The sequence below is a fragment of the Ambystoma mexicanum genome, chromosome 2q (genome assembly GCF_040938575.1).
Source record: "Ambystoma mexicanum isolate Mex_15411 chromosome 2q, UKY_AmexF1_1, whole genome shotgun sequence".
NCBI lineage: Eukaryota > Metazoa > Chordata > Amphibia > Caudata > Ambystomatidae > Ambystoma > Ambystoma mexicanum.
Genome location: NC_090924.1, coordinates 1464443357 through 1464515445, shown reverse-complemented (window position 1 = coordinate 1464515445; position 72089 = coordinate 1464443357). Strand labels below are relative to the sequence as shown.

The following is a 72089-nucleotide window of genomic DNA, read 5'->3' as shown; positions in this document are numbered from 1 at the left end:
CCTTTGAATTAGTGAAAGGCATTTGTGGCAAAGTAGTTTATTTACCATTACACCTCAAAGAAAATGTACACACTCTGGGAGTGCAACGTCCAATAGATCAATCTTTAATTTTCATAGTAAATGGCATACCTACAAAAGACCACAAAAAAATTGCAACAATTCATGGACTTCCATAAAGTTAGACAAGCCCTGCAATATCTAAAATACAACAATGAATATTAGAAATTAATGAGAGAAACCATTGAAATAATTCAAGAGTCACCAGAAACTGCTCAATTTCAACTTCTAGATCCTGCTACAGAATCCAATATTTTAGACCATTATACAATTCATCCATTACACTCTAAAGACACCATAGGTGATGCACTGGAAACATACCAAATGCGACAAGCCAAAGGATCTCCAATCAGCATCTGGGAAAAAAGTAGAGAAACACGTGACTTTCCTCTACTCTTTCCTACTGGAAAAGGAGGAAGGTACAATGATAGACCCACACAAATAACAACATCAGAATATCGCTCCTTACAAATGTATTCTGACGATCCCAGATTCAGACAAAACGTGGAATACATATTCCACCTTCTCTTTAAAAGTGTACTAGCAACTCTATGCTACGGAGTTGCACAGACATTAAAATCAGGTACCCATTTTCAAAATATGTCAGCTACGCAATTACTACAAAAGGTGCAAGAAAAAGACGGGGTTTTACAGTCAAGTATTACAAATCTTTTAGCAAACCTGCGTGGTACAAAAGAATACTGGTTCCGACGTCACAGAGATGTACACTGTATGATAAGAAACCTTGGCCCATCCACATGGTTTGTTACATTAAGTTGTGCAGAATATGCATGGGAAGATTTACAAGATTTCCTACGCACAGCAAACAAAACCAAAACACACATAGAAATAAAAACACCAGGAGAACTCTGCTCTCTAGATCCTGTAAATGTATCAGGATATTTCCAAAGGTTGCTTCGTTGCTATGCTCCACTTTATTTGTAATAAAACAGTTTCTCCCCTTGGAGAAAAGCAACACTTCTTTTGGAGAAAAGAATACCAAGCCAGAGGAGCACCACACATCCACATGCTTTTATGGATTAAAGATGCTCCTAAATTTGGACAGGAAAGTGATGCCACTGTTTTGCAGTTTATCCAAAAATATGTCAATTATGAAATTCCTAACCCAAACAACACATAGTGGCCTCCTAGAGGTGTCCACGGTAGGGGACGTGGCCAAGATGAGCAGGGTGGCCAAGGTGGCAGCAGTGGGCAACGTGGGTAGGGTGGCCCAAGAGGGAGATGTGTCCAGGACCATTCAGGGATACCTATGCCCCCCAGTGGGTTAGGGAGATGCAGCTGACACCATCCCAGCTCAGGCCCTGCTAGCCCGGCCCGGGTTGGTCACCGAACAGGCATGGGATCACTCATAGGCCGACTTTCATGTCACAAAGGCCAAGCCACGTGTGGCGGTGAATGTTGCTGTCACCAGGCCAAGTGGACCTGGGGCAGCAATATCATCATCTGCTCCGAGCAGCCAGGGTGAGGAGGCTGCAGGGGCAGCTACAGCTCCCTCACACCAAGGCAGTTGTGCCGCTTGGTCCTGGCAACAGCACCCAGTAGCCAATGCCTCCAGTGAGACCTTTGGTCATCGTGGCATTGTCTGTTTCCAGTGGCCAGTCCACCTGCGCTTCAGCCCCTACAGACTGGAGCATCTGTTTCCAGTGGCCAGTCCACCTACGCTTCAGCCCCTACAGACTGGAGCAGCATAAGCCACTCAGGGTCCGCACCACCTCTCAAGAGGAAGAAGTGTGCTTTTGTGGAACAGGCTGGGACCCCAGACATGGCTCGCCTCTCCGGCAAGTCAAGGAAGCAGAGTTTCAATAATGTGGAACTAGACGCACTTGTGAGCTACGTGTCGGAACAAGGCCACAACATGGTGGTGATGGCAGGGTGCAAGACTACTCCTGCTCAGCGTTGGGCCCACTGGCAGTGCATCGCGGACCACATTAGTTCCTTGGAATTTGTGAAGCACACAGCTGATGATTGTTCAAAGCATTGGAATGACCTCAAACGCCAAGCAAAAAACAAGCTGGCTTCTAATTACGCCTCTACTCTGGAGACTGGCAGTGGGTCACTACCAGAGGAGGATGAACTCACAGAAAATGAGGCAATCGCTGGAGGATTAATCGCAGAGGATCAGATCTAAGGCGTGGGAGACCTACCAGATCTTGAGACAATGCCCGGTGAGTGCCCATGCGTGTGTGTCCAGACCATGTGTATGTTGCTTAAGTGATGGTGCTGCATGAGAATCCATTGCTCCTACAGACCATCTTGTCCACAGGTGTCTCTGGTTACACCTCTGAGGATCTCTATGCTCAGGTGCTTAATCAGACATTGACACAAATGTTCCGTCACAGGTGAGTGTTTCTGGCAGGGATGCTGTTCTGTCCAACACACCTGCACTGTGGGTAGACCCCTCAATGTCCCATTCAGTGTTGGAATGTCCACCTGTGGTGGTTACGGATGCAGCGTCACACTCCACACTATTTGCTCCTGTTCCTGGGTGTTAACTGTTTTGTAAAGACAACAAAATTGTTCCGGAATACACTGGGAAGAAACAAAAAACCACCTACCTGGGGATTTATATGGTGAACAGATGTCTGAAGAAACCCTGGTGGATCTTCAAAGAATAGGAGAAATCCCCCTGAGAACTCCTCAAAGGACCTGCAAAAGCTTGTCTTTCGTGAAACTCTGAGGGAAACCCTTGTGGGGGATAAAACCCTGGAAGAGCTGCTGGTGGGCGTTGTCTTCCTGTGGAGACCCGGTGAGAGCTGGTCTGGGTATTCTTTCTGGCTGTTTTAGACGAGAGGCCTTTGAAACTGAGCTAAATATAGTGGGTAAAAATGAACACAGTTATTCCTGAAAGTAAGGAAAGGAGAAGTTCCTATAGAGGGTTCTAAGAGCTTACCATGTGCTAGACATGAAGAGAGCGGAGAGGTAAGGAATCTCCGTCGTGTTGCAAAAGTAAGAGGGCACTATGATGAGGGAAAGAAAAGACCCGTAAGATTTAGGGTGGATGTATCTAGTTCTATAAGAGTAGGATGAACTAGGAGAAAGCCTACCCTTTTACTTCCAAGTCCTTTTGAGCCAGCCTGAGGGGATGAGGAAAATCTGGAGGTTCCCAACAAGGTATTGCTATAAAGGAAGGGTGAGGAGTTAGAAACAGAGGTCCGATAGCCGGGAGTGATTGAAGAAGTAAGATGAAAAGTAGATTAGTACCTAGAGACTCCCTGGAGGGAGGTATGGAGGAGATTCCGGGTCTAAGCTTGCTTAGAAGTAGAATCGATCCCGGAAATGCCGGAAATGAAAATGAAAGGTTCCGTAAAGCCTTCTGAAATAAAAGGGAGGAATGGAGAACAAGAAGGTGAGTAAAGTAGACAAAAAATGGTTGAGCGGAAATGTCTTCGTAATCCTAGTGAGGCGAACTTACGAAGCGTGTGCCGGCTCCTGAGTGAGTAGCAACGCATCTTCCTTCTGTTGTTGCTGGATTATAAGGGAGTGAACAGGAAGTGATGGTGGAAGGTTGCAAGGCTTCCTGGGAATTAACAACTAGCCTGCATTGTACGCTAGCGATGGTAACCGCTGTGGCGGCCATCTTGGAATCAGTCTCAACTAGACTGTGGAGTAGACGATTTCCTAGTGCAGAAGTGGCGGCCATGTTGGAAATAGGTCGGAAGGCGAAATGCACATTAGAAACCATCACACTGGGGCAGCAGATCACAGGAGGAATGCAGTCCTGCAGCCTCACCCAGCGCCAGCACAGCAAGGTGCACATCACCTTGGGGCAAATGGGTGTTGTATCCGGCAACGCGGTGGCCGTGTGCCACCAGGCAATACTGTGTGGGAGAACTCCATGTTTGCAATTGTACAACAACAGGGGGCATCATGTGAGATGATGGCTCAGGCCGTGGATAGGGTGGCCACTTCCATTCTTCCTCCCCAAATGCAGGTGGAGCTCCAGCAGCAGGCAATTGTGGTCCACGTGCCGCTCGCACAGGCAGAACATGTTGGCCACCAACAGGGACCGACAGGCTAAAATGAGGGCTCTGTGCACAGTCATATCTGCAGAGGCACTGGCCCACAGGGATGCCTTGAGGGAAGATAACACCTCCCTCAGAGCTACTCTGGGTACAATTGAGGTGTCCCGTATTAGACGGTCAGAACAGCAGCTGGAGCAGCTAACACACACAATCACAGCTGAGCTCCAGGCAACCCATGAGGAGATCCGTGCATTACGTGAGGCCTTTCAGGCAGAACTCTGTGCTGCCCGTGACGTGCTGCATGGGGATCTCCGGACCATCATCCTGCAGAACCAAACCTTTCAAACCCACATGCTTGCTGCCATGGAGGAGCATACCAGGGCTTTGCGTGCTCTGCCTCCCATACCAAGCACACATTCTCATGTAGCACCAGAGGGTGACTACAGCGACAGCAGTTCTCCCACTATCGAGTAGCCGTGCAGGCCATGAGCCCATGGAGGTTTTTTTTTCTCAACATCCACGCATGTGGGTGTTGGGGTGCACCCTGCACCTCCTCCCTCCTGGTTTGTCACCTCCCCCTGGTCGCCCATGGCCATTTTTGATTTTTGTTTTTCCTTTTTTAATTTTAATTTTTCCTCTTTTTTTGTCTATTGTGCATTCATGTTACAGTGTGTTGCTTTGTGTGGCACCCATAGGCATCTACTGTGTGCTCCAGCTGGGCCAATAAAGGCTTGTCTTGTTTTTGTGTTTGAGGCTTGGGGTCCAGACACATATGCCACTCCCGCTTCCCCTTTCAATGGGCTCGCAACGGTAGTATCCCCTATGCCTAGAAAACTCATTTAGCCCTCAAAAGCTACCTTTTCCTCTCAGAATGGCTAGGGACAGTGGTATTACCATGATTTTCCCGACCGTGACCCATTTAAACAATGTTTATCAAGATGGCGTCTGAGCCCCTTCTATAAAAACAAGTTCTGAAGGACTTTTTCTGCCATTTCTTTTTGGAAAGGTCCTTCTAGTGTTTGTCTCTGCGCGCCAAACCAGCTTTGGTCCCTTTGTTCGTTTGCCTTTGGCAGGCTTCAGTACTGAAGACCGCCTCTGGCGCCTGAGTGTCTGGGGTGCACAGGAAGTGAGGGAGGTGCCCAAAAACCCCTGTGCTTAGTCTCCTAGGAGACCTGAATGCACTTTGGCATGATTGGCCGTCTGGCTGTCCGGCAAGGACAGCCACCCTGCTGGGTGAGTGACAGCTAGGCTGGAATGAATGGGAGAAAACTGTTTAAAAGGCAGGTCTCTGGGACTTGGAAGGCAGAGTCGACCACTGGAACGAAAGAACCGAAGACGAGCTGAAGGAAGACAACTGCTGCAACTCCTGGACCATTGGTTTGCCAGGTAAAGCCCTGCTGCAGGTCCGAAAAGCCTAAAACTCCCTCGACCAAGAAGCCCCTTCAAGTACAACTACTTTCCTTGAGCTGGTGGGAACAACCAAATCGCAAGCCACCTGGAAACCATCTCCATATTGGTCGAATTTTCTTCAGAGTGCTGTTGAAAACTGGATAGCCAGTGAGAAGGATACCAGCTTGTGGACTTTAAGGCACTCACACCTTAAACTGATGTTTTGCCAAGCTTGTGGCCTCTTCCCTTGGCAGTGCAGGAACCTCCCGGCATCCTCCCTCTTGTCCCCACAAACGAGGCCCAGGAACAGGGAGATCTGCGGGAACTGCCAGGAACAATTGCCTCAGCTACAGCTTTTCCTCATTACCAAGGTACTGTGCAATTGCGGTTGAGAAGTCCTCTCTGCTGTAGGGAAAGTTTATGAAACTTTCCCAACTTTTGAGTCTTGTTCACTCCTAATCTGACATATAACTATTTTTCATACAAACTATTTCTAAGAACATTGGCAAAGACTTAACCGTTTACTACCAGAACTGTGCTATCCTATCCAAGACACTGATCCATTGACGTTGGCCCAGGCCTATTGAATTGAACTGCCTCTTTTAGTGAACTGAAACTAATTGCCCTGCCTAAGAAAGTATTTGTGTTTAATTCTTATAACTTGTGTCTTTTACTCCCATTTAAAGTTACTGAAGTGTTATTTTGCTCCCACTTCTGGGGAGCCTAACTTGTTCAGAAACGTATTGGTTTGGTACTGGAGTGTATTATGGCCTTTCTATGAACACAGAAGCATGCTCCCCACTACTGTGGTATGCTGGTTCCCATTCTCCTTATATGTTGTCCTAGACCATGGAGATTCATCTAAAAGTTTACTTTGATCCACCTGAGGGGTTGTATAGGAGTGATATTTGGTCACGGAAGTGTATGGAATCTAGGGCAAAACAAATAAGTGTTAAATTTGACATCTCCCTACCTTCAGATTCTCTTCACTGGCATTTTGCTCACTTGAAATGAGGAAACTGACCAGTCCCGCAGACTATCAGAGTTGGGAAACTATGTTTCCCTTATTCTTTTGACATGTTACTTGTTTTGGGTAACTATTTCATGTTGCACAATGCATCTTCCAATACAGTGCAATGGGGATGCTTTTGTAGACATAGACTACCCTAGACTACACTTAAAGGATTTTTTGATAATTTTTAAATGTGCCTAAAGACAAGTTGGTGTCAAAAGTTACATTTTTACAATGTTTACTTTATTTTTAGTTGTCCTTACTGCCTTTACCACGTTTGGCTACTAACTGTGGCTAGTGTCCTAACGTGGCAGTAACGCAAGGTTTTTCTCTTGCTCTTTGAACATTTTGTTCTTTGCTTTTCTTCCTGCCTTCTCAGGTCAGGAATGTCCTTTTATGGTCATGCACTTGCCAGGAAAGCCTTGCTTTTTCATGGGCTAGTCCATGCTCCAGTTGGCCTCAATCCTCAAACTGGTTTCAGTGTGTCTAGAGTGTATGCAGGGGTTTTCCCACAGTGATCCCTGATTGGAACACTGCTGGGGTCTGTATGTGTGTGTTTGTCAGATCTTCTATTGGTTGGGCTGAGTTTTGGTGCTCATCTGATTTTAGGATAAGAAGAGGGGTCCTGCATCCATGTTCCAGAGATCTGAGGAGGAGCCAAGTATCTTGTGAAGCTGTGAAGATAAAGGAAGACCCACGGATCGATCCTGAAGAGGTCTGCCGACCAAACCTTGCTGCAATCCTGGTGGTGTCCTGTATGTGTACAGTCCTCAGAAGCCCCTTTGGACTTCTGCGAACAATGATTCTCAACGTCTTCTCGTGGCCCTGTAACTTGGAGTCTGCGGAAGTGTTCCTGGGCCATCCAGTGGACTGACCAACTCCAGGTTAGGCTACCGTGGTAAAAGCTGCATTGTTCCACGTTTTGACTTATGATCTTCAGCTTGTCCTGCAAGTTGACTTCCAGTAAAAATTCAGCATTGCAGCATCAATGGGTCCTGAGATAGAAGGCTTTCTTTGACCGTGACAACTGCGACACCTGTTGTCATCGTGCATCAGTGAGCATCACTGGAACTGAGTTCCCCTGGTTGAGTACCTAGAAGAGGCCTGCTTTAGTTCCAGCTGCATTTCTCGACTGGATAGGGTTGCACACTACTCCTGGACACGACCAGAACTTTCTTTGCACCGGCAGCTCCTGCGCATCTTCAACTGGAGCACATTTCGTAAAAACCATCTCCAGTGGATCTCCAATGACCTGCCAATTCTGAGGAAAAATCAGAGCATGGGTGGTGAGTAGTAATTATTCTTCTCTGTGCATTCTCTCAACCCTGATGGAGCTACTTCCCTCTGCCCCCCAGCACCGGTCATTGCTGCACAGGTCTCCCCACCAAACCGCGCGGGGGTAAGGATTGACTTATTGCTGACTTTACTTGAATCACAGTTTCTTCGAATCGCCTCTTAATTGTACCTTAATTGTACCTTTTAATTGTGCTTGACTTTTGCTGGTCTGGCGTGGTCAGCATGGCTGCTTTGCGCAGAACACACTTGGGTACATTAACATTCTATTTCTTGCTGTATGATGCCTCCATGCTTTGAGGCCTTCTAAGATGGCCGTTGTTTTTCTTGTACTGATTGCATTATGTTGTCCTGTTGTGGGCCAGCCCCTGTCCCCCTCCGATTGGATGCCTTGGCCTCTTTAGCCAATGGCTGCAGCCGGGAAGTGGGTGCCGGCCATACCACCTAAGGCCCACAACGAAGGCCCTGCCTATACCTGTCCATCATGTTACTCCACCAGCCACCCTTCTATGTCTTGTGTGAGCCCTCAGCCCTCTCACCCCCTGCCCTCGCCAGCGTCTCTATGTCCCCCTGCCCCTCACCAGTGTCTATATGTTCCCCTTTCCCCCACAGTATCTCTATGTCCCCCTGCCCCCACCAGTGTCTCTATGTCCCTCTTACCCCCTACCAGTGTCTCTATGCCCCCTGCCTCTTGTCAGGGTCTCTATGTCCCCTCTGGCCCCCATCAGTGGCTCTATGTACTCCCTTCCCCTGGCCAGTGTCTCTATGTCCCCCCTGCCAGTGTCTCTATGTACCCCCTGCCCCCGCCAGTGTCTCAATGTCCCCCTGCCAGTGTCTCTTTGTCCCCTCTGCCCCTCACCAGTGTCTCTATGCCCCCTGCCCTCTACCAGTGGCTCTATGTCTGCCCTGCCCCCGCCAGTGTCTCTATGCCCCTCTGCCCCTGCCAGTGTCTCTGTGTCCCCCCTGCCTCTCATCAGTGTCTCTGTGTCCCTCCTCCCCCGGCCTGTGTCTCTATGTTCCCCCTGCCCCCTGCCAATCTCTCTATGTCCCCCTGACCCTGCCAGTGTATCTATGTCCCCCCTGCCCCCTGCCAGTGTTTCTTTGTCCCCCCTGCCCATTGCCACTTTCTTTATATCCCCCTTCCCCCACCAGTGTCTCTTTGTCCCCCTACCCCTCGACGGTGTCTCTATGCCCCCCTTGCCCCTGCAAGTGTCTCTGTGTCCACCTTGGACCCCACTAGTGTCTCTATGTCACCCCTGCCTCTTGTCAGTGTCTCTATGTCCCCCCTGCCCCCACCAGAGTCCCTATGTAGCCGCTGCCCCAGACAGTATCTCTAAGCCCCCCTGCCAGTGTCTCTATGTCCCCCCTGCCCCCTGCCAGTGTCTCTATTTCCCCCTGCCAGTGTCTCTTTGTCCCCCCTGCCCCTCGCCAGTGTCTCTATGTCCCCCCTGCCCCCTGCCAGTGTCTCTATGTCCACCCTGCCCCCACCAGTGTCTCTATGCCCATCTGCCCCTGCCAGTGTCTCTGTGTCCCCCCTGCCTCTCACCAGTGTCTCTGTGCCCCCCTGCCCCCGGCCTGTGGCTCTATGTTCCCCCTGATCCCTGCCAATGTCTCTATGTCCCCCTGACCCCGCCAGTGTCTATATGTCCCCCCTGCCCCCTGCCAGTGTTTCTTTGCCCCCTGCCCATTGCCACTTTCTTTATATCCTCCTGCCCCAACAGTGTCTCTTTGTCCCCCTACCCATTGCCAGTGTCTCTATGTCCCTCTTTCCCCCGCAAGTGTCTCTATGTCCACCTTGGACCCCGCCAGTGGCTCTATGTCCCCCCTGCCTCTTGTCAGTGTCTCTATGCCCTCCTGCCCCCACCAGTGTCCCTATGTAGCCGCTGCCCCGGACACTGTCTATATGTCCCCCCTGCCAGTGTCTCTATGTCCCCCTTTCCCCCTGCCAGTGTCTCTATGTCCATCCTGCCAGTGTCTCTTTGCCCCCCCTGCCCCTCACCAGTGTCTCTATGGCCCCCCTCCCCCTGCCAGTGTCTCTATGCCCTCCCTGCCCCCGCAAGTGTCTCTATGTCCCCCCTGCCTCTTGCCATTGTCTCTATGTCCCTCCTGCCTCTCGCCAGTGTCTCTATGTCCTCCCTGCCCCCTGCCAGTGTCTCTATGTCCCCTTCACCGCCATTGTCTCTATGCCCCCCTGCCCCCTGCCAGTGTTTCTTTGTCCCCCTGCCCCTTGCCAGTGTCTTTATGTCCCCCCTGCCCCTCTCCAGTGTCTCTATTTCCCCCTTGCCCCCACAAGTGTCTCTATGTCCCCTCTGCTTCTCGTCAGTGTCTCTATGTCCCACCTATCCCCTGCCAGTGTCTCTATGTCCCCTCTGCCCCCCAGCCAGGGTCTCTATGTCCCCCCTGCCCCCTTCCACTGTCTCTATGTCCCCACTGCCCCGCCAGTGTCTCTATGTCCACCCCGCCCCCACCAGTGTCTCTTTGTTCCCCCTGCCCCTCGCCAGTGTTTCTATGTCCCCACTGCCAGTGTCTCTATGTCATCCCGCCCCTTCCAGTGTCTCTATGTCCCCCCTGACCCTCGTCAGCCAGTGTCTCTATATCCCCCTTCCCCCTGCAAGTGTCTCTATGTCCCCCTTGGCCCCCACCAGTGTCTCTATGTCCCCCCTGCCTCTTGTCAGTGTCTCTATGTCCCCCCTTCCCCCCACCAGTGTCTCTATGTACCCCCTGCCCCCTGGCCAGTGTCTCTAAGTCCCTCCTACCAGTGTCTCTTTGTCCCCCTGCCCCCGCCAGTGTCCCTTTAATCCCCCTTCCCCTCGCCAGTGTCTCTATCTCCCCCTTGCCCCCGCAAGTGTCTCTATTTCCACCTTGGACCCTGACAGTGTCTCTATGTCCCCCCTGCCTCTTGTCAGTGTCTCTATGTCCCCCCTGCCCCAACCAGTGTCCCTATGTAGCCTCTGCCCCGGACAGTGTCTCTAAGTCCCCCCTGCCAGTGTCTTTATGTCCCTCCACCTCTCGCCATTGTCTCTATGTCCCCACTGCCCCTGCCAGTGTCTCTATGTCCCTCCTGCCTCTCGCAGGTGTCTCTATGTCCCCCTGCCCCCTACCAGTGTCTCTATGTCCCCTTCACCGCCATTGTCTCTATGCCCCCCTGCCCCCTGCCAATGTTTCTTTGTCCCCTGCCCCTCGCCAGTGTCTTTATGTCCCCCCTGCCCCTCGCCAGTGTCTCTATTTCCCCATTGCCCCCACAAGTGTCTCTATGTCCCCTCTGCCTCTCATCAGTGTCTCTATGACCCACCTACCCCCTGCCAGTGTCTCTATGTCCCCCTGCCCCCCAGCCAGGGTCTCTATGTCCCCCCTACCCTCTTCCACTGTCTCTATGTCCCCACTGCCCCGCCAGTGTCTCTATGTCCACCCTGCCCCTGCCAGTGTCTCTTTGTTCCCCCTGCCCCTCGCCAGTGTTTCTATGTCCCCACTGCCAGTGTCTCTATGTCATCCTGCTCCTGCCAGTGTCTCTATGTCCCCCCTGACCCTCGCTAGCCAGTGTCTCTATATCCCCCTTCCCCCTGCAAGTGTCTCTATGTCCCCCTTGGCCCCCACCAGTGTCTCTATGTCCCCCCTGCCTCTTGTCAGTGTCTCTATGCCCCCCGTGCCCCCCACCAGTGTCTCTCTGTACCCCCTGCCCCCTGGCCAGTGTCTCTATGTCCCCCCTACCAGTGTCTCTTTGTCCCCCCTGCCCCCGCCAGTGTCCCTTTAGTCCCCCTTCCCCTCACCAGTGTCTCTATCTCCCCCTTGCCCCCGCAAGTGTCTCTATGCCCACCTTGGACCCTGCCAGTGTCTCTATGTCCTCCCTGCCTCTTGTCAGTGTCTCTATGTCCCCCCTGCCCCCACCCGTGTCCCTATGTAGCCTCTGCCCCGGACAGTGTCTCTATGTCCCCCTGCCAGTGTCTCTATGTCCCCCCTGCCCCCTGCCAGTGTCTCTATGTCCCCCTTGCCAGTGTCTCTTTGTCCCCCCTGCCCCCTGTCAGTGTCTCTATGTCCCCCCTGACCCCTGCGAGTGTCTCTATGCCCTCCCTGCCCCCTCCAGTGTCTCTATGTCCCCCTGCCTCTTGCCATTGTCTCTATGTCCCCACTGCCACTGCCAGTGTCTCTATGTCCCTCCTGCCTCTGGCCTGTGTCTCTATCTACCCCTGCCCCCTGCCAGTGTCTCTATGTCCCCTTCACCGCCATTGTCTCTATGCCCCCCTGCCAGTGTTTCTTTGTCCCCCTGCCCCTCACCAGTGTCTTTATGTCCCCCCTGCCCCCGCCAGTGTCTCTTTGTCCCCCCTGCCCCTCGCCAGTGTCTCTATTTTCTCCTTGCCCCCCACAAGTGTCTCTATGTCGCCCCTGCCTCTCGTCAGTGTCTCTATGTCCCACCTACCCCCTGCCAGCGTCTCTATGTCCCCTGCCCCCCAGCCAGGGTTTCTATGTCCCCCCTGCCCCTTCCAGTGTCTCTATGTCCCCACTGCCCCGCCAGTGTCTCTTTGTCCACCCTGTCCCTGCCAGTGTCTCTTTGTCCCCCTGCCCCTCGCCAGTGTTTCTATGTCCCCCCAGCCCACTGCCAGTTTCTCTATGTCATCCTGCCCCCGCCAGTGTCTCTATGTCCCCCCTGACCCTCACCAGCCAGTGTCTTTATGTTCCCCTTCCCCTCGCAAGTGTCTCTATGTCCCCCTTGGCCCCCACTAGTGTCTCTATGTCCCCTCTGCCTCTTGTCAGTGTCTCTATGTCCCCCCGGCCCCCACCAGTGTCTCTATGTACCCCCTGCCCCCTGGCCAGTGTCTCTATGTCCCCCCTAACAGTGTCTCTTTGTCCCCCCTGCCCCTGCCAGTGTCCCTTTAGTCCCCCTTCCCCTCGCCAGTGTCTCTATCTCCCCCTTGCACCCTAAAGTGTCTCTATGTCCACCTTGGACCCCGCCAGTGTCTCTAAGTCCCCCCTGCCAGTGTCTCTATGTCCCCCTGCCAGTGTCTCTTTTTCCCCCCTGCCCCTCGCCAGTATCTCTATGTCCCACTGCCCCCACCAGTGTCTCGATGTCCCCCCTGCTCCGTGCCAGTGTTTCTTTGTCCCCCCTGCCCTCACCACTGTCTTTATGTCCCCCTATCCCCCGCTAGTGTCTCTTTGTCCCCCTGCCCCTCGACAGTGTCTCTATGTCCGTCTTGCCCCTGCAAGTGTCTCTATGTCCCCCCTGCCCCCACCAGTGTCTCTGTGTAGCCCCTGCCCACGGACAGTGTCTCTAAGTCCCCCCTGTCAGTGTCTCTATGTCCCCCTGCCCCTTGCCAGTGTCTATATGTTCCCCCTGCCAGTGTCTCTTTGTCCCCCCTGCCCCTCGCCAGTGTCTCTATGCCCCTCTGCCCCCACCAGTGTCTCTATGTCCCCCCTGCCCCCGCCAGTGTCTCTATGTCCCTCCTGCCTCTTGCCAATGTCTCTATGTCCCCCCACCCCCTACCAGTGTCTCTATGTCTCCCTGCACCCGCCATTGTCTCTATGTCCCCCTGCCCCTGCCAGTGTTTCTTTGTCCCCCCTGCCCCTCGCCAGTGCCTTTATGTCCCCCCTGCCCGCGCCAGTGTCTCTTTTTCCCCCTTCCCCTCGCTAGTGTCTCTATTTCCCCCTTGCCCCCACAAGTATCTCTATGTCCAACCTGCCCCTTCCAGTGTCTCTATGTCTCCACTGCCCCGGCCAGTGTCTCTATGTCCACCCTGCCCTCGCCAGTTTCTCTTTGTCCCCCTGCCCCCACTAGTGTTTCTATGTCCCCCTGCTTACTGCTAGTGTCTCTATGTCATCCCACCCGCCGCCAGCGTCTCTATGTCCCCTGCCCATCGCCAGTGTCTATATGTCCCCTTTGCCCCCGTAAGTGTCTCTATGTCCCCCTTGGCCCCCTCTGGTGTCTCTATGTCCCCCCTGCCTCTTGTCAGTGTCTCTATGCCCCCTCTGCCCCCCACCAGTGTTTCTATGTACCCCGTGCCCCTTGGTCAGTGTCTCCATGTCCCCCCTACCAGTGTCTCTTTGTCCCCCCTGCCCCCGCCAGTGTCCCTTATTCCCCCTGCCCCTCGCCAGTGTCTCTATTTCCCCCTTGCCCCACAAGTGTATCTATCTCCCCCTTCGCCCCCACCAGTGTTTCTATGTCCCCCCTGCCTTTGGTCAGTGTATCTATGTCCCCCTGCCCCAACTAGTGTCTCTATATAGCCCCTGCCCCCGGCCAGTGTCTCTATGTAGCCCCTGCCCCGGGCCAGTGTCTCTATGTCCCCCCTGCCAGTGTCTCTATGTCCCCCCTGCCCCCTGCCAGTGTCTCTATGTCCCCCCTGCCAGTGTCTCTTTGTCCCCCCTGCCCCTCGCCAGTGTCTCTATGTCCCCCCTGCCCCCTGCCAATGTCTCTATGACCCCTGCCCCCGCCAGTGTCTCTATGTCCCCCCTGCCCCCTGGCCAGGTTCTCTATGTCCCCATGCCTTCCAGTGCTCTATGTCCCACTGCCTCCGTGAGTTTCTCTATGTCCACCCTGCCCGCCAGTGTCTCTTTGTCCCCCCTGCCCCTGCCAGTGTCTATATGTCATCATGCCCCCGCCAGTGTCTCTATGTCCCATCTGCCCCTCGCCAGTGCCTCTATGTCCCCCTTGGCCACCTCCAGTGTCTCTATGTCCCCCCTGCCTCTTGTCAGTGTCTCTATGCCCCCCTGCCCCCAACAGTGTCTCTATGTAGCCAATGCCAGTGTCTCTATGTCACCCCTGCCAGTGTCTCTATGTCCCCATGCCAGTGTCTTTTTGTCCCCTCTGCCCCTCGCAAGTGTCTCTATGCCCGCCCTGCCAGTGTCTCTATGTCACCCCTGCTCCCTGCTAGTGTCTATATGTCCCCCTGTTAGTGTCTCTTTGTCCCCCTGCCCCTTGCCAGAGTCTCTATGTCCCCCCTGCCCCCTGCCAGTGTCTCTATGTCCCCCTGCCCCCTGCCAGTGTCACTAGGTCCCTCCTGCCTCTCGCCAGTGTCTCTATGCCCCCCCACCCCCTGGCCAGTTTCTCTATGTCCCCCCTGGCCCCTGCCAGCGTCTCTATGTCTCCCTGCCCCCGCCAATGTCTCTATGTCCCCCCTGCCCCCTACCAGTTTTTCTTTGTCCCCCCAGCCCCTCACCACTGTCTTTATGTCCCCCGTCCCCACCAGTGTCTCTTTGTCTCCCTTGCCCCTCGCCAGTGTCTCTATTTCCCCATTGCCCCCCGCAAGTGTCTCTATGCCCTCCTCCCTCTCGTCAGTGTCTCTATGTCCCCCCTACCCCCTGCCAGTGTCTCTATGTCCCCACTGCCCCTGCCAGTGTCTCTATGTCCACCCTGCCCCTGCCAGTGTCTTCTTTGTCCCCCCTACCCCTTGTCAGTGTCTCTATGCCCCCCATGCCCCCCACCAGTGTCTCTATGTAGCCAATGCCAGTGTCTCTATGTCACCCCTGCCAGTGTCTCTATGTCCCCCTGCCAGTGTATTTTTGTCTTCTCTGCCCCTCGCAAGTGTCTCTATGTCCGCCCTGCCAGTGTCTCTTTGTCCCCCCTGCCCCTCGCCAGTGTCTCTATGTCCTCCCTGAACACTGCCAGCATCTCTATGTCCCCCCTGTCTCTCGTTAGTGTTTCTATGTCCCCCTGCCCCCCAGCTAGTGTCTCTATGTCCCCCCTGCCCCACACCAGTGTCTCTATGTCCCCCTGCCCCCGCCAGTGTCTCTTTCCCCCCCCCTGCCACGCGCCAGTGTCTCTATGTCCCCCTGCCCTTCACCAGTGTCTCAATGCCCCACTCCCCCCGCCATTGTCTCCATGTCCTTGCCCCCTTTAGTTCCCATTTTCCCACCCCCACTCCCTGCCCCCTGTTGTCCCTTGACCCTCTTGTTATGGCTTCCTGCCCCTACTCTTCTCCCGTTACCTTTTACGCCCTTGCCCTCTCCTTTTTCTCCTCCCTTCCCCTCACCCTCTCCACCCCTCCTTCCCTTTCTTTCCCTCCCTCTGTCAATTTCCAGCACTACCCCAATTGCCGTGAGGCATAGTAAATTGTAGCTTTCTGTCTTTGCCTCTCTTGCCCCCCCTCCACCTCTAAACGTTACCTAAGCAATTACTCTTATCATTGGTCCCTTGACCTCTGATAACAGCTTGTCTGTCCCCACGTTCCCTTCTTGTTTTCTCCTCCCACTTCACTCCCTAGCACTATCTTTAACTGCTTTGACCTTTTATGGACAGCCCCTTGTTTTGTTCCTCTCCCTTCCCCTTTCTCCCCTCTCGCCCCCCTCCCCTCCTACACCTCGTTTTGTCACTCTTGCACTGCAACAATTGTCGTCAGGTATAGTAATGTTACTGCTAGTTTTGTCTCCTGCCTTCCTACCCTCTCCTCTCCCTTAATGTGCCATGCACTAGTATTATCTGTTTATGATTTGATAGTCATTTTCCACGTTCTGAATTTTTTTCAAGGACTTGTAAGAATGTAACTGTATTTTGCCATGTTCCCTCCCTCCTTGAAGCACTTTGAAACACATTGTGTAAAGGCGCTATACAAATAAACAATCGATCAATCAATTAGTAATAATACTGATCCCCCTATCTCCACCTATTATTTTACAACTCCTGGCTTTGGCAACAATCGTGTCAGATCCGACCTATGTTAGAGGGATGGAACTGACACCAGAGGGGTATAGGAGGAGCGGCAGCCAGTGAATAGGTAAGTAGGGGGAGGCATGGGGAGGTTTGGCGGTCTTGGATCTGTGTTGTTTGCCACAAATACAAACTGAATTGTGACAAAATAGACTACAGTCATTTCCGCTGCGATTCAATATACTTGGGTCGAACAAATCAGATCTGTTCCAAAAGCCACATAGTACAGCATTTTAATCACCAGTAAACTCCTTGAGCAATCTTCTGGATCAATCTTCACATTGCCAGGATGCTTTCCCTAACTCAGTCAAAACTCCTAAAACTATTCAGAACGTTGTGATTGTTTAGGCACAAAGCCCCATTCAATGTAGGGTTGGACATTATAAGTAAGGGTTGTAATTCCTGTGGACTGATGGTGGAATTGTTAATTACTTACTTTCCCTTTCAGGTATTGGGGGGTGAACTGTTTATTTTGCAGCGACTAACAGTGACTGCATATATGTTTTATATTATTCGTATTGAGTGATAGTATCATCTGTTTGATTCATTTCTCAGTGTGTGTTTTGGTCAATAATAAATATAGTATGTTTACAACTACTTGACTAAGTGCAATCCTTGATTGCTCACTTGTGGACTCATTCTGGACCCTTGACCCCACTCACCTCTCCTGAGACTTAGCCTTGACCACTCTCCATGCTACTTGAATGGTTTGGCTATAGCTTCCAGGGTTTCCCCTGTTCACTATAAGTAGGATAGCCTCCTAGACATCTGTCCACCAGGCCAGAGTTTAGAAATCCATCTTACAGGCAGTGCTTCCCATGTGGTGTGTGATGGTCTGGGACGTGTTGGCAGCTGAAAGAATCATAGCCACAATGGAGGATCGACTTGACGTATATCTTAAAAATTGGTCGTCACTGATAGAATGCTGCAATGATAACCAGGCAACGGTGTATAAACCAATTTTTTTGCATAATTTCACATTGACATGAGAGGGTTTGTACTTTTGGGGTTTGTAGTTGGAATTGTGGGGTCCCGAGTGGGTGGGGGATGTAATGTGCTCTTCTACTTCTGAGTGTTTTTGGGTTATCCAAGATGCTCTGTATCTTAGTATATGACTTTTAGATTAATAATGCCATGCACCATGGCCACACCTTTGTTGAAAATAAAATTCTTTCAAAAAATAACACAGACTTTGTTTCTAGAATAATCTCTGAGGGCAAATAAGGGAACAGAGGAACAGGACAATAGTCAAGGGGTTTTGTAGCTACCTGCCCAATGAAGGGGCTTGCACCAGACCAAGTGGCAGTGACCTTTTTTCAGTGAGGGGATGCTCCAGACCAAGTAATAGGGGGTCTTCTTACAGTAGGGGGCTGCTCCAGACCAAGTGACAGGGGGCCTCCCTCCAGTGATGGATACCCCAGACCAAGTGACAGGGGGGCTTCTTGAAATGGGTGGATCCCCCAGACCAGGTGACAGGGGACATTCCTTCAGTGGGAATATGCACTAGATCAAGTGACAGGAGGCCTTCCTCCAGTGATGGGATGCCCTAGACCAAGTGACAGGAGGCCTTCCTCCAGTGATGGGATGCCCTAGACCAAGTGACAGGAGACCTTCTTCCAGTGATGGATAACCCAGACCAAGTGACAGTGACCTTCATCCAGTGATGGAAACCCCAGACCAAGTGACAGGGGACCTTCTTCCAGTGGGGGATGCCACTGACAAAGTAGTGACAGGGTTCTTATTCCAGTGGGGGAATGCCCCGTAACAAGCAACAGGGGTCTTCCTCCAGTGGGGAGATGACCCAGACCAAGTGACGGGGGACCTTCCTCAATTGGGGTGATGCCCCATACCAAATAACAGGGTGTCTTTCACCAGTGGGGGGATACCCTAAGTGACAGGGAACCTTCTTCCAGTGAGGGGGTGCTCCAGAATAGAGACACAGAGGCTCCTTCGAGAGGGGGGATGCCGCAGATCAAGCAAGATGCAACCTTTCTCCATATGGGGATACTGCATCCCTCTAATTACTCCCTAACCCTTGGACTACTTGAGCAGCTCTCTCTCAGGTTGGGTAACTCTGATACTGAACTGTCTGCAACCAGCCAGACCTATGTGTAGCTCTTGATTTGTCTGAGGTGAAGTGACCTTCAGGCTTGGGTTTCGGGTGCGCTGTAGTACCTCCATGGCTTCTGTTTTCCTTTGCCCTTATCCACTTGATCTCATGCTCAGGGTGATGCTGAAGAAGAGCGGGTCTCAGTGTAATGACGTTTAGAGGTAAGTAGTCAGGACTATCGCCATGGCTGTCACTGATGCACGCATGATGATTCCCTTGCATTCCTTATCATATTCAACCTAATCCTATGCCTCTTTTCTTTTTGGCAGTTACATCATCACATGCAGAACGTCCATTTCAAAACCACCAATGGTGACATGTCCTTCAATGCTCAGGGGGACTCGCCCACACGTTTAGATATTGTGAACTGGCTTTACTTCTCTGAAGTAAACACTACATTTACCAAGGTGGGAAACATCATGATCGACTCTGCAGGGCAAATGCAGTTTATCCTCAATGACCGTGACATTCATTGGCACCCCGGATTTACACAGGTAAGACCCTCTAGGCGATTTTCTGGAAAATGTAGCATGTAATAGACAGATTAAAAATAAATATTTGCAATTGCCGGTGGGTGAAAAGGAAAAGGAGTGCCTCAGGTTTACACTCCAGGCGTAATCTGGGAACAATCAACCCTTTTATGTGAATCCAGTATCGCTGTCATCAGCTTCAATATCCAGATAGAATCTGGTAACAATCAATCCTTTTATATTAATCCAGGATTCCTGTCATCAGCTTCACTTTATAGGATTTCAGTAATTAGCTGCAATCTCCAGAACAATCGGGGAACAATCAATCCTTATATTTAGTAGTAGGTTCTTAGTCATCAGCTTTAATATCCAGTCAACATTAACATTAACCCAGGATCTCTGCCGTCAGGTGTCCTCTACAAGTTCAATCTGGGAAACAGCAACCCCTTTATTTTCAATTTAGCATCTCCTCCATAAACATCACTCTGCAAGAACACTTTAGGAATTATTAACTGTTTTATTTTAACCCAGCATCTCTAACATCAACTTTACTTTCCGGACACAATTTGGAAATAATTAAAACTTGTTTTTTAAAACCAGATTTATATCCTCATTTGTGGCTTTGGCGCATATGGTGGTGATTACACCACATGAGCCAAAGCATTGATAAGAGAAAAGAGACAGACAAGACACAGTGTTTAGTAGCAGAATATTGGGTTGGCATGGCAATTGGTAATACTTGCCATGAAACTCCAAACTTTGATTTGTTCACCAGCGTCTTCTTCCATCATATCAAACAGTGATGGGTTGTTAAGCAAGGCCCTGGCCAATGAAGTGATTAGCTCATGGAGGTGCCTCTTAGCAGCAGCCAGCTGCCCTCTAGTGGATGTTTCCTCCTGTTTACCACCTGCTTTCTGTTTACTGTATAGACAACCCCATGTGCAATGTGATGGGCTGCTGGGCCGCTGTACTTCAGTCCTTTTTCAGTTTCTTGGACCCTACTCCCAGGGTGGGCAGAGCATAGTGATGGGTGGCACAGGATGCATCCTCCTGACCCATGTAGTCTAGCTCAGACCTTTTGTGAAATGTAACCTGGAAGTAGCCCGAGGCAATTAGGAGCCATTTATACATCTGGGGGCTGCTACGGCTAAGTGGTAAAGACGCCAAAGGATTCGGCAGTAGGGATGCATTTTACGGTGTGCACATGGAAGTCCCCAACATTGTGCTACAAGGCACACAGCTGCCCATCATTAACATGTGTAGGACCCCCCAGGAAGCAAGAAGCAGTGATTTCAATAAAATACAAGCCACTCTGTGGATCAATAACACTGCCCAGCAGTTTATCTGTCACATCAAGAGGTGTGCCATGAACTGTAAGCTGCCCCCCTCTAGAGTCTATCTAGAGTGTAGCCTAGTGAGCCAGTGCTGCAGTGTTTGCAAGGCTCCTGGGCCTGGGATGGTGGCCATTACTGTCCACTTTTTGCTTTCAGCATCGATTATTGTCTAGGTGAAAGTAAGAAACTGCCATGTTGCCTGGCACCTCTGCAGTCAAGGGGCGTACACAGCTGCCTGGAAGTTGTTTCTTTCCTCCCCCTTGTCTTTCTATGTAGCCTAGTGGATCAGTGATGTTGTGTTTGCAAAGTCTGATGGGCTCAGTGGAGGGCTGCTATTTCTTGTCACTGCTCGTAAACATTGTTTTACTTTTCTTGCTCTCAAAGTTAAGAGGCAGCTTCCTTCACGGTTCACCCAGTGTTATGGAAAAGGATTTCCAATGTGTGATGTGCCTGTTGCAGCACTCAACCAATACCTACAGCGCGCCAGGCAACTAAGCGAGTTTGGTAATGCCACTGTGGCAAGCATCATGTGTGTGACAAAGTGAATTCTCCCTTGCAACAGCAGTATAATGATGGGTAGCGGCTAAAATGGGAATTCCACGTTCACACTGCTACAAAGATATAACAGGCACAGTTAAGAGAAATACCTCCTTTGGCTTTTTTGGGATCATGGGACGAGGGAAGTCTGTACTCTGAAGAGGGGTGTGAATGTGATTCAGTAGCAACCCAAACAGCAAGGTATAACAGTCCAAATAAAGGGAATGTCCAATCAAGGTTCCATATAAAAATAGATAAAACCAACCAACTACAAAAATAACTAAATTGAAAAACACTACACAAAACCCACACCTGAGGCAAAAACAGAGAATAAGCAAAGATCACACAATGCAGGCCTTTTATTAATGAATCATGGGTGTAAGTCACGTCAACTACAATGTTGTTGAAAAATAATATGTTTTTTTTAAAAAAAAGAAGGTATTTAGTGACCTAACCAGTGTATAGGTCCCAAACTGGACAACAAGGGCAGTTAAAAGTCAATAGTACCTTCTTAGTCCACATTTTTAGAGCTGTTGCGCAAGCAGGTTGGACCAGGTTTGAGGACTGGACGTCATAGTTGATCCAAGCGTAGAGATGGCATCAAGCTTGGTCCTAAATGGGACGTCAGGAGCTTGAAGGTGGCACTCGAGAAATACTGTGCAGAATCTGTAGGCTCTATGTAGTAGAGCATCCCTTACCTTGAGAGGTTAAGAGTCACTGTCCTGCAAATTGTGAATTTTTTGTATATTGCTCACATTGCATTATTTTATGTCTGTGTTTTGTTCTTGGAATATATGCAAGTTTAAGAGAGTGTATGTACTTGTATTAATTTTATAAGAAATAAATATTAAAGTAAATATGTTTTCTATATTTTCAAAAAATGTCACCTACTCATTGTGCCTCAGTATAGGCTGCCATTTTTTCCTACCGCAATATTTTGTTTAATTATCACACATTCTCCATCTTCTTCTCCTTACACTCCTCACTTTATTATCAGTTGTGTTTTCCATCCTCTGCTACTCAAACTATTGGCTCTGTGTTTATCATCACTAGTGTGATTCCTCTCCCCTCCTCAGATTCCTTGCTCTATGTTATTATAACCTGTGTTCTCCATCCTGTCCTCTTCAGACCCACTCACTTTATGTTTATCATCACACGTGTCTTTCATCTACCCTCAGATTCCTTGCTCTCTGTAACTATCTGATGTATTCTCACCTTCCCCTCTTCAGATTCCTTGCTCTGTGTTATCAGCTGTGTTCTCCATCCTCTCCTCGTCAGAACCACTCTCTCTGTTTGTCACCACTACTGTCTTTGATCTTCCCTCCTCAGATACCTTGCTCTCTGTATTTATCTGATGTATTCTCATCTCCCCCTCTTCAGATTCATTGCTCTGTGTCATTATCAGATGTATCTTCATTTTCTCCTCTTCAGAACTCACACATTGTCATTATCAGCTGTGTTTTCTATCCTCTCCTACTCAGACCACTCGCTCTGTGTTTCTCATCACTTGCGTCTTTCATCTTCCCTCCACACATACCTTGCTCTATGGAACTGATGGTATTCTCATTGCTCCCTCCTCAGATTCCTTGCTCTGTGTCATGATCAGATTTATCCCCATCTCCCCCTGGACAGATTCCTTGCTCTGTATAATTATCAAGGGTGTCCTCCATCCTCGTCTCCTCAGAACCACTCGCTCTGTGTTTATCATCACTTGTGTCCTTCAGCTTCTCTCCTCAGATTCCTCGCTCTATGGAGCAGATGATATTCACATTGCCCCCTCTGTTGTGTGGTAGAGAAAATACAAGTTATGATGTAGCAATATGGAATGTGGAATAGGTGGGTGGAATTCTAGAGGTGGGATGGAAGGAGGAATGTGGGGCAGTTGGTTGGAAGAAATAAAGGAAATAAGATGACAGAAGTTGGTGTCTGGAGTATTGATATATAATTAGAAATATAACAAATTGGCGACGAGAGGAAGCAGAATCCAAGCAAGCTGAAGCAACACAGAAGAACCAAAGAATGGCGAGAAACAGTTAATACGGGAGGATTAAAAACTGTTGAGACATATCACATAAATAACATAAAGACAGTACAGCTATATATATGGTATACACACGGTAAAACCAAGTTATAATAATAATAACTGAGGCACAGAAAGTGGAAAAGAAACATTTATGTATTCAAAAGCATTTTTTGCATACGAAGTAACGCAACTGACGAGCGAGGGACAGCAAGAGGAGCATCATTGAAACTATAGAAAAAAGGACCCAGGTACGTAAAATTTACGTGCCGCCATTTCGGGAAACAAGCAATATAAAATTGTTAGAGGAATGAACCTACATACGTGTAAATACATGCTGCCATTTTGAAAGCAAAAAAAAATAAAAATAAGGAGTGAAAGTTATGAGCATTGATTTTGGTTGCCAATACAACGTGATACTGTCAAACAACATGAGTGAATGAAACGATTGCCAATGCAACCTGATACTGTCAAACAACATGAGCAAATGAAATGGAGCGTGTTAATGAGAGCCAATTAAAACGAATCTGTGGTGCATTAATAGAAGCAAATGAATGGAAATGACATGAATGTGGAGAAAAGTTAAACGAACAAGTAGCACACAAACAAACACTACAAGGTCTTGAGGAAGATCTCTAATAGTACATCAAATAAAACAAACATCAGAACGTACATAAAATAAATTTGACATCAGATTTCTCATCAAGCGTGGAGGAAAACAGAGCAAAAAAATAAAAACAAATTCAGAGTTCAAGAATAAAAATAAGATAGATTGCAGAGTCAAATAGAGCAAGTGATTGATCCAGAGTCCCGGCCCATAACTACTTTTTGCACGCATGAAGGTTTATTCAGATATAAGCAACTCAGTTTTGGCATCTCGTCTGCTGCAGAAATATTTCAGGAAGCAATACGGAGAGTTATAGCACCAGTAAATAATGCGTTTACTACAGTGATGATATTTTGATTTATGGAACCAGTCAAGACCAACATGATGAGGCTCTAGAACAGGTATGGATGTTATTGCAAGAAAATGGACTGACGTTAAACGGACAAAAATGTGATATAAACAAGGAAAGTCTAAAGTTCTTTGGACATATATTTTCAGAGAATGGAATGAGGGCAGGCACGGAAAAGGTGAAGAGTATTTTGAATCCTGAAGCCCCAAAGGATATAGCAGAGTTAAGATCTTTCTTAGGTATGGCTGGATATTGTGCCAGGTACTTACCAAACTATTGCAACTATCAATGCTTCACTGAGGCAACTTCTGAAAAAGGATATGGCATTTGTGTGGAATGATGATTGTGAAAAGAGTTTCAAGAAAATTAAAGATGAATTGGTCAGTGATAGGCAGTTAGCATATTTTAATCCTCAAATGGAAACTGAAAATGTAGTGGATGCAAGCCCGGTGGGTCTAGGAGCTCTTCTAGCACAGCTAGATCCAGGGGGGGAGCATGAAGATAAGAGACGCATTGTCGCATATGCTAGCAGAACATTGAGCAATATTGAACAAGCATACTCACAGGCTGAAAAAGAAAGTTTGGCGGCTGTAGGGGTGTGTGAAAAGTTTAAATACTTTGTAATTGCGAAACCTTTTATTCTTGTTACTGATCATCAAACACTGCTTTCATTTTTTGGAAATCCTAGAATCAAGATGCCTCCTAGAATTGACAGATGGGGCCTACAACTACAGAAATATGATTATAGAATCCTTCATAAACCTGGGAAAGAAGCAGATCCAGCAGATTATTTGTCAAGGCATCCTGCAGGTGTGGCAGAGACTAAAATGCAAATAAATGCAGAAGAATATATATCATACCTATCTCTTAATGCTTTACCGCCATCAATAACTAAGGAAATATTTAAGGAGAAGAGCAAGGATGATCCGATGATTCAGGTGGCGGTTAGACTCACCAAAGAGGGAAAATGGCATTGTCTCAACTTAGAAAAAGGAATAGAGGAAGGTGACATGAAAGATCTTCAGAAGTTGGCTAGAATGAGCAGTGAGCTGTCGACAACAGAGGACGGAGTGCTTCTCACAGGCAACAGACTGGTAGCTCCGAGAAGTTTGAGAAAGGTCCCGGTGATACTAGCGCATGAAGGCCACAGAGGGGTTGTAAGCACTAAGAAGATTCTGAGAAATCAAGTATGGTTTCCTGGTATGGATGTAATTGTGGAAGGAATTTTGCAAAATTGCTTTGCATGTCAAGTGGCATCATCAAATGGCCGTGCAGCACCTCTCCAGGAGGTGCCACTTCCAGATGGTCCATGGAACCGTGTGGCTGTTCATATCTTTGGACCTTTCGATGAAGGAGGCTACTTACTGGTGGTCATAGATGAGTATCAGGTTTCCTCTAGTGAAGCATGTATCGTCTACTGCATTTCATCATGTTGTGGTGGTGCTTGATGAGTTATTCAGTGAGTGGGGAGTTCTGAAGGTGGTGAAAACAGACAATGGGCCACCATTTCAGGGTCATGAGTTCAATAAGTTTGCGTTACATCTGGGCTTTAAGCATCAGAAGATAACACCATTATGGCCTCAAGCAAATGGTATGGTTGAAAGGTTTATGAGTACTTTAAAGTGGACTCGACAGAGGCTGTTGTGGATAATGTATCAATGCCACAGGCTATTTCTCAGATGCTAAGAAGGTATCGCAATACTCCTCATGAGATGACTGGACACTCTCCTTCAGAGTTGATGATCAAGTATAAACCTTGTACAATACTTCCATGGGTGGAAGATTACACGGCTGCTGAAGACAATTAATTTCGAGAGTGAGATAAAGTGAAAAGGTGCAAGATCAAGGAATGGACAGATTGCAAAAGGTGTTGGTTCAACAAAGTCAGCGCAAGAAGTTGGATTCTAAATCCTGGCCAATACCGCTAAAGATTAAGGTTGTTAAAGGACCCATGGTCACTGCTGAAGGGGGTGATCGTAAAATAACCAGAAATGTATCCTATTTCAAAGAATTGTTTCATGATACGTATGAAGATGGGGACTGTAAGAAGGGTGGATCGGGTGATTCAGCGGGTCATTCATAATGACTGTGACATTGATTTAACTTTACTGGATGAAGGTGACTTTGGAATGTCCAGTGATGCTGATTTTGGAATATCCAGTGATGTTCCTTTACAGGTGGTGGGGTCTCGTGGTCAAAGGAATGGCGTTGATCCGGTGACTTTGGATGTTGGGGTGTCTGGAAGTGATGTTATAAGTCATGACTCATCAGAGGGAGCATTGAAATGTCGTCCTCATAGAGAAGTTCGCAAACCAAGCCGTTTAATTGAGCAAATGTAACTTTTGTTGAACAAATGTGTTTTATTTGATTTAAATATAAATTTAGATGATAAGTGAGGGGGGTGTTGTGTGGTAGAGAAAATACAAGTTATGATGTAGCATGCAGAGTATAGAATATGGAATGTGGAATAGGTGGGTGGAATTCTAGAGGTGGGATGGAATGAGGAATGTGGGGCAATAGGTCGGAAGAAATAAAATAAATAAGATGACAGAAGCTTGTGTCTGGAGTATTGATATATAATTAGAAATATGACACCCACCTCAGATTCCTTGCTCTAAGGAACTGATGGTATTCTCATTGCTCCCTCCTCAGATTCCTTGCTCTGTTTCATGATCAGATGTATCCCCATCTACCCCTGGACAGATTCCTTGCTCTGTATAATTATCAGCTGTGTCCTTCATCCTCCCACACAGACCACTCCCTCTGTGTTTATCATCACTGGTGTCCTTGATCTTCTCTCCCCAGATTCCCCGCTCTGTCTGCAGTGAGAGCTGCTCTCCTGGATACCGCAAGGTCCTTCAGAAGGATCGGCCAGTCTGCTGCTATGACTGCACCCCATGCCCTGATGGAGAAATTACCCACTTAAGTGGTAGGTGATAACATTTGATACACTGAATAAAATGAACAAGTGGAAAATACAGCTCCTGTTTCCTGGAGAATATGCATTGGGGATGGACTCAAAAATGAGAACTTGATTACACGCTTAAGAAGGTATTTGTCCAGGCGCTGATCCATGTCCTATAATCAATCACTTCTTAATTCTGCAGATGTCTGTTCATGGAATCACATCAGTCACGCGGCCAATATGTCCTCACTTCTCTTTATTTAAGAAAATGACAAAGTTGCACCACTTGCTGCAAGGAGCACATTATTTTATCCTGACCGGCACGTGCACTTAAGTCATGGGTGAAGCTATGTGCCTCAATGTCTAATCACCAGATTTAAGTAACTTCAACATGGACCACCATATCCATGCACACATGCTGCAACCATGCTCCATCAGGGAAAGCATGAGGCTTTGCTACCTGATAATAATAGCAACATCACTCCAGAGGGCTACAGCAGTATGCCATAAATGTGGCCTCCTTGCTAATGCTGTCAATGCAGACATTAGCAAGCATGAAAAGCTCAGCGGCTATTCACAGAGGGTAGAGCTCATCCTCGTGAATGGTGCGACAGGTTTTCTATGTAGCAATGCAGCCTTCCTGTTGCTTGTCACACTGAATTCACATGACATGTGATATAGAGTAGAAAGAGGACACAACAAGTAACTACTGACGTCTCTCCAAGTGATCATTCCTCAGCTATGACCCTAAATAGATAGGGTAAAGCCAGAAACCAAGTAGCTGGTGCCGTCACAAACGGTTATAAATGGAGACACCTGGTTTTTCTTTGGTGTCTGTGGAAGAATGTTTGAGGAGACCCTGAACTAACACATGTAACTATCTATCTACATTGCATTCTGCTGCGTGCAGATTCCTTTCTTTCCAGAGCATGTGGTGTCTGGCGTGTGCCTCTTTTTGCCCTGGCCCAGCGGGTCGCACATCTACATGGAAGGTTCTGTTAGAATCTGTGCAAGTGCTGCAGCTGGAATCTTTTGCAAGGGTGACAGCTCGGGGTGAATGAAGAAGGCAACATTATTCCTGGTCTCAAGCACCGGATCCCAAGAGTGAATGACATTCTGGATACTACATTGGAATGAGACCCTTCTGGGATGGTGTCCCACTTCCAGAGAGTTTCTGATATCCCTAAAAGGGCGCAGGTGAGATACCGTATTCCATAGTATCAGACAGGTCCTGTGCAGGTGCAGCGCCACATCACATGGCCCTCAGCATATAGGAACCCCAAAAAACATTTTCTGGACCAGCAGTGTGGAAACAAGCCTTTAGTTTAACTGACCTCTGTGTAATAGAGAATCCTTATATGGGGTTATTTGAAATATACTGTGATCAAATTCTACGACATCTATGCTCACCTTTAATTAGTTTGTAGAGTGGTCAGCTAAAAGTCATGTCATTATGATGTAACGAGTGCTTCTGTAAAATGGCTGAAATTAAAGATACATAATGGAGAGATTTGGGTACGGCGGTCAGACATATCATTCATGGCTGCTGACTTCCCACATGTGAGTGTTATAACCTTTAGCCATTAATCCCTTGGCATGACCTGTTCAGGAACGCGTATGTGCCTGAGAATGGTGCAGCCATGTTTGTTGTGGGAGTGCATGCTTGCAGGGTCGGACTGGGACAAGAAATAGGCCCGGTCACCCAAAAAATGTGGCCCACCCCTCGCCTCAAAAAAGTGCCCACCCCTCACCTCACGACCCTTGGCTTCTGATGACATCACCAGAAGTGATGTCATTTAACCCCACCCCAAATTGACATCCCAGAAAGCGATGAAACACGACCTTTCACCACTTCACAAAACAGTAAGTGGCATCAAATAGCATTGTTACTAAGTACACTAAATTACTGTGAATCCAAGCAGACGTCCAAGGCCAAATGATAATATGTTATTGTATAGCACTTACGCTTAAGCTCTTTTTTTATAGAACAAATATGCATACAATATCACCCAACCTGTGATGGTACTCATTTATCGACCTAAGAAGGAAGAAAGGCTTTTTGAAAAGAAAAAAAAAATGTGGAAAAAAATATATATATTTTTTCATTTTATTTTTCTTCCTAACCGGCCCAGGCATGGCACGAAACCAGCCTCCACTCCCCAGGGACGATTCCGGCCCGGCCACGGGCCGAAAGGCCGAGGGGCCAATCCGACCCTGCATGCATGTGTCTGTGATGGAGCACCTGTTTGTTGACGAGGAGGCGTCCAATTTAGAGACAATAGTCAACGGGCCTCGTTATGAGGTTGGCAGTAAACTGCTGGTTCTGCCGCACCAATGATTCCACCGACAGATATCCTGGTGCCACCGGGATATCACAAGTTGCAGCGGAACGGTTACCCCGGTCACTGAAGCAACGGCATTGTTGCTAAGAGTTAATATCAATGTAAAGGATATTTGTGCCGCACACTATCACCACCGGAGTAGTACCCTGGTGCTCTGGCGGATCTGAAAGACAAGGGTTGTAGGTGAGGGATTGTTAGTGGGATAACATTTGGAGAAGAGCAAGGGAGCTGTGATGTACTGTTGGCAGCTTCAGTTTGGTTAACACTGTTTGTTGATCTTTTTGGTGTGGTATTCAGTCCGAGTGCATCGTGTGCTGTTGTGTGAGGGTCTTGTGTGCTTTGTTTGTGCGTGCAAGTTGCTGCAGTTTAAGAGGTATGGTTGTGTTTAGTTAGAGTGTGAGTGGTGTGTGAAGAGGGGTGAGGTTTTTGGAAGTTTTTCAATGGTTACTTAGTAGCATTGTTGTCCTGAGATCTGTATACATTTCTATTATGTGCTTTCGGGATTTGGACAAGGCTGTCTTCCTTTTAGTGATATAGTTTCAGCATGATAAGGCTGTCACTCATCTCTCTGTCATTATGTAAGGTTAGCTAGTGCATTTCTATCTTCAATTTGGCCAGCCCCTACATCCCAGGTTGTGGTTGGTGCAATCTACTTGCGACCTACGCTAGTACCCAACGCCATGTCTGATTGGATAGGTTGGTAGTTTGCCTTTGTGTTAGAGTTGTTTGCTATTTTTCTGTCCTGGTAGGAATGTCGCTCGTAGTCAGTTCTACCTAGCGTTGTCTCTCTTGTTCTTGTTAGAGTTTCTGTTCTTTTGTATTCCCTGTTTGATTGTTTCAGTTGTTTCCCTCTGGTTCCGAGGTATTGAAGAGCCAGGTTTTTAGTAGTTTTCTAAACTTTAGGTTGTCTTTGGTATTTCTTATTCCTTTCGGGAGGTTGTACAGGGTTTTTGCCGCCAGGTGGGAGAAAGAGGAGCCCCCTAGTTTTTTTCTGGTGTATGGTTTTGGTTCCAAGTTGATTTCATTGCTTGATCTGAGGTTTCTCAATGGCTTGTAGATTGTTATTCTCTTTTGTAGGAATTCTGCTCCCTGTCCATTAATTGCAGTGTGTGTTATCCACATTGTCTTGAACGTAATATGTAGTTTGATTGGAAGGCAGTGTAACATTTTTAGTGCTGCAGTGATGTGATCTCTTCTAGATAGTTTGAGGAGGAATCTAGGGGCTGCATTTTGGATGCGTTGTAGTTTCTTCAGGAATTGTTGCAGCATCCCGAGGTGGAGGTTGTTTGCGTAGTTGATTCTTGACATGAGCACAACGATTGTTAGTGTTTTGTGGGTGAAGGACAGGAAAGGTAGGATTGTTTTTGTTGAGTGAAGGAGGAAGAAGCATTTCTTCATTATCGTGTTTTCTTGTGGTTCTAAGTTTAGTGTGTTGTCCATTAGGACTCCCAGGTTCTCTGGTAGAGGTTTCCTGGTAGATGTTGAAGTACAGTGGTGATAGTGGGGATCCTCGTCGCACTCCATAGTCATTAATTTGTGGAGCAGATTTGAAGGGTTTTATCTTAACCGTTTCAGTTCTGTTTGCTAGGAATGATTTAATCCAGACTAGTGCCATGTCCGTTATACCTATAACTTCTAATCTTTTGATCAGGGTGTCATGGCTTACTGTGTCAAAAGCTTCCAAGAGGTCAAGCAGAATCAGGGCTGAGGTTGTGTTGGAGTCAGGGTATGTTTTTAGGTCGTCCCAGATGAATAGGAGTGCTGATTTAGTTCCTCTTGCAGGTCTGAAACTGGCTTGTGCTTGGTCTAGTAGCTGGTGTTTTTCTATGTGTTCCTGGGTTAGTTTGTATATGTATGTTTCGGGCAGTTTTGCAGGGTAGGAAATGTTTTAAATCGTCCTGTAGTTGAAGAGGTCTTCCATGTCACCTCATGTGTTCTTAAGAAATGGTTTAATATATGCTGATTTGAAGGATCAGGGTATGGTCCCTGTTACGATCAACAGATTAAGGAGATTTCTGTAGTATTCAGATGGCAATGCTTGAGTGAGGATTGATTTATGGCTGTCTGGGGGGCAGGGATCCGTGGGCAATCCTGCTTTCTTACTATGTTTTACCAACTTGACGAATGTCTCTACTGATATTTGCGGGAAGTTTTGGAGTTTGTGCTCTGGCTCCTCGTTGGATCTGGTTGGTTGTGTGTTAAGATTGGTCAGTCTGTTTTGTATGATTTATCGGATGTCGTTGATTTTGTTTTTAAAATGGTCTGCCAAGTTGTTGCATAGTTTCTGTGAAGGTATTGGAGTGTTGTTGCAACCTGGTGGGCTTCTCATTTCATTTATGATGTTGAACATTTCTTTTTCAGTGTTGGTGGCTTTGGTGATTCTGCCTTTTGAATTTCTATCTTTTACGATTTGTCTCTGGAACTGTTTTTTTTTTATCTTGGTCATATTCTTTTTTCCATTGGTCAAATATATGTATTACAAAAAGGATTGGGTTTTCAATCCCCACTCCCAAACTACAGAAGCTGAAATGATTGACCCTTCCCCCATGGTTGGCACGGGCACCTGAATAGTAATAATACAGGTAACCAGGTGGCAGCCAATGGGGAGAAGACGGAGTTAGGGAAAGCGGATTGAATGACAAAGGAAAGATAGGGAAAGAAACATACACATATCCTACTATATTATTGCCATCCTAGCACAATAGAACCTATAACCTACATTTCCTAGCCTGATCTCCTAGCACCTGTCCGACACTCTCCAGCGTATTCCGGACATCCTGCTGATTCTGGTTGTCCAAAAAAATATAGTACTTAACTCAGTACTTGGTTTACACATAAATGCACATACCACATATGGGTTAGTTCTTATCACATGAATGTTACCAGCTCTTATTCCCAGCTGTTAACACCACCGTACACATAACATAGAATGCAAAGCTGGAATGGCACAAAACAAAAAGGGAATCCCCTTCAGTGAAACAAACGTAAATTCATGGCCCAGCGGGCAAGCATAAGCAACAAACAACATAACATTGCACATACAACTGTGTTATTAGCACACATCACCAAAACTCTTCTGGTCTGGCTTTTAACATTCTCCATATAGCATGTGCAAAAGTTCATAGGGGAATTTCCCAATGCGTAAAGAAAAGAAAATGAGCGTTCATTTCACTATTATTTTTCATAAGCATTTCCTAAACCCCACTGCGTTAGAGATTCAAATAACACCATCAAAGAAACAGTATTTAGCCACTTAACTCACTGTCTGGACGCCTCCCGAGGCAGTCCGGACCTGTAGAGATGACACGGACACTCAACAACACCGCCCCGGGATCATATACCTCTTGCGAACGAGACCACTGAGCGCTGGCAAAGCAAAAACCTACTCCCTCCGGGGTTCCTTCAGTGTGTTCAAGTTCATAGCATTTCTTCTCCTAGAGCTGCAACCCACCGTCCCCCCTGCTGTCCAAACATTAATTATCTGCACCAGGGCACGGGTGGTTGGCGGTTATGAAGCCCCTTAATTGCAACAGCTTAGCTGTGGCGCGAACATACACACATGCTGAACTACACGATGAACCACTGCCTGCTGGGAAGTGTAGTTCAGCTCCTGATTCTCACTCTTCTTTCACCCAAACTCTTAATCATGACACCATTCTAGTTCCAGTTTCTTGTTGGGTTTTTTTCAGTAGTAGTGGGGTGACCCATTTTGCCATTCTGCTTTTTCTTGAGGGGGTAAACAGTTTCTCCAGGGAGATGTTTTCAATTGTATCAGCAATCCATTTATGGAGTAGCTCCAGTTTCCCGGCTAGGTCTTCCTTCTCCAGTTCTGTCGTGGAAGGTTTGGTCAGCTCCAGTTGTTCTATTAAGCTGCTTGCTTTGACAGTTTTCCAGTTTCTTTTGGTGGTCATTGGGAGCTTGAGGGGATGGATGGTAGCTTTGGTTGGTGGTGTGATCACAAATGGAATGATGAGATGGTAGCTCCAAAGTATTTGGATCAGCGATGCAGTGGTGATACGTTTTTTCCTGGTGAAGATTGCATCAAGGGTGTGCCTGCCAAGTGTGTTGCTCCTTTGACCAGCTGTTGTAGTTTCATGGTTGTTAGTGTCCTGATTAGTGAGTTTTGTGAGTTGGTGTGTTTTTCTAGGAACCATATGTTGAAGTCTCCCAGAATTATCAGATGCTCATGTTGAATGACTATGTTGGTGATGGTTTCTATGAAGTTGTCGATGAAGGTTGCATCATATGTCGGTGGTCTGTAAAACAGTGTGAATTTAATGTTTGTTTTAGGATTCGCTGATAGGTGTATGACCATGGATTTGCAGTTCATGATGTTTAGAGGTTTGTCTGTTTTTATTTGCAGGTGTTCTTTAAATGCTATTTCTAGGTCTCCTCCTTTTTTTCTGAAGGCATTTGAATTTGTGGCTTAGCAGCTTTGGCGTTTGATTTTGTAGTTATCATCCAGCCATTTTTCTGTAATGAATAGGATGTCAATACAGTTGTCACAGAGCAAGTCGAATTTCTCTGTCCATGCCGAATTTTGACATGGATCTTGCATTGATTAGGTTGCAGTGGATTTTTAAGGGATAATTTGGTTTGTGCTTTGTTATCGGTGTTGTCTTCTGACTAGTGTTTTGTTTTCCTTCCAAGTCGATCTCTGGTTTTAGCGTTGGTACAGTTGTGTCGTCGTCAAATAGCTCTTCCAGGTTAAGTCTTGGGTTTTTGTTTTCCTCAGTTTGTTGAAGGGAAGGTCTTCTTCTTTTGGTGATGTATGGGGTTAGGGTGTTGATCGTGTTCTTATTACATCTAGTTTTGCATGTTCTTCTGCGTAGTTGTGTTTGGTTGTAGGTCTCTCTTGATTCATTCGCTGGGTCAGTTCATTCCGGTGAGTGGTTATTTGCATGGCGATGGTTCTGTTTTTGTTCTTGTTGGAGGGGGGTGTGTTCTGCAGTTGTGGATCTTTGGTGGTGTTTAGTTGGGTTTGTTCTCTCTGCCATTAGTCTTTCTTTTGGTTCAATTTATTTTTGCATCATTTTTGTGATGTTTGGCAGTACGCTGTTGAGTTGAATGTCATTGTGTAGAGTTAGTCTTTTTTGCTTAGTCTGCTGTCTCGTGGGGTTAGTCTGGGGAGGTGGGTTTGTCCGATACAATCTGGGGCTATGTCTGGTAGTGCGATTGCTAGATGACTAGTGGCTGGTTCAATAGATGGCTAATGTGAGACAGACTATGTGTTGGTGGCTGTGGGGAAGGTCAAGTCGTGGTTATATAGCTATGTGCTGTCCCAATGTGGGACTCTCTGGGTGTGACTCAAGGCAACACCAACAATTCTGTAGTGGGCGATGCCGGCTACTGTTCAAAGCAGCATCTCAGTAAGGCACAGGCCAATAATCACAGTACTATCTCTGTGTGACAGGGGCCAATACTTGAATCACTATCCGAATGTGGCACTTTCTGGATGTGATTCAAGGTACTATCAACAATTTTCCCACGGTGCGATGTAGGCTAATATTCACAGTGCTGTCCCAGAGAGGTGCAGGCTAATAATCCCAGTACTATTCCAGAGAGGCACAGGCTAATAATCACAGCACTGTTCTGGTGTGGTGCTTTCTAGATGTACCAGTGCAACCTAGATGCAACCGGGGCAGTGCTTCAGTGAAAACCCTGCCAGTAATGGCCAAAACTACTTGCAGGCCTGACCTGCGGGTAGTTCAAGCACCTACCGGCAGACTTATAGTGTAGCGGTCCGGAAAGGGTGCTGGTACGTTGCTACAAGCACCCTTATTTCCGGACTGCCACACTTGTAATGAGACCCAATATCTTCACGGGTCTGTTATCAGTCATGTATGGAGGATATTTTGGGGCCAAAAATAAGAAAGGGGATCTACTTTTCCAGGCAATAAAAAAGAGCAGTATGTCCAAATCTTGCTCTCAAGTACAGTACTTAGTTTAATATCTCCAAGATTGAATACAGAGTCAAAATATGTTCTGAGCCTCTGAAAAGCAAACATGGGGAAAAAAGTAATTTGCAGGTCAAGAAACATGCAAATTCCATCCGTCTAGAGGTCGGGGGAGGTAAGAGTACACCAAGTTAAATCCGGGAATTGGAGTGGGTGTAAGACTGAGTTTGCAATACAAAGCTTTTCTGTAAGCTCAGCTATGGACAGAAAAGCTGTGAATAGCTGGCATTTGAAAGCAATGAGAGTGGGCAGAGGAGGTAGGAGGCCCTCATGGATGTGTGGGGAACAGGCATAGAGGAGCGGAACACTTGGCGAGGGCCTGGAGACACAGGAAAGCATTTTTGTTGCCCGTCTTTCTGATATTCATGGCTATAATATTACTACAGATAGCTGAGGGGATATGTAGTTCTGTATCCACGGCTATTATTGAATTTGTTTAAAAAAAATAGATATTTTTACAGCTCAGTGACGTTGCGGGTGAACAATCACTGCCCATGGTCAATGACCCGATAGGCATCCAGGATTACGCCCAAGCAGTAACAGGGACGGGCCCTGCTTAGCTTCAAAGCGAGGAAGGGGCCATGTTGCCTATAAATGAGCCCTAGTTACATGATCACCTACAGCAACATGGCCTGATGGGGCCAGCCCCTTCCTCGCTTGGAAGTTTGCTCAAAATTGTATTGTCCCGGTCGTTCGGGCATGTATTTTTAAGCATACTGAAATCGATCTTAAAAAAAAGTCCTATGCATCTTACCTACGTTTTCCTCACATTTACACATGAGAAAACAACAGGTGGGTGCCGGCATTTTGTGCTGATCTTACCCAAAATATAGGGACCCCTCTGCGAGCAATGCTCACTCTGGACTGGCCTAAATTATCAAGCTTGCACAATACGCACATACATGCTGCTGAAGGGGTATGCCGCACACTGTACTTGGAGAATGATAGATATGAAATATATAAATATTTGTTTCAATGCAATATACAGTAGAGTGTTTGCAATTGTTTTGTAAGGTAACACCAATCCAATACATGCAAGTCACCAACAGAGCACAGGAACATTAATGCTTTATAATTAAAAATGCCACGCCACATTTAAAACATGTCCAACTGGCTGCACAATGTAGACCAGTGTAGACATGTAATAACATTACAGTAAAGCATGCCAGGCCGCATTTAGACATATACCTAGACTGGTTGCACCAAAATTCAAGTCGAATCAATAACACTCATCAAGAAGAGCGAACACATTCAAGTCCGAGTCTGTGCTGCCTCTAACAACACGGCCAAACTCTTTTAAATCTGCAAGGAACTGATCAATCCTTTTGCGGTCTCTACCACTCCTGTTCCCTCCCAGGCCCTTTTGTATGGCTCTGGCCTCTCACTTCTCCGCTAAACCTCAGAACATCCTCTCCTCTATCTCCTCTACGTCTCCCTCCCCCTCTCTCGGCCCCCTTTGGACATCTCTACCTCTGCTCCTCCTTTCTCGCCTTTCTCTCAGACAACACCTGACAAGGTTTCTAGACAAGTCCGATCTATAAAAGTGTCATTCAAAAAGGTGCTCCGCTGCTCCTCTAGAACCGTCAAGGACCATATTGACACTCTAGCTCCAGCCTTGGCCAATTTCTGTAATCACTCTTTTGCCACTGGAACGTTTGCCTCTCCCCTTAAGCACTTCCTTTTCCTCCTCAAGAAGCCATCTGCCGATTCTACGTCGTCCCCGGCAAACTATCGCCCAATCTCCATCTCCCAGCTTACTCTCCACACTGAATCTGTTGGTTGTCTCCATGACCATCAGTCAGACCCTCCAGCTTATAGCGATTTTGTGATCCTGCTAAGTGCCGCAAAAATGTCAGTTTTGCGCAAAATGCAACGAAAACATCAATTTTGCGCAAAAACAACATCTTTTTTTAAAAAAAATCAAAATAAATCTGCAAAAACTACTGTTTAAAAAAAATTTACTCTGGGTACCGGGTTCTCAAAACTTTTTTCTACGCAAGAAATGAAATGTGATAAAACATCTCTTTACTTGCGCCCAAAAAAGAGCAGCCCAATGCACAATGGACACCGGAATGGGCACATATTATATGCACACCCATTCAGATGTCCTTTTCCACCTCCTTGAGCAAATCAGGTGGCATTTCTGCCAACTTAAAAGTGCATCCCACGTTTCCAAGCAAGATGCACTTTTAAATGTGCCGAAATTGTAGGCAACCCTGCGTGCAAGGGATGTGTGGGTGCCACTGCATGACATGTTAAAATACCGGTATCGTTAAATCCTTACCTCCTTACTACGAGGTCTCTTTGCAGGTTGGGGGATTTAACGCCTGCTTTTTGCAGGCGTTAAAAACCAACCCGCAAAGGGACCTAGGGAGCTAATTACGGTACCGCAATTTGCGGTACCATAATTAGCACCTTCCCCATTCCCATTGAGCCCTATGGGACAAAGATGGAAATGGGGAAGGGCAATGGTGGAAGGGGGAATTACCGCCCCGCCAACCTTGGAATGGGGCAGTAATTCCCCTTTCCGCCAAGGCGGTGCCAGTGTTTTACCGGCAAGAACCATCTGTGTAATGATAGGTTTCCGAAGGAGAATGGCACACATGATGACAGAAGCATCAGATAACTTAAAAGCCGGTCAGGCTCTGGTGAAGTATTGGCATGACCAGAAGGCCAACATGGTTGAGTTTACCCAAGACCAGCACGTTTTAGTTATGGTGCCTACAAGGCAGAGGGCCTTACAGGACAAATAGATAGGACCCTTTAAGGTTGTGGGAAAACTTGGAGAGGTCAACTATCTGGTGCACTTAGGCAATCCTAAGGAGGCCCCCAGGGTCTTTCACACCAATCATCTAAATGCTTATGTCACAAGACCAGAAGTGGGAGCTTTGCTTCTAGCTTCAGCTTAAGAGGAGGAAGAGAGTGAACCTCTACCTGATCTCCTCAGGGTACACCCTTTGGATGAGAAAATAGAAGGAGTTAATCTCTCTTCTGATCTGACACTGGAACAACAGGAGGAGTGCAAGTTTCTGTTAAATCCTCTTGCCTCCCTGTTTTCACTATCACCAGGCTTGACCCCTTGGGGGGGGGACAGCATGATATTCTCACTGGTGACTGTTTACCTGTTAAAAGCAGAGGTTACAGGATGTCAGATAATGTCAGAACCCACATAAAGGAAGAGGTCAACAAGATACTTATCTCGGGGTACTAGAACCCTCTACCAGTCCATGGTCTAGTCCAGTTGTGCTAGTGCCAAAGGCAGAATCAAAGCTGTTGAGATTCTGCGTGGACTATAGAGCTCTAACTGCAGTCACAAAGACTGATGCCCATCCTTTACCTAGGACAGATGATCTGGTGGACAAACTTGGTTCAGCCAACTACCTCAGTACATTTGACCTAACCTCAGGCTATTGGCAAATAGCCCTGACAGACCATGCCAAGGAGAAAACTGCATTCTTAACCCCAGCAGGCCTCTACCAGTTTAAGGTAATGCCCTTTGGACTAAAGACTGCACCTGCAACATTCCAAGGGATGGTTAATCAATGTCTGATTGGGATGGAGGACTTCTGCATGGCATACTTGGATGACATTGCAGTGTTCAGCCCTACTTTCCTATTGAAAAGGCTGGTGGCAGTGGTTTCACAATGAGCTACCCTGATTTTTCCCGACCCTGAACACCAGTAGGTAATAATCATAGGAGCCATGTTTTTCAAGATGGCGCCTTAAGCCCCTTTGTTTAAACAGGTCCCAGTCTTCTTTTTTTGCTGTTTCTTTTTGGAAAGGTCCTTCTAGTGTTTGTCTCTGCACGTCAAACCAGGTTTGGTCCCTTTGTTTGTGTGCCTTTGGTGGGCTTCACGACTGAAGACCGCCTCTGGCGTCTGAGTGTCTGGGGTGGGCAGGAAGTGAGGGAGGTGCTTAGTTCTTAGTCTTCTAGGAGACCCAAATGCACCCTGGCGTGATTGACTGGCTGTCTGTCCCGCAGGGACAGCCACCCTGCTGGGTGAGTGACAGCTAGGCTGGAATGCAAGGGAGAAAACTGTTTAAAAGGCAAGTCTCCAGGACTGGAAGGCAGAGTCGACCACTAGAACGAAAAAACCGAAGACGAGCTGGAAGAGGACGGCTGCTACAACTCCTGGAACGCTGGTTTGCCCGGTGAAGCCCTGCTACAGGTTCAAATTGCCACACTCCATTCGACAAAGAAGCTCCTTCAAGGACGGCTTCTTCCTTTGAGTTGGTGGGACCAATCAACTCGTAAGACACCGGTGTACCATTCTCAAGGCTGGTTAGGATTAACCATGGAGAGGGACACCAGTTTGTGTTCTTGGATCTACAGCTACTGGAACTGAAGTAACTCCATCTTGTTTGCTTTCTTCAACGATACCGTGCAGTGCAGTTGTCCCTCGACGTTCTCCCTCTTGTCCCCACGACTGAGGCTCAAGAGCAGCGAGATCTGCAGGACCTGCCAGGAACCACGACTTCAGCAGCATTTGTTTCTTCATACAAAAGGTACTGTGCCAACCCGATTGAGAGAATGCCACTCTCGCTGTGAAAGTTTGTGAAACTTTCCCAATTTATAGGCCTAATCAGCTTGTGACCCGACATATGATTCCTTTTTGGCTAATCTACGTCTAAGAACTTTCGCAAAGACTTTACCATTTGATACCAGAACTGCTCTTTCCTATCCATAACACTAGCCCATTGACTTTGGCCTGGCCTATTGACTTGAATTGAACTCTTCTGGTGAACTGAAACTATTTGCACTGCCTAGAAAGTATATGTGATCTATTCTACTTACTTTTGTCCTTTTTGCTCACTGCTAAGTAACTGATCTGCCGTTTTGCTCCTATTTCATGGGAGCTCAAACTGTCTCAAACGTGTATAGTTTTGTATTTAAGTGTATGGGTATATACTATTAAGTTTCCTTCTGCTGGTGAAATGTTTTCTAAATGATTGTGTAATGCATTAATAAGTGTTTTACCAAGAAACCTTGAGTATAAGTGTTTACTTGAACCACTGTCATTGAACGTCCTTTGTGTAACTACTTGTACTGCTCATATTCACTCTTGAGATAAGCCTGGCTGCTCAGCTCGCTACCAAAAACTGTGTGGTACAGACTTATACCAAAGGTTGGTTTTGCTTACACCTGTAGTCCTATTTGTGTGTAGTGGTCCCAGAGGGTACTCCATGCAATACTGCCTAACACCGCAAACACAGAAGGCGCAGGGAGGGGGGGTGTCGGGGTCACAACCAAGGGGAAGGCACAGGAGGAGAAACAAGTTACAACAGTACAACAGCATCTCTTGTGAGGTGTCGGACCTAGAGAGTGGGAAAGATCTTAATGGGACATAATTAACAATACCACAGTTACCACAATGTAAATTCAACTTTTCTAAAAAAGGGGAGAAAAGGCCTAGTTTTTAACCACAGCAGGAAAACACCCAGATTCAATTTACCTGATTTGTCGCATCAGGTTGAGGGCTGCAGGCTTCTTGCTTTCCCAGCAGACACCAGCAGACACCATCTGGAGCTGCCACACTGTAGCTGTCCTTAGCCTCTGGGTCCTTTGCCAAGGGGCTGCCAGGTAGGGGCTGCCTGGAAGTCACCCTGAAAAACGGGCCCGGTTCTCCAATGGGAGGTGGTGCGTAGAAGGGGATCAGGGAGCGAGGGAGAGAGGGATGAGAGGGAACAAACAGTTAAGGCACTGAGGAGAGCAACAATGAATACAATTTAAATTAAATTAAGTAAATGAGGGTGGAATCCCAACTAAAAGTGCTGCAGCGTTAAAATGCTGATAGCAAAAAACTATTAAGTAGGAGCCCTGTGCCTCCAAAGCACGAAGAACTCACCCCAAACACGAGGATCCAGCAATGGAGAACGGAGCCCGTGGGGAACAAGACAACAGACGGACACAGGCCCATTCTCCATTGATAGGCGGTGGGTGGGAGAGAGGGAGGAGGGGGAACAAACAGGGAAGCTGGGCCAGGAAACCAGGCGCTGGAGCACCGAGGAGTGCAATAATGAATACAATTTAAATTAAATTAAGTAAATGAGGGTGGAAGCCCAACAACAAGCACTGCGGTGCTATACCACTGATAGCAAAAACCAAGTAGGAGCCCTGTGCCTCCACTGCACGAAGCACTCACCCTAGCCACGAGTATCCAGCAATGGAGAACGGAGCCCAAGCAGAATAAGATAACAGGGAGCATTGAGTGGTACAGGATGCAAATGGCGAGATTGGGATGAAACTAAACCCATAACCCATCCTATACCCCAGCCCATCCTCTACCCCACACATCCTATACCCCCACCCATCCTCTACCCCACACATCCTATACCCCCACCCATCCTCTACCCATCCTCTACCCCATTCATCCTCTACCCCACCCATCCTCTACCCCATTCATCATCTACCCCAGCCCATCCTCTACCCCACACATCCTATACACCACCCATCCTCTACCCATCCTCTACCCCACCCATACTCTACCCCACACATCCTATACCCCCGCCCATCCTCTACCCCACACATCCTATACCCCCACCCATCCTCTACCCATCCTCTACCCCATTCATCCTCTACCCCACCCATCCTCTACCCCATTCATCATCTACCCCCACCCATCCTCTACCCCATCCATCCTCTACCCCCACACATCCTATACCCCCGCCCATCCTCTACCTCACGCATCCTATACCCCCGCCCATCCTCTACCTCACTCATCCTCTACCCCACCCATCCTCTACCCCATTCATCATCTACCCCCACCCATCCTCTACCCCATCCATCCTCTACCCCCACACATCCTATACCCCCGCCCATCCTCTACCTCACGCATCCTATACCCCCGCCCATCCTCTACCTCACTCATCCTCTACCCCACCCATCCTCTACCCCATTCATCATCTACCCCCACCCATCCTCTACCCCATCCATCCTCTACCCCCACACATCCTATACCCCCGCCCATCCTCTACCTCATGCATCCTATACCCCCACCCATCCTCTACCTCACGCATCCTATACCCCCACCCATCCTATACATGCACCCATCAAGTAACTATGGGGGTGAGGTCCACAAAATATTGAAGTCATGGCAAACATTTCTTTTGCATTTTTTCTCATTCTTTTAGGGAACAAAAATGTCTAAGTAATCTTCACAGATAACAATGACTTTCCAATCTTAAAAACATAAAATGTAGTGTATGTGATTTGGTTTGCTCCTAAGATTACAATGTTTGGTATATGTCATAATGGGAGAGTGAGATAAAGGTGTAATTTAGTGGCATGCTCGAATACGTATAGACACAGAAAACTACAGCCTTTGCTGCAGACGTTCTAAGCATTTCTCCCGTGAATCGTGTTACAGAAGCTTTGCTCTGGTATTAGTGCAATTTTGCACATTGTAAGCACTGGGGCACAAGTGCAGTAACTATATTCTTTAATATATTCTATTCTATTCTAGAGAGTTTTTTTATAGCGTCAACACGTCCATAGGCCTCAGGGCAATCACAAACAAACAAACACAAAGGACAGACATACCAGCAAGAAGAGTACGCTAGGGTAGGGCAACAGGAAGGCAAAAAGAAGGGGTCTAGATTCCTCCTCCGTCTGCTAGGCAAGATTAAATGCAGTACCCTGTGGAAGACTGCCCCAGCCTTGTCCTCTTGGCAATAGTTAACCCAGCCTTTGGTATAAGCATGTACTACACAAGTTGGTAGAGGGACTGAGCAGCCAGGCTTATCTCAAGAGGGGTCACTGTGAGCTGTAGGTTTGCAACATAGAGATTCACAGTGACATGTATCCAAATAAACACTTACTCTCAAGGTTTCTTGATTAAAGAATGATTTATTAATTTAACAGTCAGTTAAATAAGCCTTCCTTAGAAGGGAGCAAATATGTAACACTTTTAAAAATATACTTCAGAAATAGACTCTCAGTTTCAGTATATCAGTAGATACCCATTTGGGATGGCACACAGACACTTCCTACACACAAAGAGGTGACTTAAATAACTACGACACTGTGGATATTAATATATCAATGGTACATTTAGAGCATTACTGAGTTTGGTGTCAAAAGGAAAAGGGTTTTGGGAATAAAACAATGGTTAACAAACATTCTTAAGCAGGTAAGTACTTTTGAAACCCGCAATGCACAGTAAATTAACCCTTTCCCAGCTACACAAGTTATGGAATGTGTGATGTTTGTTGAGGGACAGTTAACACACAATGTCAGAGGTTAGAAGAGTCTTTCAGGGACCCAGGACAGCCAATGTCCATTGAGCAAAGTCTAGGGGAGCTGAAGCACTTCTTGAAGGTAAGTAAAAAGTCTTGCATAATGTTTGAGAAGTTTTTGTAGAAAATGAAATCACTATAGGGCCACAAGCTGGGAAGCTTGTGAGGGGCAAAGCTGCAAGCAACACTGCAAAAGCAACCAAGACAAGCCTCAAATGAGATTTAGCAAGGCTATGCAAACAAGAGGCAAGTCCTCTTAGTTTTACAGTACCATAGGTCTGAAGAAATTGGTTCCAGCTGGCTTCTGTTGCTGTGTAGGTCTACAGATCATGTTGTTCCTGAGCCTCACTTTTGGGGACAAGAGGGAGGACGTATGGGGACTCCTGCACTATGGTTTGAAGGTTGGCGGCAGAAATGGGCAAACTTCAGATCAGCAGCACCTTGCGGTTTTAGTTGCTCACTAATAGCACCACTGTGGTTCTCGGATACATCTGGGGTCCAGCATGTTGAGGTGGCTCAGGCTTGGTCAGTCCTGCTTCCTGGGAGTCCGGAGGATCTTCCTAAAGCTCTTGGCCAGATTAAAAGCAATGCACACAATCTGGTGTTCCTCTCCCTGGCTATTCGGTTCCAGCAGCGACTGCAGTGGAAATTCAACCAGCTCTGAGAGGATATCCATGTGGCTTACTTTGGAGTTGATTGGTCCCACCAACTCGTCGTCCTTGCAGGGCTTCTCTAGTCGAAACAAAAATGGAGTTTCAGTACAGCAGCAGGGCTTCACCAGGTAAACCAACAGTCCAAGAGTTGCAGCAGGCATCTTTTTCAAGTTCTTCTTTGGATTCCTTTGTCCAGTTGTCGACTCTGCCTTCCAAGCCAAAAAGCCTCAACTTTTATGCAGGTTCCTCCCATTCATTCCAGACTAGCTGTCAGTCACCCAGCATCGTGGCTGTTCTTGCCGGACAGCCTGCCAGCAAATCACCTAAGAGTGCATTCCTGTATCCTAGGAGACTAAGCACAGGGAGTTTAGGGTACCTCCCTCGCTTCCTGTCCCTGCCATACACCCTCGAGCTTCCCGCCTAATAGAAAAGGGAAGTTCATTCCAGACCCTTGGGGCCCAGATATTAAAACCCAGGCCTCCGAATCTCTTGAGTTTAAAACACGGCTGAATTAGGAGATCCTCTATATTGGACCATAATTGTTCGCCTGTGCGGCAATTTCTTGATCCGTGAACTAAGGTAACCTGGGGCATCACCTGCTAGGCATTTATAAACCAAGCAGGATGCCTTAAAATGAATCCTCTGACAAAGTGGGAGCCAGTGTAGCTTCCTATGGGCATCAGAGATATGACCTCTATGTCTGATGCCAAAAACAGCTCTGACTGCCCCATTCTGAATGGTCTGTAGCCCATTACAATAGTCCAGTCTAGTGCTTATCGTGGCTGTGGCTATCATGGTTCTATTTCCCTCTGACAGATAGGGTTGAATCTGCCATAACAATTGCTTCATATAAGTGCATCTTGAACTCAAGAGTGACACATGTTTGTTGAAATTCAGCTTGCAACCAAAAACAACCCCCAAGGGTTTGACCTGATTGGAGACCTGTATTCTAGCACCACCTATTACAAATGCCTCATATAATTTTGCACAAGACCAAAGGTGCACTTTTCCCCTGGAACTAATACAGAGCAGCATTGCTTTTGCTCTGGTGCAAAGTATCAATGCCATTAAATAACAGGTTTCCTATACTCAAACATGAGGTCTTGCATTCAATTTATTTTTTTATAAAGTAATGTTATGCATCTTAACTTCTCAAGTAGTCTTCTTTTTCCCAAAGAACAAATACACCAAATATGTGATTTGAGAGAAAGAGTAAAGTCTTGACTCATCACACCATTGAATCAAATGTATGAAACAGCGACGTTGCATTCTCTCTCAAGACTATATAAGATACATAACACTGATTTATAAAACAGAAGTTGAGTGTGTTTGAGTGTGGGACACCTGTTATTTCTGTTTACATTCGTGATTTAGGGCATAATCACTGTACCATACTCACAGAGCCGTCCAATATAGAGCACCCGGGTGCTTACCATATGTCTAGCTGCCCAGTTTTGTTTTCATATCTATGATACGAGCCCTGGGCATGCAGCATCCGAGCAGAACTGGATTTGCACACCATCATAACACACGTAGCAAATATCAACAACTCTTGCACATTTAGAAGAGCTGTTAAACAAATGAAAACGAGCGTCATACATAGTAGAAATTAGATTCACTAAGTCACAAAGGTTTGGGCCTGGCTTCTGCAAATGCTAAACGTTGGTGGATCTTAGCATGTTGGAGTCTGGAATAATAGTAATGTGGTTCTTTCTCATGCCTCTGAACATGCTGGTGTCAGGTATAATAGTAACATGGTTCTCTCTCGTGGCTGTTAGCATGCTGAGTCAGGTATAATAGTAACATGGTTCTGTCTCGGGGCTCTTAGCATGCTGGAATCAGGCACTTTCTATGTCCATATAATTAAAGTCAGTGATTAGATTCCAAGTCTAAGCTATTCACATTGGCCGAGGTTTCCTTGAAAGACTGTCACAGAACATCTTCATGTTTTCTAATTCAGCACTTGTTCTCTTCCTCTTTACCTTTCTCTTTATGTTAATCATCTTTTGTGACACTGAACTGTATTATTGCCTATGTAGATATGGAAAACTGCATACCTTGCCCACGAGACCAGTGGTCCAATGAGAGACGAGATGCCTGCATTCCACGGATCACAGAGTTTCTGGCCTATGAAGATCCACTGGGTTTGGTCTTATCTTCCATTGCAAGTTTCTTCTCCATCCTCACTGCTGGTGTGCTGGGAATCTTTATTAAATACCGCAAGACCCCTCTTGTTAAAGCCAATAACCGGGATCTCAGCTACACCCTCCTCCTCTCCCTCATGCTGTGCTTCCTCTGCTCTCTTCTGTTTATTGGACATCCTTCAAAGGCATCCTGCCTCCTCCGACAAACATCCTTCAGCATCATCTTCACCATTGCTGTATCTTCTGTTCTTGGAAAAACCATCACCCTCATCATCGCTTTTAAAGCCACAAAGCCTGGCAGCAAGTTCAGGAAGTGGGTGGGCACCCGAGTGTCGAGTTGTCTGCTGTTTCTCTGCACGCTGGTGCAGGTGTTGATCTGCACCATGTGGCTTGTTCACTCTTCCCCGTTCCCAGACATTGACACCAAATCAGAGACTGGGAAGATGATCTTACAGTGCAACGAAGGCTCTGCCATTGGGTTCTATTCTGTGGTTGGTTACATGGGATTTTTGGCTCTTCTGAGCTTTGTTGTTGCTTCTATTGCGAGAAAGTTACCAGATAGTTTTAACGAGGCCCAGCTTATAACCTTCAGCATGCTGGTGTTCTGCAGTGTCTGGATCGCCTTCATCCCAGCATACCTGAGCACCAAGGGTAGGTACATGGTGGCCGTGGAGATCTTCGCCATCCTGACCTCTGGTGCTGGGTTGCTGGGCTTTATCTTCTTCCCCAAATGCTACATCATTCTCCTGAGGCCTGAGCAGAACACGAAAGAGTACCTAATGGGGAAACACGCAAAGAACTGATGTTTGACCCAGCTACTCCATGCTCAAGCACCATATTTAGAACAGAGCATCATTCGGCACGGCCACTTACTTCACTGCAGATTTCTTTTCTTTGTTTTGTTTTAAAACAGTCAGCGCTGCAACATACAAAACAGAGTCATTTTCAATGACAGCTTAAATAGACGGATCACACGGTGGCGAGCAACACTTACATGAACTTGGACCGCTGCAATTAATTATGATTGTTTTGTGTAGTGAAGGTTACTGCCCAACATGTACGTAATATACAATAGACCAAAATAAAGGACACACAGTAAAACAAATTTATATAAGATATGAAATGCAAGCAGAGAACTCTGCTACCCGAGAGCGCTCTGCCAAACAATACCCGGGCAGAACATTAAGAGTACACACATCGTCAGTGATGACGTTTCAAAATAGGGTACAATTCTGACACTGGATTGGAGGAAGGCCAATGCCATAATGGATACTATAGGAGAGGTCAGATGCTAATTGACCGTATCTCCCCTTCACTCCGGGCACCCGTGGGTGTGCTCGGCCATTCTTCCGCAGTGTGAAGGTCGAGCATAGTTCAAGAAGAGTTACATTTCTAGCTAATCTAAGCTAAACAATAAATATTGGCATACAGAGAATAATGGTGGACATAAACCATTATGTGGATGGGGGGGCCTTTGTTAAATATAGACAGATATACTGGCATTCTGACCCTTGCATTTATGGGGGTATGGGGGAACTGGGCCCCTCTCCCAGGTGCCTTATCTGTGGGATTTGATCTGTAATGTATGCTCCCTGGCGCCTCACGATTCAAATATATGGACAGTTGTTTGTTTTAGGGGAGAATGTACTGCTACACAGGATTAAATATATCAAGGGTACTCTGGTGTGGTTGTTGGGAGGGGTCCTGCAGGCAGTTCTTCAAAGAGAGTGGAGGGCAGGGTGAAAGTGGTCCATGGTCTGGCAGGGAGGGGGTTGAGAGGCCACAAGTAGGTCAGTGGAGATGGATGGGCACAGGGTGTACAGCTTGTGCCGGTCTCACACTCTGCAGTGATCTCATTCTGTCAGTATTCAATACTAGCTGATTGCAACAATAAATGGCTGGACTTTCGTGAGAATGAGACTCGCGCAGAGCTGAGAGGGAGTGGAGGCATTGTGGGCTGTCTGTGCGCAGTGATGGGGAAGGGAGAGCTGACATCTCAGTGGAGTGAATAGGGGCCTAGTGAAAGATGGAGGTTGGAAGGACACAAAATGGAGTTTGTAAATGCATGCATAAATTAGGTTATTGGTCTACTGGTCAATGTTATATTGTGCGTATATGTACGAAGGGGGTGGGAGTGTCTCCCCTCTTTGCTTGCACATGGTCTAGATGCTGCAGGAATGCTAAAGGGGGTGGGACGATGCCACCTCTCCCCAACATTCCCCGCTTTTGTTACTACTAATGTAACGAATACTGTGCCTCATTCCGTCTACGTTCCTCTGCAACCCTTACTGCCTCGTCCCAGGCAGGGCACCTTTTATTGGCATCCAAGCTCTGCACACATTTCTTAGACTTTCTCTGTGGCAGGCATATTCTTCAGGAGTGCATGACAGATACATACAATCCCCATCCCTGTCTACGTACACCCACATCTCCCTGTGATTTTCAGTATCTTAGGTTGTTTGATTGTAGTGTGGTAGAGTTTGTCCACTCCATCCCTGTTTGGTATATTGCCACCAGTGCCCCAGATAAGATTTTAAGGTGGGAGTATTTTACGTATGATGTTTGAAATTAGAGAGTAAATGCAATTTCAAGAGAGTAACAATGAGTTTTCTCCTCTGCAAGAGAGTAAAACGTATCCAACATATACACCCAATGCATACGTAAAGTCAGACCCATAGACAAAAAGAATTGTAGATCAAAGTTGTCTGGCTTGCCTCTAACCATTTTATTATACTTGCGGAAAATATTCTGCCATAAAATAACTTGTGAGTACATGCTACATACACAGCTTCATTTTCAAAATTCTGGGCCTAGAAACTCTGTTAAGAACTACTATAGATTGAGACTAATGCTGTTTCTGCAGATGGAGCGTGAGTAAGCAAGTTTTACAGAACAGAACTTGCTTAGATAGTTTGAAAGAAGTGAACGCAGTCAACAAAACAGTGCTTGGCTAGAGTTTAGAAACTATATAACTTCAAAATCAATTTCTATAACATGTTCCATGTGGTGTTCTCATTGGAAAGATTACACGTGGTCTCCTTTCCTATAATTTAAAACCAACTTCACAAATTCTGAAAATAACATGGAACGCTTCACAAATAAAAGTGTTACCCTTACGTAGAGAAAAGGTAATCTGTTTTGACCACCAAGTATTCCACACATTACTCACTAGCCAGAATCAATTTTTACTGGCTTACATGGTACCTCAGAGCAAGGTAAAACGAGCCACCCATTACACAATCACACACTAAAACATGAAAAAACAACCTGATACACTTAAAAAGCAAGCTAATTATAGGTGTGTGTGATTGACACCTGAAGAATGGAGGTAGATGGATCAGTCTACATTTCAAAAGACAGTCTTATATAATTGTTGCAAACATCTGCATCCACTAACACTCCTGGCCGTACAGTACATGACTGCCCTGTTTCGGTGTGAAGTTTAGTCTCTGGCAAATAAAGTCTCCACGTTCCAACCATGCTTAAGAGGATTGAATATGCAAGTCTCCAGGCTTTCTGTGTCCTTGCTAATACACACACCCATCAAATGGATATAATGCTTTTGAAAGCATCACGGCAGAAACAAAGTACCATGGTCAAGGAAATCTACAAGAATTCAGTTAATTTTAATGTTCTTTTGTCTAGGTGTGTGTGGCTGTGAAAGCCTGACTGGACGTCTTTTCTTCCTTGCATGCCATAGTTTTATTGCAGTAGTTGGGTCAAAGTCCCTAAAGGATTGTCCAAACATAATGATTTTCATCAAAGTGTCTATGGTTTCACTTTTAAGGGAGCATCTGAATTTTGTTTTAATCCTGTTTTGTGTGCTAAATGCACGTTCGCATTCTACACTGGTTACACACAGACCTAAAGCAATTTTGCATACTTTTTCAATATTTGGCATCAAATCACCATGCAGACTAGCAACATGCCTGCAGATTTTGTCATACTGCAACCCTTATAGCTCCCCTTAATCTTACCATGCAACAGAGGAAATTCTTTTTTCTGTAAAGTTTGGCCATCTGATAAAGAAGCAATCTCATTTTCCTCAACATGCAGGCCTTCACTGTCATTCCAGACACGGCCAGCCATACTCAATCCCGTCCATCAGGACGCCTGCGTCCACGGGCGCACCCTTCAGGCTTACTACCACTCACTCCTAACCTCTTGCTTGACTGGCCAACATCCCCTCTTGCATACCACTTGAACCGGATCCTCCCCACACCTTGGCCTTCAAGCCCACCTAACCACCAGGCATTTCTCACTGCACATCACTTCCTCCCTTATGCCAACACCTCCCTATGGCACAACCCCTGGCACCTCACACATGCCTTGCCTGTACCCAGACCCACCGCTACTACTAGCGGGACTCCCCTCTCTAACCAACTTGCATCCCTTACTCCTACAGTCTGGCTACCCAGCCCTCCTGACGCCCGCAACTGGGAGGATCAGTCCATAACCCTTCTGAACTCACCCTCCAACGCAATAGGGTAAAATATATACCTCATTTTCTATTACGAACGCCATCCAAACTCTGTGGCTCCAACTCCCAACTAACATGCCAATTATCCTTCTCTCCTTCTCCCTTGGCACTTTGTCTATGCCTTCCTTTTCATTGTTACAATCGTTAACATGTCAATGCGCATATATACAACCAATTATTGCATTACCAATCATGCGTGTCGCATTTTCACCTCACCACTATCACTCATCACCACTGATATATTAACTATTATCTTGTGAACAATGTGTGCCCAAACATCATGTCTCAATGCAATCATGTATACATATTGGAATTAATGCAATGGGTTTTTTATACCATTATCCACTATTTATGTCACTACACCATGTGCATCACCTAATCACCGAACCAACTCACACAACACAGCCTTGAAAAAGACTAAGGTTGAAACATGTGTCGGCTGTGTTGCCATTCACCATGTCACAAAATTGTCATTTATCTATACAATGATGCTCTTGTTGTTGTCAACCAACTAAGAAATAAATAACGCTTGTAATGACAAAAACATTGGACGTTATCCTTAATACAACTAACTCGGACAAACTGTGATAACACGGACTAACCCATCCGACCAGCGCCAAGCCAACCCACGGTTTTGTCATCCTCACCAAGGCTCCTTAAAACACGCTGCACCTTCAGGCTTGTTCTTTCATCTTTTCTCATTTGGAGGAAGCAGTTGTAGGTTTACTGTGGGTGTACCTGGAAGGCGCTCCTGATTCTGCATAGTGCGAGATGAAGGAGACATTGGGCTTCTACTATTGGGGTCTCTTGAGGTTCTAAACCATTATGCATTCCTGACACATGAGGTATCAGTGAACAAACATAGCAGCTACCATTCGTGGCCTGTCTCCCAGTGGCGCTCATGTTCGAGTACCATCCATTAGACTGGTCCGGATGGCAGAGGTCTTCTACCTTATCCAACCCGAATCCATGATACGTATCATACTATTGCTGTTGCACTTGTTTTCATTTTCTACTTTTTGATAGAAGGGATTGACGTCTAGTTAAATACCTTTTACATAACTTAATTGTAGAGACAAGGTGAACTTTGTGCATTAGAGGGTTGTGGGTGATACACTGGGAAAAATTCAGTATCTATGTTTACATCGGGATCAGTGGTCTGTTGCCAATGCGGGGTATCTGATCAAACATTTGGAGCTGTGGTAAGTTCCTCTTTCCCGTATTAGTTTTCCACCACCCCCACTTCTTTTATGTCTCCCATAATAAAAGAAGCTCCCCAATATATCCCTAAGCCTAACAAAACGATGCTGAATACTATTGCTAAACAATACAAGCCACAATCATAGCTATATGCCGTTGTGACACGTATTCTATTGCTACTGCTATCTATCTGTAGTCTTTGAGTTGTCAGTGGCGTTGTCTCCACCATCGCAGAACAAACCGAAAATGATAAAATTGGGACGGGATTAGTATAAATCTGACGATGAATAAGATGTAAGATGAGTGAAAAATAGGAAAACGCATGGAAAGAGGGACAACAGAAGAGAAGAAATATTTCACATAAAAATATAATCAGTTACTTCACATATGCAACTTTGTATCTCTATATTTACAACTCTACTTCATTCTCTTGTGCTAATATTTTCCTAGTACTCATGAAAGACCAATCTATGGCACCGCTGCTTCTCTTTCATCTCTCTTGCAGTGTTTCTGGTGCTACACTGTTGTGGGCTTTCCTCACATCTGATAGGTGCTCCCAGTATTTCAGTCCTTTTACTTTCACTGCTAGAAGGGTGCAATATATTACCTCATATGGACCTTGGAACCTTGTTGAGTTCCACCTTCTTAAGAAACTTTGAACATATACTAGTTCCCCAGGCATTAGAGGCTTTTCTGGACGGTCAGGTGCTGTTGTTGTGATATCTGTTTCATTTTCTTGTGTGAAGGGTGGCACAATTTGTTTGGCATTGTATCTTACTGCTCTCATTAATTGTGTAAGATACTCCTTGAATTCCTTCCCCAATACTGTTGCTGTTCTATGCACATCTCACATTCTCCTCACTGGTGACAGCAGCGTTTGCATGCGTCCACCAGTTACTATTCCATGAGGGGACAAGTGGTGGTCTTTGCTGGTCTGTGTGCACAACCGGAATAGGGATAGAGGCAAAAAATAGACCCAATTCTTTTTAAGAGTATGGTATAGTTTAGACAATCTACTTTTGAGGAGACCATTGATTTTTCGACCAATTCTGTTCACTTGTGGGTGGTAAATTGAGCACATTTTGTGTTTTATTACCAGTAAGGTTGTTACCTCTTTGAAGAGATTGTTTACAAAATATGTTCCATTGTTGGATCGTATGACATCACATATTCCCCAACATGGGAACACTTCTCTCACTAAAACGTTCACTGTGCACTTGGTGTCTGGGCGGGCACGGTGCCCTTCTTCCACCCAGTGTGAAAAGGGACAGACCACCACAATCAGGTATCTTGCTCCATTGCACCTTTCTCCCATGTCTGAATAATCGATGTGCAGCTCACGGACAGGTCCCACTGGGCGTGGCAACGTTCCTTGAATCATTCCTAAATGGAATGTTTGACATTCAATTGTCATATTGTTAAGATATTCCTTGAGGTTTGATACAAACCAGCCTTCCTGGATATCTGCTGCAATGTGCTGGTTTGATGTGTGGGCTGGAAAATGTAGTTGTTGGAATGCTACTAGTAACAACTCTGCATGCATTAACACTTTTCCTGTGGCATCCTGTCTCCATAGAATATCAGTGGGGGACTGGGTGCACCCTCTTTTTGCCCATAATTCTTGTTCTTCAGTGAATGCTTGTTAAAAAAGATTTATAATTATATGTCATTTTCCCTCCATGTGTCAACCCCCAAACTTTGTGCTGGTGTTAAGACACAATTGACTGATTTTGCCAGAGAAGCACAACCTTCAGCTGCACTCCTCTGGGCTTTTGCTCACTTTTTATGGGGAAACTGACATGCCCTTGAGACAGTCAGTACTGGGAGACTTTGTTTCCCTTAGTCCTTTCCTCATGTTGCAGCTTTTGTGCAACATGTAACAAGTGTGCAGTGTATCTTACCATACAGCACACTTGGGTCTCTAGTAATTTCCAGAGGCTCTAGAAACTCTCGCTGGACTTTTTATGAACTGTGCAGATGTGTCATGGACAGGACTGGTGGCAGCTATCGTTTTGCATTATTTTTAACCCTTTCTTGCCATGTTAACCGCATTAACCGCATTTGGCACGAGTATGTGGCCTGGCTTCAAAATGGCCATGCCACGAGGTTCTTTGTCCTGTCCTTTGGTCATCTTGCACCTTCACCTTCCCCAGGTCGAGCCAACCCAGAACAGTCCTTATTTGGTCATGCACTTTCCCGCAAAAACCAATGCTTTCGTCGACTACTGCATGTCTTGTGTGTGTGCCTCCAGTATGTGGGCTGGGATATCTGATCCCAATACACATCCTGGAAGCTAGAGAGTATGGAGTGCCCTGAATGTCTGGGACCACTGTGGTCCGTGATTGGTCCATGTATGGAGTGTGTGTTTGTGAGCAGATCTCCCATTGGGTCCTCTCCGTTTTTTGGCGTGAAGGGAACTTTGGATAAGAGGAGGCTGAAAACACCACTACCATATCGATCTCCTGAGATCACACCATAGGAGCCAAGTACCCTGCAACACGAAGCCAAGTCGAGGAACCGCTTGTGACCAGCTGGAAGGTTTGGCACAATGAGCCCGCTGTTGTCCCGTGGGACCCCTCTGCATCTGGTCATCCTAGAAGGTCTGCGAAGATGCTTCAACCCATTGGAATAGTGGGACCAACTATTTGAGTCACCTTCATCAAACCCTGCAAGTAATCTTTCTCGGAAGTGTGACTGGGCCAACCAGTGGACTGACCAGCTTACCCAGTTGCTTTGCTCTGTCACCGCTGCCATTTCGAGGAGGCCCTCGAAACTTAGTATACTGCTAACTCTGTGTCCACAACACCTTCACACTGAATTTTGTACACTTGGCATTCCTAGGTCTGAAGTGAGATGAGTGTGCCAGGACCAGAGTAAACGCGGTTACTGTGTTGCCCTGTCACGGCAACGACCTGTGCAAGTTTGCTGCATTTGTGACCCTCTTGCCCCTGAAGCCTGTTGCAGTGAAACTGGGTTGATTCGTCCTCCTGGAGAGGAGAGATCACCACTGTCCCATTTGGGAATCATCGCTGTATCTTGGGAACTACAAGGTTCTGAGTCGTCCTTTTTGCCACATTCGAACCTGCCAGCGAAGTGGACTGTACTGGTGAAGTTTGGGTCTGCCAGCATTGGGGACCGGTGAGTAGTCCTTACCCCAACCGGTGGCCCCTAATGCAGGAGCCCATTTTTACGCACAGTGGCCCCTGAGGGCCCCTTTCCTTTCCACAGCTATTGCAAAATAGCGACTCCATCCCGCACTCTCAAACTGCCTCTGCCCTCAAGTGGAAGTCCTTCTTGAATAGTTGAAATTTGTTCTGCATCACCTATTGAGCAAAATGATTCTATCTACATAGGGCTTGGACTGCCTCTTAGTTAGGTGTATTATTGATGTGGAACTGGCTCTAAAGATTACCTGCACTGCTGTTTCCATCCCCTCTAGGTTGCCAACGTATTTCATGCATTTAACCCATTGGACCGCAATGGTCTTGTATATATGTTGTATTGAGTGTGATATATTGGTTTACTTAGTGTTACTGTTATTCTTTGCTATGGTCTATGTTACAAAGGCCTTGTAATAAACGTATCTATATTTTTAATACAACACCTGTCTGGAGTAATTTGTAAGTATCCTTGCTCTGTGTGCTTATTGAGTGTTACGCTCACCTGGTTCCTACAGGGGCGTAGATCGAACCCGGACAGCTGCGGTCTCTACCAGCATGAAGCGTAGGGCAAAGATGACCGTCTGGACGGACCCCCTCAGTCTTGTAAGCTTGACTCTTAGAAATATTCTCCTGTAGATGGAGAAAGGTATTTAGCCCCGTGGGTGTGAATGCAGACCCCCCTCCCTGCTCCCGTTCTCCCCACTTGCCACCTCCGATATTCCCGGTCAGTGTTCTCACCTTATATTTTTGATTCCTGCGTGGCATGCATGGGCACATAGATACCAGTTACTTCACTAAAGAGTTCAAAATGTCCAAAGTTCACTCTTGCACTCCCCTGTTGATTTGCAGCGGCAAATTCTGTCTGGAGGTTGCTGGTGGCGTTCAGGTAAGAGTCCGTATTACCCAAACTGTCCTGTAAAGGTGCATGAGATTAGCTCACTGTCTTTTCCTTTTTTCCTAGATGCGGCGTATTGAAGGATAAAGCCTCCGGTGATAATCAGGTAAGTCTTGTAATATAAGTGATTGTCTTTTTAGTCTCTTTAGGCTCACCTTGCTTTTTCTTGTCTTTTCCCCAGGTGTTGAAAATCACCGAAAAAGTGACGGAGGCAGCGCCGAGTCGGAGATGCTATGGGCTGGTTAAAATGGAGCGACGCTGCAGCTGGGATGCGACGCATGAAGGTAGAATGTCCCCTCAGGCTCGGAGTGATGCAGGATCCGAAATCAAGTCTGTAATCTAACCTCTTCTTCTATTTTCCTTTCTCTCCTAGGGGCTCCGTGTTCGAGGCGGGCGTGGATGCAGGTTTGCTGACACGGTGACCGTTATGTTGCTAAATGCAGAATAACCCGAAGCGTGTGTTGAAGATCGGGCGTGGTTTAAATAGCTTTGAAAGTAGTCCCAGGTAAGAAGTCCCTAGAACCACACCCGAGTGAAAAGTAGTCCTTGTGGAAAAATAGTCCCTCCAGTTCTCACGTTGGCCTGGATGCATGTGCAGAATGGTCTGCCTGAGGTACGTGATGACTATGAGCCTGGCGCCTTAGGCGCCAGGACTGATTTCTACTATGAGCCTGGCGCCTAAGGCGCCAAGACTGAACCCAGATAGCCCCTAGCCGGTGCTTCTGAGGTTTAAACAGATGTTCGGATGCCTGCTCCTGGGGCAAATGGGCTTGGTCCAGCTGCCCGGGGGTAGGCATCATGACATTGAGATCCTTCAGTCACCCTCACCGCTCCTGAGACTTAGTCTTGAATGCCTGCCATAGCTACCCTGATTGGTCTGGCTTGTCCAGCGGTTACCCTGTTCCAAGAAACTAGGCTGGCCTTCTGAACCTCTGCCCCTCCGGGTCAGAGTTCAGAAAGCCTTCTTAACAATGTTGTTTTTTGCATTTCTATAGTCTGGGCTATGGGTAGTGCATGATATCGCTCCCCCATGGGCTCTTGTTGTTTCCCTTTTACCACACATTCTGTCATTACTAGTTTTGGAAATAAGCTACTTGTTTGGGAGCAGCATCTGCCGCTGGGTTTCCAAGCAATATTTCGTCATTGTTGTTGGTATATGCTTGCCATTTTACCAGGGCCACTGCTGAAGGTTCTGTGAGTGCTTCAATCAATTTGTTTAATAATTCAGCATGTTGTACTGGGGACCCATCTGCTCTCCTGTACCCCCTTCTCCTCTATCGTGATAACCCAGCATGTACCGTAGTGGTGACATAGGCGAGTCAGAATATTTTGTTACTGCACATCCCTTTGCTGCAATTAGTGCTTCTATTAGAGCTACTAATTCTGCTGCTTGTGCAGAATAGTGCATTGGCAGGCATTTTTGTACCAACATTTCATATTCCCCTTACCACTGCAGCCCCAACATGTTTTTCTCCTGTTTCTGGGCAAATTGATGCTGAACCATCTAAAAAGTACACTTCTCCCTCCGCAAGTGCATTTTCATTAGCTTTAGGGATGTCATCCCTTTCTCCCTCATAGGTGGCACAATCATGATCCTGCATGTCTTTTACTGTGCATGTCTCTGTGAGGAAAATGGCTGGGTTTACTGTCTTGCAGTGTAACACATGGACATTTGGGCTTGAAATTATGATTTCATAAGCTGACCCTCTTTGTGTGGTGAGGGTAGATTTGGATCGTTCAAGGATAGAAAACAATGAGTGTTTGACGTACAACGTGACGGAACATCCCATCACAATTGTGGAGCTCTTTTCTAATGCAAAGGCGGCTGCTGAGAAAGCAAAGTGTCCCTGCATTACTGAATCAAGTATGCTGCTGTAATAGGCCAGTGGCTTGTGGCCCTGGGATGTCTTCTGTGTCAACATTGCAGTCATTAGTGTCCAGTTTGTGTGTGAAAATAGGAAAAATTCCCTTTCACAATCAGGTGTGGCTAGTACTGGTGCTGTACTTATTAGTTCCTTTAGTGTTGTTAATGCGGTGTGTATTTCAGGTGTCCATGTTACTGGTACATTGTCCTTCTGTGCTTCTTTCAGCCCTTGCAATAGGGGTCATGTGTAAGCGGCATAATCTAATATCCATGCACGGCAGTAATTACAGATGCCGAGAAACTTCTGCATGTCTTTGACAGTATGTGATGTGACTGAGGCACGTACTGCTGCCGTACTGCTGCCGAACTGTCAGGTATTATTGTTTTGCCAGTTTTAAAGATCAGTTGGCCTGAGTACCGGACCTCAGCCATACAATACTGTAATTTACTTTTGTCCACCTTGTGCCCCTTCTAGGACAGCAAAGTTAATAGCGTGACAGACTCTTTTCTACATGCTTCCTCCCAGTCACTACATACCATGATGTCATCCACGTACTGAATGACCGTGCTTTGGACATCAATATTGCAGAGAGTTTTCGTGCAATATTCTGTAAATAATTCTTGGGCTCTCGCAGTACCCTTGTGGCAGCTGGCGGTGTTTGTATCTCCTCCCCCCTATTGTGAAGACAGTGAGGTATTGTGATTCTATGTCAAGGGGTACTGAGAAAAAGGCGTTTTTCAAGTCCACCACTGTAAAGTGAGTGGCCTGTTTCGGGATGCTGCACAACATGGATGCCGGGTTTGGGACAAGAGGGTATTCCTTCTGAACAATATAATTTTGGGGCAGAGGTCCTGGATCATACCCCACACCCACCCTGTCGCTTTCTTAATTGGACAAATGGCCGTATTGCATGGGGAGCTAGAGGGGACAATGATGCCTTTCTGCAATAGTGCGTGTATTGTAGTTGTTATACCTTCCTCTGCTTCCCTGAATAAAGGGTATTGTCTTACCCTGGACAAGACGGCATCTGGTTTCAGTTTTATTTTTACTGGGGTCACTTCTATCAGCAACCCCACATTGTGTGGGTTTGAGGTCCACAAATATGGAACACTGGTTCAACGTCACAGAAAGATGGTGGTACACTGACAGCGGCCATGAGGGGGTTTGCTACCCGTCTCTTTTGAATCCTTATATCACAGGGCATGCACATTTCTAATATAATCTCCCCATCAGTGTCGTTGTCAGTGAACAACTCTTTGTTTGTCAGTTCTCGTAATGGAATATTTGGATCAATACACAACACTTTGCTCACACCTGCACTCCCTGTCGGTCGAGAGAACTCACTGTACCAGGCACTATTTCTGGTGTGGCCAAAGGGCGGAAAACAAAATCAGAGGGTACTCTCCATTCTTTTAGTTAGTTTGGGTACTGCTCTTGCTAATACTTGTATCCCATACATGAACATATCTGCATTGGTGGGTATTTCTCTGTCACAGATGTTTCATTTGCTAAAGTCTGTATCAATAACATTGCTCGGAGTGTGAACATTCCTGGTGTGGAACATACTATCCCTCTGTCTGTAAATGCTATGGTCATGTTAAGCTTACTGAGTAAGTCCCGACCCAATACAACACCTACAGCCGTTAGTGACTGGACTTGCGTCTTTCATAAAAGAAACAAAGAATGTTATTCAACAGCTGACACTGTTTAATTGGGAATCTGACTACAGACTTGTGACATTTGAGGTCACTTCACTATATAAGAGTATTTTACATATCAAAGGAATAGAAACAGCGCAACAGTTCCTATAAACCAAATCAATTTTGTATTTACACCAAAATGCAATGATATATGAAATGTTGAACTTTACCTTAACCGACAATATATTACTGTTTAATAAACAGCTGTACAGGCAAAGGCAGGGAACTGCAATGAGCGCTAAATTCACCCCAGAGTATGCTAATCCCTATATGGGAGCATGCAAACTTCAACATGCATGGCAACACACTGCTTTTACGGAAACCAACAAGGTTATATATTGGGGGAGATATATTGACGATATTTTGGTAATATGAAAAGGCAGCAAGGAATCAGTAAAGAAATATCACATGTATCTTAACCATAACACATTAAATCTAAAACCAACCATGGGGTAAGTGTGGAAATAATTCATTTTTTGGACTTGGAGTTATACATACATGATAATCAAATTCAATCCACTTTTTGCACAAAACCGACTTCTGGAAACAGTATTTTACATGCCAAAAGTAGTCACCCTCAACATGGAATCAATAACATTCCATATGGAGAGTATTTGGGAATCAAATTGAATTGCATGCAAGTAGAAGAATTTGAGAAACATATGCTAATAGCTACATCTAAATTCAAACAAAGAGGCTATTCAATAAACTTCTGACAAAAGTGCAAGAAAAGACTCAGGAAAGGACAAGGACTGATTTGTTACAAAACAAACCTAAGCTTGAAACCAACAAACGTTACCAAAAACTCTAGTCCGTTACTAGTTCGGAAGTTCATCAGTTAAACAAATACTTCAAAATCATTGGTACCTTTTAAGAATGGTTACAGACCTTGCACCTCATTTGGAAGACTCTCCTAGTATCACATTTCACAAAGCAAAAAACTTAAAACAAATTGAGTGCTCGTCACATTTTGAGAAAAATAAAAGAACCAAAGGAAAAACAAAATTGTGGGATACGACAAAATTAACAGGCAACTTTAAGGGGGTAATTCATAGAATTCAGCGCACAAGTGGCGCACGCGGCTGGCGCACAGTGTGCGCGTGCGAATCCCTGCGCCAGCCGCGTGTGCTAAAATCCATTTCCGCGCACAGCGTATTCATGGATTCCAGCCACCAAAACCAGCCGTGGCGCACAGTGGCGCAGCGACCCTGCAGCAGCGCCAGTTACGCTCCCAAGAACGCCTCTCGCGCAGGGAAAAGCCATCAATATACCCAATCCAGCTCAAAGGGCTGCGCTAACCCTGTACCAGCACCGCAAGCGGGCTACGTGTATCACTGGGGTTCGCGGGAATTACCTCACGCGATTGGCCCTGTGCAAGCAGGGTATGCGTATTTCAGGGGTGCGCGGAAAGTTCCACACGCGATTTCCGTAGGGTACGCGTATCTCAGGGGTGCGCAGGAATTTCTACACGCGATTGGGCCCGTGCGAGCAGGGTACGCGTATCTCAGGGGTGCGCAGGAAGTGCCACACGCGATTTCAGCAGGGTACGTGTATTTCAGGGGTGTGTGGGAATTTCCACACGCGATTGGGGGTACGCGTATCTCAGGGGTGCGCAGGAAGTGCCACACGTGATTTCAGCAGGGTACGTGTATTTCAGGGGTGCGTGGGAATTTCCACACGCTATTGGGGGTACGCGTATCTCAGGGGTGCGCGGGAAGTGCCACATGCGATTTCCGCAGGGTACGCGTATCTCAGGGGTGCGCGGGAATTTCCACACGTGATTGGGCCCGTGCGAGCAGGGTACGCGTATTTCATGGGTGCACAGGAAGTGCCACATGCGATTTCAGCAGGGTACGTGTATTCCAGGGGTGCGCGGGAAGTTCCACACGCGATTCCATCAGGGTACGTGTATTACAGGTGTGCGCAGGGAGCAGCACACGTGAATTGCACGTGTGGGTCCTCCCAGGTGTTCCCTGTACACCCTCCACGGCCCCTGCCGGTGGCTCACACCACAGGGGCCTACCCTGCACATATCCTGCAGGCACACCATCCACCATGGCCATGACCCCCAGCCAACCCACATGTCAACTTGCACTACTGCCCACCAACGCATGTCCCCCTGCACACCCAGTCACCAGGGGCACCCTCCACCAGGCCCCACCCATGTCTCCCAGCACCCCACCCCCCAGCAGTGCAGGGGCAGCCTCCACCAGGCCCCCACCCATGTCTCCCAGCACCCGCACCCCCCAGTCACCAGGGGCACCCACCACCAGGCCTCCACCCATGTCTCCCAGCACCCCCACCCCCCAGCAGTGCAGGGGCATCCTCCACCAGGCCCCCACCCATGTCTCCCAGCACCCCCACCCTCCAGCTACCAGGGGCAGCCTCCACCAGGCCCCCACCAGAGAGGTGGGTGTGGGACGTGTTGTAGTGAGGAGGTAAGGAATGGAAGGGGAGTATAAGTGACTGAAGGTGGGAAGAGCTTCATTAAACACTGAGCTTCACTACATTGATTATGATCTGGTGACTTGGAAATGCAGCATTGGTTTTTGCTTATTGTGCTTCCTGCAGTGACACGTGTATGACTTTCTGCCAGAGTTGGAGCAATACATGTTGGAGGCCATCAATGTATTCTTAAAGGAATTGCTCAGAACACTGTCTTGCTTCACCTCCTGAGTTGGTCACTTCCAAGATGCCAGTCATTCAGGCATCATGCTCTTCTCTCTCCAGGGGAGGGTGGGTGCAATCTCCCAAAACGTAAGTGGTATACTCTTCTCTCTCCAGGGGAGGGTGGGTGCAATCTCCCAACAGGTAAGTTGTATGCTCTTCTCTCTCCAGGGGAGGGTGGGTGCAATCTCCCAACATGTAAGTGGTATGCTCTTCTCTCTCCAGGAGAGGGTGGGTACAATCTCCCAACATGTAAGTGGTATGCTCTTCTCTCTCCAGGAGAGGGTGGGTGCAATCTCCCAACAGGTAAGTGGTATGCTCTTCTCTCTCCAGGGGAGGGTGGGTGCCCTCTCCCAACATGTAAATTGACTCAAGACTGCAAGACTCAAGACTGCAAGCATCCAAATAACTCATATGACCGTCATCTCTGTCATCGATTCTCTTGTTTACAGTATGCCTTGGGCTTTGCAACTGTACATACTTTGCTATTTATGAACAGATAACAAATTATGTTGCATTCATAATTAGTTGCTTAATTAGAAGAGTGTGATTTACAGCAGGCCCAGGAAGTTGTGAACTTCTGGATGCAGCCACTATACGGCCAGGTGAGATGTATAACTCTGACACCGCAGTGGGGATATAAGGTCTCACGACCTCAGATGTAATACCATTGGTCAAACCTAGGGTATGTGTCTCTGAGACCTTTAGACTATAGGTACTGCCCCCTGATACGTAATTACCCAAAGGGCACTGAAGGTACAGTGAACAGGGTGAAGCCCTAACAGGCTAAATGTGTAACACAGTAAAGGAGGGCATCACACAACTGTATGTACTGCCACCTGATACACCAATCAGTACCGACAATACAGTGGTCCCTGAACCCAGCAGAATGCATGGGCCGTTCATTTACATGGGGAGCTGGCGTTATATCATTGATGACCCAAGTACACCTTAGAATCCAAGTGGTAGAGTTACACACTCAACTCTTATTTCCAATGTGAGTGGAGTTTAGAGTGGGCGTTATGCCATTGATGTACCAAGTACATCTCAGAAGCAAGAGGTAGAGTTGGGCACTCAAGGCTTACTGTCAAGCGGGAGCTCCATGAAGAATGCCTAGTCTGGGACATTATGTCCTATAGGATCTCATTCCATGGCCCAGTGACATCATTTCCTTCTACAGTGTGAGGAGCAGTGCAGTGAACACCTCAGGGTATGCATCAGATGACCCTTGTCAGTGCTAGCAATGGTCCAGTCCATGATACAGGAACACAAGAAACACCAACATGGCACTGTCCTAGTTCTGAAGGGCTCAGGGTGGCCTGTGGGTGCAGAAAGTCCCAAAAAAGGATAATGCTTGTATGCTGGGCTGTCATATTTCTTTGTTTTTGATTCACTCTGGTTGAAAATCGTGGCATGGAAAAACAACTCTAAAAGGCACCTGGAAACTGTGTCCTCCCCAAAGTCCCAGGAGGATTCTATTTTGAGATGTGATGATCCCCATGTTCCCCGGTGTCCTGCCGCTGAGCTCAGTTGACCACACAGAGCTGTGCAGCTGTGAGACAATCACAACGTGACAAATATGTTGATCCTTTTGGAGACTAGAGCTGTGATAAAATGATTCCCATTGGAATTAAGTTTATAAATGGACAAAGCAATTGCCACTCATCTGATCACGATTCTCCAAAGAATGGGGCACGTGTCAAAGTAACTTGTTATTCCTTTATGAGACGGACAATGATGCCTATCCAGAGACTGTGAAGAACGTCCAAACTATGCCTTCAGATGACATAATAATAATGGCTATTTCTTGCTCATTATGGGGGTGTGGATAGGGAGATGTAGGACAGCACTCAACCCTGTTATAAATGGGTGCACAGGTTATTATGGACCAAGTCCTAACAGTGCATGTTAGCTAAAGAGCCACAGACGGCATCTGCTGGAAGATATAAATGCATGTTGAAAGGAGGAGCATCTTTTGGGAAGTTCACCCTTGCTCCTGCAGTGAATTGCTTGCTTCCTCTGATACATCCTTGCCTGCAGAATATCCGACCTCATTTCATGACTGGGGTCGCAGTGGTGGTGCACATGATGGCTGCCTGGCCTGTGCTGGGCCACAGGAATCCCCACTGGACTCTGGTGCTGCTGATCCTGTGTGTAAGCCCAGGACACGTTCACAAGGCTCCTGTCAACAGCTGCACTTTAGAAACGAGTGAGCAGGTTGGATACACACGGGAAGGGGACCTGATCCTGGGAGCAGTGATGCAGTTTGGGAATGAAGGGTCCGGCCCAATTCCTGACTTCACCCAGAGACCTGTCTTCATCGATAGTTACAGGTAAGTGTTGCTTCCCAAACGTGTCTGGGCTTCGCAGCGGCAGCAGGGTTATCACTGGTGCGCATTTCACTGTAGGTTACACAGGCATTCTTATTACACCACTCGTGTTAGTATTATATTACATAGATATCATCCATGCAGTCATATGTTTGCTGCTGCCCCACATTACAAAGAGAGGCCCTTTTAACTGGATTTAATCCGCAAATAGTGGCAATGTTAGACAGGATCAATACACAATCTAGACACATTGATTGCTGTGCTGTGAGGAGGGCTTCAAGTCGCACCACACCCACGAGGCCCAGCAAGGCTGAAACATGCCTGGTCCCATTAGTGCCAAGAGAAAGAGTAATGCGCAGATGGCCCGTCGTTTACTGTAATGGTGCAGACGACACAACAATGGAATCACAGAAGACAACAGTTCATGAGCTCTGGAAGGTGAGTATTCATGAGTCTTGTGCTCATGGATGACATGCAGAATACAATAGGTCATGAGCTCTGGAAGATGAGTTTTCTCGAGTTATGTGCTCATGGATGACATGCAAATGCAATCGGTCATGGACTCTGGAATGTGAGTATTCACAGGTTTTGTGCTCATGGATGACTATCAGAATACAATAGTTCATGAGCTCTCGAAGCTGCATGTTCATGAGGCTTGTGCTCAAGGATGAGATGCAGAATATGGTAGGTCATGAGCTCTGGAAGCTGAGTATTCATGAGTCTTGGGCTCAAGGATGACATGCAGAATACAATAGTTCATGATCTCTGGAATGTCAGTATTCATGATTTTTGTGCATATGGATGACATGCAGAATACAACAGGTCATGAGCTCTGGAAGCTGAGAATTCAGGGGTATTTTGCTCATGGATGACATGCAGAATACAATAGTTCATGAGCTCTGGAAGCTGAATATTCATGAGTCTTGTGCTCATGACAGAGATGCAGAATATGGTAGGCCAGGGGCTATGGAAGCTGAGTATTCATGAGTCTTGGGTTCATGGATGACATGCAGAATACAATAGTACATGAGCTCTGGAATGTGAGTATTCACAAATTGTGTGCTCATGGATTGCATACAGAATACAATAGTTCATGATCTCTGGAAGTTGCATATTCAGAAGTCTTCTGCTCATGGATTTCATGCAGAATACAATAGTTCATGAGTTCTGGAATGTGAGTATTCACAAAGTTTGTGCTCATGGATTCCATACAGAATACAATAGTTCATGATCTCTGGAAGGTGAGTATTCATGAGTCTTGCGCTCATGGATGACTTGCAGAATACAATAGGTCATGAGCTCTGGAATTTGACTATTTAGAAGTCTTCTGCTCATGGATGGTATCAGGTAATAATATCGCCATATATATGGTCGCCGTAAATAATATTGCCGCGAAAATGTTGTGACGATATTATTTGGGAGACCATATATATGGGGACAGGGGCAAAAAAAAAAAAAGGTTTGGGGGTTGCGGTGGTGTCCCCCGCATGTTCCATGCAATAATGTTGCCACAAAAAATTGCCATTTTTCAGCGATATTTTTGCATGGCGAGATTTTTGTGGCGACATTATTACATGGAACCTCATGGATTACATGCCGAATACAATAGTTCATGAGCTCTGGTAGGTGAGTATTCATGAGTCTTGTGCACATGGATGACATGCAGAATACAATAGGTCATGAGCTCTTTAAGATGAATATTCTCGAGTTGTGTTGTCATGGATGACATGCAGAATTCAATAGTTCATGAGCTATGGAAGCTGAGAATTCAGGGTATTTTGCTCATGGATGACATGCAGAATACAATAGTTCATGAGCTCTGGAAGCTGAATTTCATGAGTCTTGTGCTCATGGATGAGATGCAGAATATGGTAGGGCATGATCTCTGGGAGCTGAGTATTCACAAGCCTTGGGCTCATAGATGGCATTCAGAATACAATAATTCATGAGCTCTGGAAGCTGAGTAATCATGAGTCTTTGGCTCATGGATGAGATGCACAATTCAATAGGTCATGAGCTATGGAATCTGGGTATTCATGAGTTTTGGGCTCCTGGATGAGATGCAGAATGTAATTGGTCATGAGCTCCTGAAGCTAAGTATCCACAAGTCTTGGACTCATGGATGAGATGCAGAATACAACAGTTCATGGGCTCTTTAATGTGAGTATTCACATGTTTTGTGCTCATGGATGACTAGCAGAATACAATAGTTCATGAGCTCTACTGAAAGGGGCCCCTAGGGGACCCTGATGTCTATGGAAACAAGGCGAGTCACCACACATGATAGATACGCCAGACACAAGGTTGTATTCCCAAAGCTAGGGTTTATTGCAAAGCAAAAGTCTCAGTTGGCCAACTCGGTCTCACACCCCGTGACGTGTACCTCGAGGGACGCAAGAGAGCGAATTACATACATCAGTTACATATATACAAAATGCATATCAAACAATCAGCTATGACATGTTTAACACCCCCTTTATTGGGTTTCTTTGAACTTGGTGTGATGATGGACATCTCCGATCACTATGACACCTTCAAACATCTATTCTAGTAACAATTTGCAATTTGTGAGTGCGAAGGCATCTTTCAGTTGTTGAATAGAACACAGCGCTTCTGTTCTTGGAAGCGAGCTACATACGGGGGGAAGAGTTGCATTCCGGACCTTGCTATCTATCAGGTGCTATTCGCGTCCTGGGAGCCGACACGCTCTAGCGGGTTCAGCAAAGGGGGGCCGTAAGAAAAGCATAATTCAAGCCTTTAGCAGTATTATTCTAATATATTCTACCATATAACGAGACTGGCTGGCAGCTGTGAAATGATTAAATGCCCTGCAGCTCTGCTTCTAGGCTACATTCGGAGGGAGCCGGGCATTCTTCCTGGCGCTGCCTACGTTTGTGTTTCAGCAAACTCTTGTTATCCTCACGGCCCTGCGGCCTTGTCCTTTTCAAATATAGACAAGAATCACAGTCGATCAGTGTAAGCGGAAAATGTACTGCGAAGCAATAGGAACAGAAAGCAATGAGCAATGGTTAGAAAACAAAATGGCGATTCTTGTTACACCAAAATGACCGTTCATTGGCAAACTCGAAAACCTATATTTTGTCATATCGGCATGAGACGGTTGGCCCACGGCCACCAAAATGCGTTTGAGGTCTCAAAGTAGAGGTATCCGTATTTCTAGACTGACACTACAAGCTGAGTATTCAGGAGTAGTGTGCTCATGGATGACATGCAGAATACAATAGTACATAAGCTCTGGAAGCTGCGTGTTCATGAAGCTTGTGCGCATGGATGAGATGCAAAATACAGTAGGTCATGAGCTCTGGAAGCTGAGTATTCATGAGTCTCGTGCTCAAGGATGAGATGCAGAATACGGTTGGTCATGAGCTCTGGAAGCTGAGTATTCATGAGTCTTGGGCATACAGAATACGATAATTTGTGATCTCTGGAATGTGAGTATTCACAAACTTTATGCTCATGGATGACATGCAGAATACAATAGTTCATATCATAGTTCAATAGCCGGTCAAGTTGCACAGCGAGCAGAGCGCTCGCTTTGACATCCGTGCAGGGCCTGCTAATGCAGGTTTGAATCCCGGCAGGGCCAAACTCAGCCTTTCATCCTTCCGAGGTCGATAAATGAGCACCGCACACTGTGGGTAATAATAAGCAGCGCTCTTATACCCGAGGGTTCGTAGTGCTATATAAATGCGAAATTACTATTTTTATTTTATTATGATATCTGGAAGGTGAGTAATCATGAGTCTTGTGCTCATGGATTACATGCAGAATACAATAGTTAATGAGCTCTGGAAGCTGAGTATTCATGAGTCGTGTGCTCATGGATGACATACAGAATACAATGGTTCATGATCTCTGGAATGTCAGTATTCACGATTTTAGTGCATATGGATGACATGCAGAATACAATAGGTCATGAGCTCTGGAAGCTGAGTATTCAGGAGTCTTGTGCTCATGGATGAGATGCAGAATACAGTAGGTCATGATCTCTGGAAGTTGAGTATTCATGAGTGTTTGGATCATGGATGAGATGCACAATACAATAGGTCATGAGCTGTGGTTTCTGGGTATTCACTAGTCTTGTGCTCATGGATGAGATGCAGAATACAATAGGTCATGAGCTCTGGAAGCTGAGTATTCATGAGTCGTGGGCTCATGTATGAGATCCAGAATACAATAGGTCATGAGCAATGGAAGGTGAATATTCATGAGTCTTGTGCTCCTGGATGACATGCAGACTACAATAATTCATGAGCTCTAGGTGCTGAGTATTCAGGTGTCTTTTGCTCATGGATGACATGCAGAGTGCAATAGTTCATGAGCTATGGAAGGTGAGCATTCATGGGTCTTGGGCTCATGGATGACATGTGGAATACAATAGTTCATCAGCTCTGGAAGCTGAGTATTCACGAGTCATGGGCTCATGGATGAGATCCAGAATACAATAGGTCATGAGCAATGGAAGGTGCGTATTCATGAGTCTTGTGCTCCTGGATGACATGCAGAATACTTTAGTTCATCAGCTCTGGAAGGTGAGTATTCAGGAGTCATGTGCTCATGGATGACATGCAGATTACAATAATTCATGAGCTCTAGGCGCTGAGTATTCAGGTGTCTTTTGCTCATGGATGACATGCAGAGTGTAATAGGTCATGAGCTATGGAAGGTGAGCATTCATGGGTCTTCTGCTCATGGATGACATGCAGAATACAATAGGTCATGAACGTTGGAAGTTGAGTATTTAGGAGCCCTGTGCTCATGGATAACATGCAGACTAAAATAGTTAATGAGCTCTGGGAAGTGAGTATTGAGGTGTCTTGGGCCATGGATGACATGCAGAGTGCAATAGGTCATAAACTCTGGAAGCTGAGTATTCTGGAGTCTTGTGCTCATGGATGACTTGCAGAATGCAATAGGTCATGAGCTCTGGAAGCGGAGTATTCAGGAGTCTTGTGATCATGGATGAGATGCAGAATACAATAGTTCATGAGCTCCTGATGCTATGTATTCATGAATCTAGGGCTCATGGATGAGATGCAGAATACAATATGTCATGCGCTCTGGAAGCTGAGTATTCACGAGTCGTGGGCTCATGGATGAGATCCAGAATACAATAGGTCATGAGAAATGGAAGGTGTACATTCAGGAGTCATGTGCTCATGAATGACATGCAGACTACAATAATTCATGAGCTCTAGGTGCTGAGTATTCAAGTGTCATTTGCTCATGGATGACATGCAGAGTGCAATAGTTCATGAGCTATGGAAGGTGAGCATTCATGGGTCTTGGGCTCATGGATGACATGCAGAATACAATAGTTCTTGAGCTCTGGAAGGTGTGTATTCATGAGTCTTCTGCTCATGGATGACATGCAGAATACAATAGGTCATGAGCATTGGAAGTTGAGTATTTAGGAGCCCTGTGCTCATGGATAACATGCAGACTAAAATAGTTAATGAGCTCTGGGCAGTGAGTATTGAGGTGTCTTGGGCTATGGATGACATGTAGAATGCAATAGGCCATGAGCTCTGGAAGCGGAGTATTCAGGAGTCTTGTGCTCATTGATGAGATGCAGAATACAATAGTTCAGGAGCTCCTGAAGCTAAGTATTCATGAGTCTAGGGCTCATGGATGAGATGCAGAATACAATATGTCATGAGCAATGGAAGGTGAGTATTCATGAGTCTTGCGCTCCTGGATGACATGCAGTATACTATAGTTCATGAGCTCTGGAAGGTGTGTATTTATGAGTCGTGTGCTCATGGATGACATGCAAAATACAATAGGTCATGAGCTCTGGAATCTGAGAATTCAGGGGTATTTTGCTCATGGATGACATGCAGAATACAATAGTACATGAGCTCTGGAAGCTGAATATTCATGAGTCTTCTGCTCATTGATGATATGCAGAATATGATAGGTCATGAGCTCTGGAAGCTGAGCATTCACAAGCTTTGTGTTTATGGATTAAATGCAGAATACAATAGTTAATGAGCTCTGGAAGCTGAGTAATCATGTGTCTTTGGCTCATGAATGAGATGCACAATTGAATAGGTCATGAGCTCCTGAAGCGTCTTGGCCTCCTAGATGAGATGCAGAATGGGTGAGATGCAGATTACAACAGTTCATGAGCTCCTGAAGCTAAGTATTCACGAGTCGTGAACTCATGTATGACTTGCAGAATACAATAGGTCATGAGCTCTGGAATTTGACTATTTAGAAGTCTTCTGCTCATGGATGGTATCAGGTAATAATATCGCCATATATATGGTCGCCGTAAATAATATTGCCGCGAAAATGTTGTGACGATATTATTTGGGAGACCATATATATGGGGACAGGGGCAAAAAAAAAAAAAAAGGTTTGGGGGTTGCGGTGGTGTCCCCCGCATGTTCCATGCAATAATGTTGCCACAAAAAATGGCCATTTTTCAGCGATATTTTTGCATGGCGAGATTTTTGTGGCGACATTATTACATGGAACCTCATGGATTACATGCCGAATACAATAGTTCATGAGCTCTGGTAGGTGAGTATTCATGAGTCTTGTGCACATGGATGACATGCAGAATACAATAGGTCATGAGCTCTTTAAGATGAATATTCTCGAGTTGTGTTGTCATGGATGACATGCAGAATTCAATAGTTCATGAGCTATGGAAGCTGAGAATTCAGGGTATTTTGCTCATGGATGACATGCAGAATACAATAGTTCATGAGCTCTGGAAGCTGAATTTCATGAGTCTTGTGCTCATGGATGAGATGCAGAATATGGTAGGGCATGATCTCTGGGAGCTGAGTATTCACACGCCTTGGGCTCATAGATGGCATTCAGAATACAATAATTCATGAGCTCTGGAAGCTGAGTAATCATGAGTCTTTGGCTCATGGATGAGATGCACAATTCAATAGGTCATGAGCTATGGAATCTGGGTATTCATGGGTTTTGGGCTCCTGGATGAGATGCAGAATGCAATTGGTCATGAGCTCCTGAAGCTAAGTATCCACAAGTCTTGGACTCATGGATGAGATGCAAAATACAACATTTCATGGGCTCTTTAATGTGAGTATTCACATGTTTTGTGCTCATGGATGACTAGCAGAATACAATAGTTCATGAGCTCTACTGAAAGGGGCCCCTAGGGGACCCTGATGTCTATGGAAACAAGGCGAGTCACCACACATGATAGATACGCCAGACACAAGGTTGTATTCCCAAAGCTAGGGTTTATTGCAAAGCAAAAGTCTCAGTTGGCCAACTCGGTCTCACACCCCGTGACGTGTACCTCGAGGGACGCAAGAGAGCGAATTACATACATCAGTTACATATATACAAAATGCATATCAAACAATCAGCTATGACATGTTTAACACCCCCTTTATTGGGTTTCTTTGAACTTGGTGTGATGATGGACATCTCCGATCACTATGACACCTTCAAACATCTATTCTAGTAACAATTTGCAATTTGTGAGTGCGAAGGCATCTTTCAGTTGTTGAATAGAACACAGCGCTTCTGTTCTTGGAAGCGAGCTACATACGGGGGAAGAGTTGCATTCCGGACCTTGCTATCTATCAGGTGCTATTCGCGTCCTGGGAGCCGACACGCTCTAGCGGGTTCAGCAAAGGGGGGCCGTAAGAAAAGCATAATTCAAGCCTTTAGCAGTATTATTCTAATATATTCTACCATATAACGAGACTGGCTGGCAGCTGTGAAATGATTAAATGCCCTGCAGCTCTGC

The 72089-nt window shown here is 46.5% G+C and overlaps 1 protein-coding gene across 1 annotated transcript; it reads left to right on the top strand.

Annotated features, from left to right (window-relative positions):
• The first annotated feature begins 17238 nt into the window (after positions 1-17238).
• Positions 17239-46832, top strand: LOC138568893 (vomeronasal type-2 receptor 26-like). The gene is made up of 4 exons (XM_069646674.1): positions 17239-17256; positions 18746-18970; positions 26599-26722; positions 45925-46832. Exons 1-4 carry the CDS (start codon positions 17239-17241, stop codon positions 46830-46832), a joined length of 1275 nt encoding a protein of 424 aa, XP_069502775.1.
• Positions 46833-72089: the final 25257 nt, after the last annotated feature.

What these genes read in the sequence shown, in the direction of transcription:
- LOC138568893 (XM_069646674.1), top strand. An exon ending in GGCACCCCGGATTTACACAG is followed by an intron (nt 18,971 to 26,598) that starts GTAAGACCCTCT and finishes TTCTCTCCCCAG; the next exon opens with ATTCCCCGCTCTGTCTGCAG. An exon ending in AGAAATTACCCACTTAAGTG is followed by an intron (nt 26,723 to 45,924) that starts GTAGGTGATAAC and finishes TTGCCTATGTAG; the next exon opens with ATATGGAAAACTGCATACCT.